The 67,882-nt window shown below is 38.6% G+C and overlaps 6 protein-coding genes and 1 long non-coding RNA gene across 8 annotated transcripts in view; all 7 read left to right on the top strand.

Annotated features, from left to right (window-relative positions):
• The window catches only part of LOC139133041 (kremen protein 1-like), a 7,598-nt gene extending 7,418 nt beyond the window's left edge, over positions 1–180 (top strand). The window contains exon 8 of the mRNA XM_070699438.1: positions 1–180. This exon is cut by the window's left edge and continues 577 nt beyond it. The gene's annotated coding sequence lies outside the window, so the exon portion shown is untranslated.
• Positions 181–10,580: 10,400 nt separating this feature from the next.
• Positions 10,581–12,772, top strand: LOC139132491 (uncharacterized). Its single transcript, XR_011552322.1, has 3 exons — positions 10,581–10,719; positions 11,219–11,317; positions 12,485–12,772. It is a non-coding gene; the product is annotated as an uncharacterized lncRNA (long non-coding RNA).
• Positions 12,773–12,914: 142 nt separating this feature from the next.
• LOC139132490 (uncharacterized) lies at positions 12,915–16,801 on the top strand. The gene is made up of 4 exons (XM_070698818.1): positions 12,915–13,585; positions 13,940–14,299; positions 14,852–14,939; positions 16,204–16,801. Exons 1-4 carry the CDS (start codon positions 13,054–13,056, stop codon positions 16,472–16,474), a joined length of 1,251 nt encoding a protein of 416 aa, XP_070554919.1. The 5' UTR covers positions 12,915–13,053; the 3' UTR covers positions 16,475–16,801.
• A 2,043-nt stretch (positions 16,802–18,844) lies between these two features.
• Positions 18,845–24,496, top strand: LOC139133063 (uncharacterized). The gene is made up of 4 exons (XM_070699465.1): positions 18,845–19,132; positions 20,986–21,381; positions 21,964–22,045; positions 23,103–24,496. The coding sequence occupies exons 1-4, from the start codon at positions 19,060–19,062 to the stop codon at positions 23,578–23,580; spliced, it is 1,029 nt and encodes a 342-aa protein (XP_070555566.1). The 5' UTR covers positions 18,845–19,059; the 3' UTR covers positions 23,581–24,496.
• Positions 24,497–28,801: 4,305 nt separating this feature from the next.
• Positions 28,802–38,821, top strand: LOC139133062 (uncharacterized). The gene is made up of 5 exons (XM_070699464.1): positions 28,802–29,072; positions 31,401–31,595; positions 31,995–32,348; positions 33,236–33,317; positions 35,585–38,821. The coding sequence occupies exons 3-5, from the start codon at positions 32,222–32,224 to the stop codon at positions 36,174–36,176; spliced, it is 801 nt and encodes a 266-aa protein (XP_070555565.1). The 5' UTR covers positions 28,802–29,072; positions 31,401–31,595; positions 31,995–32,221; the 3' UTR covers positions 36,177–38,821.
• A 198-nt stretch (positions 38,822–39,019) lies between these two features.
• LOC139133061 (uncharacterized) lies at positions 39,020–52,007 on the top strand. Of its 2 annotated transcripts, none has more exons than XM_070699461.1 (5): positions 39,020–39,279; positions 41,168–41,824; positions 46,956–47,378; positions 48,689–48,770; positions 50,279–52,007. In XM_070699461.1, the coding sequence occupies exons 1-5, from the start codon at positions 39,132–39,134 to the stop codon at positions 50,865–50,867; spliced, it is 1,899 nt and encodes a 632-aa protein (XP_070555562.1). In that variant the 5' UTR covers positions 39,020–39,131; the 3' UTR covers positions 50,868–52,007. The 2 variants fall into 2 exon arrangements, with proteins under 2 accessions (XP_070555562.1, XP_070555564.1); XM_070699463.1 differs by lacking the exon at positions 39,020–39,279 and adding an exon at positions 40,731–40,847 and having other exon boundaries at positions 50,279–51,982.
• A 4,166-nt stretch (positions 52,008–56,173) lies between these two features.
• LOC139133040 (uncharacterized) lies at positions 56,174–66,966 on the top strand. The gene is made up of 6 exons (XM_070699437.1): positions 56,174–56,249; positions 61,044–61,127; positions 61,764–61,859; positions 62,651–62,971; positions 64,296–64,377; positions 66,336–66,966. Exons 1-6 carry the CDS (start codon positions 56,186–56,188, stop codon positions 66,742–66,744), a joined length of 1,056 nt encoding a protein of 351 aa, XP_070555538.1. The 5' UTR covers positions 56,174–56,185; the 3' UTR covers positions 66,745–66,966.
• The last annotated feature ends 916 nt before the right edge of the window (positions 66,967–67,882 follow it).

Here is a 67,882-nt window from a genome sequence, read left to right as displayed (position 1 = left end):
ATATATGAAATATATTATACGATTTTTATGGAGTGATCCATGAAATGTACAGAATAGAGAGAGCTGAGGGAAAGAGGTGGAGACTGAAAGGCATAAATAGCGACTCCAAAGCGACACGAAGGGTACACTTCGGAAAAAAATGAACTGGAATAGTTCCCATGATGCTTTGTGTAAACTGCGGTCATTATTGTACTTGGGCCTCAGCCCAAGTACATTTGTTTTCATTCCGTGGGAAAAAACTCTGTAAGGTATAACCATTTCTGGCTGAGACCAGGGAGGGCAAAATGTCTTGGCTTCATCTTTCTGGCATAATAAATGGCGTAATGATGTTAACTGATGGAAGTGCTGCTCTCAGCCAGTCTTGAATAAGTGAGATGTGAATATTAATGCTTCTCTATCTGAGTTTTTGCCACAAAATCTTCTGAATATAATCAAACTGTGCATCGAAATGCAACAATTAATGCACCCTTCGTTTCCTAGACGATGGCACGACCCTTGCTACACCACTGGACGAGCCAAAGTGGGAGGGGTAATTTCAGTTTGGTCGAACAAGAGGGCTCGAGACCAGAATTTAACATTTAAACTTGAAACATGTTTAATCGCTGACAAGATGTGGACTAGTGTTAATCAAAGTAAAAGTGTGAAAAGGAAAGGTTTTATATCCCGGACACAATGAAAAACATTACGACTGGAAACTGTACCCCCAGTTGAGAATAGTAATACCCACAGCGATGGAGAACACTTATCCTTGAGCTGAGAAAACCAGACCATCATTTCGAAATAGAGCTGTAGATTCGAGAAGCTCGTTCAAATAGCTAGGTACACCCCATGAAGGGGTGGTTTCGAGTTTTGAGGGCAAATTTCGCCTCCTTCATATAGAAATCGTACGTTTGTTTTTCCAGGAGAACACACCATTTGACACAAAATTTGCATGTAAAGGGGTCGCCAGTAAGCACGTGGTCAAATCTGGCATAAGAAACAATATGAAATGTTGGGTAAAGCCAGTCCAAAATAAACTGATTTGAACTTTTGTGTTTTGTAATTTATACCACTGCAGTAACATTACCTTTTTTGACAACATCACACAATGTAATACGTTTTGAAACTGAATACTCCGACGTATTCTGTGTCTCCTTTGCTAAAAAATACGGTATGCCGATTACCATGTAAGAAGATGATGACGTCAAGACAGATTTGTAGTGCGTTTGGTCCTGGATGGTGCACGAAGTTTTGTCAAGGTAGCTTGTGTATTTATTTCCTAAATGGGAGAGATTAGGGTCGATCTAAACGAAGGCCGAAGAATGTTATGATACTCTAAGCGAGCTGAACTCTAACGCGAATGGTTGGATAATTTGGAGGATGTCTAGAATGATCTCGTCTCATTAAGATTATTTGGCGATCAGTATTGAATTTCAACTGCGTCACAAGTTTGCGAAATGAGTATTCCGTCGAACGGTCAACGAACGATATTTTAGAAATCTGGAGACATGGCACATCGCATTTTTATTTTAGTATTTTATATTTTACAAAAGATTTAAGAAGCAATGATTTTGTCGAAAATTCTGAAAAAAATATAGGAAGATTTGATCGCGAACACATTTTCACTTGGGGTCAACTAGCCCTGCGTACGATGCTGTGTGTTCCGCTACAGCTAATCGCCCCGCTCACCACAGCCCTGCAAAGACCCGTACGTAGGGTCGGTGACTTCAAATCCATTTGGGACTTGACGTAAAAAGCCAAATTACTGCCGAAATTCAGCGTTCTTGGGCCCAAGTCCTATCCCAGCCTACCTCAGCTACTCGATCGCTTCCAAAAATGACAGTCTTTTATTCACTTCTCGTAAATAACCGTCGATGTCGGCAACTCTCTCGCTAGCCCTGCGTACGATGCTGTGTGTTAGCTGTAGCACATAGCATCGTACGCAGGGCTAGGGGTCAACATGGGGTCGCAGCCATGTTGCCTCAAAACTTATTTCTGTCTGCACTCAAAACTCAAAAATGTCGGATATGAACCTGAAAAATCGATGCAATTTGTCAAACTTCGGCGAAATTCAACCTATAGACAAAATTCATCTAGGTAAGGTAAATTTACTGAAATTTGATCGACAAATAATCCTGAGCTTGAACGTGACAGCTCGCCTTCTCCGGGAAGTCAAGCATCCAGCTGCCCATACACAGTTGCCCATATGGCCAGGTTTATGAGATTGTTTTCAAGCGACGGCGGCAGACCGTACGGGGCTCTGGATATGAACCTACCGCCAGTGTAGCTGTAATAACTGTTGCGTTGTTTTAAGTGCCCACGGACGAAGTCCTGGGGGAGTTATAGGTTTGGTCATGTCAGTCCGTCCGTCCGTCCGTTCACGCAGATATCTCAGACATGCCCTGGTCAATTTCTTTCAAACTTTGCACAAGAATAGTACCCAACCCCATACAGATGCACGTCGATTTGTTTCACAATGCGATCGAATTTGGCCGTGTTAGAGGACTTTTTAGTTTACACCTCCATAGACTCCCATGTATAAGGCAGTTCTCCATAGACTCCCATGTATAAGGCCAAGAAAAATAAAATTTAGTTTCTCATCGTATTCATATTGCTAAAAGGATGCAGTGACACAGTTTTTTGTCCCCACGGATAAAGTCCAGGGGGCTTATAGATTGGGTCATATCCGTCCGTGAGTCCATCAGTGAGTCCATCGGTTCACGCAGATATCTCAGACCATGCCAGAAAATCCCGAGAGAGTTTGACCGGTTGACCTCGCTGTTAATTTATGCAGGAAATTACAATAACAATGCTTGGTCGAATGACGCAGTGCCTTGAGGGTGGGATCGCCAGTGGTATAGGGGAGGAGTACCTTCCCGGTGGTGATAAGTGGTGCGGATTACCGTCGCCTAGGTGACTGGCGTTGCAAATACCTGGACTGAACCCACGCGTGGACTGAACCATTTGGGTTTTTTTGGGTGTCGATGGTACTTTGACAATAAAAGTAAAGATGCACAGATATCGAGTTTATTGTCTTGTTTATGAGCGGCCAGTATTTCCAACAGCATGAATTACGTGCATTTGCCCTAGAAGAAATAAATAATTTCGAATAAAACATCGCGAATATAACCACATTCCTTAAGCTCGACGTACCCCAAAGAACCATGAAATCGCCCGACTTTCGATTGAAGAGATGAGTTTTGCCAAACCGCGTATACAGAAAAAGTGGCAGATGACTTTATTTTTAGAATCATAGACAGTATAGCGAGATGTAAAAAATGTGAAAGAGGCTCCCCATCTAACTATCCTAAATGTTTTTGTGTCGAGTTTGTGTTTGATTCGTTTCGAAAATGTGTTCCTACATTCTTATCCGATTGTGTGTGTTAATAAAAATGTTTGTTTCGCTTTGGATATTTGTAGAGAAGTTTGGATTAGTGTGTACGGTAATGTTTGTTTGTGTGGGGAAAGCTTATGGCGAGACGCAGCCGGACCTATGTTGTTACAAAAGTTGATAGAGTCGCCCTTTGACGCTTGCGTTTCGAAACCCGGGTGTGGTTTCTCATCAGTCGCGGTGTAGATTCTTTCCTTAGTTTGTGTTTGTGAAAATTTATTTTAATGCATTTTAGTGGTCTTGCTTTTCGATTAGCGAGGCAAGTATATTAATTTTTGGTCACGTTGTGAGTCCGTTTGGTGGTTCGGTTTGTTTGTTCTATGTTTCTTTACTTCGGTAAATTTGTTTTGACTGGTGTGTCTTTTAGATTTTTGCGGAGGTTTGTGAATTTTTAGGCAATAAGTACCACTGGGGGTACGGATTTTATGTTTATTGGATCAAGATACTCACAAGTATCCTGGTTGATGTGCTTGTTCTCGTACATTTTGATTCATAGTTCGTTTACTTTGTTTACTGTTTGTTCTGGCTTGTTGTGTATAATACTGAGTGTTGCGTAATTGCCTTTCGCATTCGAGTACGTAATCGTTTGTGTTGACAATGACGAAAACCCGACCTTGTCGAGGGTTTTTTTCCCGAAATTTGTCTATTGTTTGCAAGCTGGTTTATCGCGATTCTTTAGCACGCGACATGTTTTGTTTCCTTGTTTGAAAGGGTATCTCTAGAAGTGCGAGTTTAGCAGCTTCAGATAGCTTTCAAGTTTTTGGTGTTTGTTGTTTGTGGAGCCCAATTTGACTTTTCTTTGAATTTGTGTTGTTGCGATTGTTTGTGTCTCACGATGTAGCGTAGTCACATTTTACGACTTTATTTGTTGAAATCCTGAGGTGGTTTTATTCTGTTTGGTTTTTTGTTGGCGTCCGAATTAATTTTAAGGCCTTTGCCTAGTACTATTTTTCGGAGTTTCATAGTTTGAGCGATGATAGGTTGTTGTTGAATTTCATGTTGTTGTCGGCTTTTCTTTGGAAATAGCTGATTTATTTCCACGGCCATTTTTTCTGTCACGTTATTTTTATATGTACGATTTTTGTTATTTCTTTTAAGTGTTTGTGTGTTCTATGTCATTTTATGGGGGGTTTTTTTTGGTAGTTCTCTTTTTGGAGTGTTTGGTGGCCCTGAAAAGGGCCGCTTGGTATGGGTTTTTGTTAGCGCTTGGCGCGTTTGTTTTGGCGATGAGCCTATAGCTTTTTTATGCTTCTTTTCGCCGATTCGATGTGCTTGGTAAGTAGGTGTTTGCCGCTTCTTGTCACTGTGTGTGCGTACATGGACAGTCTGCATAGCCCTTGAATGTGGTCTCGATTTTGATCAAACCATGGAGGTACCTCCATGATCAAACTTACAATTTAGGAGTATATATCAAAACTGATAAATGATTTATGTTTTCACATGGGTTCACAAAAAGTTTCGCCCCGGTGTTCATTTTTGGCCCAGGAATTCCATCTACCCACCCTTTACAGAGTAGTAAACTTATGGGCAAGTAAATATGGATGCGCCGGTGCGATTCAACGATCAACCTGTATATCGCATCGAAAGTCAACAATTTTACGGCACGGACTATGATTTTATAAGTTTATACACAGTCCCTCGTGGATAGAGAGACTGTGGTTTATATAAAAATTATAAGGCGCGGGGTATTATATATTGACTGATTACTGTAGCTATAGATAGGCTACATTCAGGACGGGCAGCGACGGGCAGTAATTAGTAGGCAAAACCACGGTCCCTCCACAGAGGGACCGTGGCAAAACAGGTGGTTTTCACCGTGGGCAGAACTCGGTGCAATGATACTGAACATTAATAGTAAGCCTGTCACCTGAAGGTAATGCTGTAGGTTAAACAAGTAAGCTTACTTCAAACGCACGATGGTACAAACATTCCTACCTCCATGGTACAAACAACACCATAAGTGAAACGTACACATAGAAATACACGCGTTCCTACGTTGTGCCCACCCGGGCCACGCGATTAAAATATGACTGATACTGCTGGATAGTGTTAATTGGGTCGGTAAACAGTCAATTAATAGTTTAATTGACTACCTGGGTGATTGGCAGGTCGTGTCCAACGACGCATATGCAAAGCAGGCCAAAAGACAAAAGCCCCCAAAGATATTGACAGCTGGCCAGAGGTCACCATGAATACGTAATGACGCTTCACTACGCAGAAACTGCGTAGTCAAGCCCTTCTTAACCGGTCAAACTCTCTCGGCATTTTCCCTCATGATTTTGACAAATATCATGTGACCTTGGTGACCTTGACCTCAAATATACATTATTGTCCATAACTCAGTAACCACAAGTGCTAAACCTTTCATATTTGGTATGATGGGACACCTTATGACGCCACATATTGTACCCCATTAATTATGTGCATATCTAATTTTGAGCGAGCCAATAGAGCTAGAGGTCTGATTTTGGTATATAGGGATAAGTTAACAATATAATTTGTTTGACAAAACGTCACGTGACCTCAATGACCTTTGACTCAAATATACATATTTGTCCACAACTCAGTAACCACAAGTGCTACACCCTTCATATTTGGTATGATAGGACACCTTATGACACCACATATTGTACCTCATTAATTATGCGCATATCTAATTTTGAGCGAGCCAATAGAGCTAGAGGTCTGATTTTTGGTATATAGGAATAACTTAGCAATACAATTATTATGACAAAATGTGACGTGACCTCAATGACCTTTGACCTCAAATATATATATTTGTCCACAACTCAGTAACCACAAGTGCTACATCCTTCATATTTGGTATGATAAGACACCTTATGACACCACATATTGTACCTCATTAATTATGCGCATATCTAATTTTGAGCGAGCCAATAGAGCTAGAGGTCTGATTTTTGGTATATAGGAATAACTTAGCAATACAATTATTTTGACAAAATGTCACGTGACCTCAATGACCTTTGACCTCAAATATATATATTTGTCCACAACTCAGTAACCACAAGTGCTACACCCTTCATATTTGGTATGATGGGGACACCTTATGACACCACATATTGTACCTCATTAATTATGCGCATATCTAATTCTGAGCAAGCCAATAGAGCTGGATGTCCGATTTTGGTATATAGGGATAACTATAGGGTAGAAATCTAAATATGCCCATCTAAATATTAGACATCTATCATCGAGAACAAAAGAAATTTGCTGTAATTTGAATATTTAAGGAGTTTAAGCAATTTCCACTATAAATAAAGAACCCCTGCCTCAAACTCCACAAAAGTTGCTAGACATATTTTGCCGTTGTCATGCCATTGCTTCGTTTAAATAATCAGTTAATCAAATGCCTAATTGACAGGAGGAAATTCAAGACCATATTTGAATAGTAGTATATATTGTCCTCAAAAATACTCTATCATGGCCCAAGTACTCATTGCCTTCAGCAATACTGCCTTGTTTGTATTGTTTCATTAAAAGGAATTGCAAGAAACATATCGTTTTTGTAAGTAGTATGGTATTCTATCATAAATGCATTGATTTGAGAGTATTGAGATGAATTTGTGCTTTAACATGACAATATTTAAATATTTATAACATTGTTCCGAGGATCTGAGCTTAATCTAGGCAGAGAGCTAGAGTTACGGCAAGCTGTCAAGTTAGAGACAACTTTGTCATTTTTATTGTCAGTTTGTGGCAGCTGCATTTCGTTGCCATATCATTGTGCGAAAAAAATAAAACAAATATAGTAATAATGTGCGAACACTACTAGCAAACTTTGAAACCTTTCACGACGTTGACGGCTGAGGGCGTTTTAAAGTTGTGTGACGTATCTGATCTTGTTCAAGTTTAATAAGCCTGAACGTTCCTGCTGAACTTTGATAAGAGAATGAGTGTTATGGTTGACAATTGTACAATTCAAATGTCAACAATAACAGCGCCCATTACGCGTACACACGCTATGTTGACAATGTGAATAGTGGGTGTTACAACATGCCTTGGGGTGGAAAAAGAACTTGCTCTTTAAATACAAGACAAAAACGCTCATTATCATCAAAAGATGAAAGGCTACATGCGCTCTAAAATATCACGATGAAGTGAAGTGTACTATTTTCCTATGTTCACGATCTTGTGCACATATTTCAACCATACAAGATGATATATTGTTTGTTCGATGATACATATATCAAATCTTCAACGTTCGGAAAGGTCGCCGAGTGAAAGAAAAACAAGGCGTTAAAATGACCCTTTTCCTTTGCCATGACAACATCAAGGGGATTCAATCGCTGTTTGTAGTTTCTTCCAGAAAAGCATGAAAACTACGCATACGGCATAGATTTGAATTTGGACGATCGCCATCATGATTCAATGGTAACGCTTGAAAAGCTGGCTTGTGTTGACAACACGACACTGAAACACACACCATAAGTGGCTTGGACTGAACCCCGTGGAATGCTGGATGAAATATTTTTGATACTATAAATTATGTCTTACGCTGCCATTTCATCTCATCGGTGACGTACACACGAAGAGAAGCCATTCGATTATTGAACGATTTCAAGTTTGTATCGAGTTCTTCAACTCCACCCGTGCAACAATACTGCTGGTTTAGCCGTCTCGGGGAACTTAAAAAGAAAAATAGCGCGAATGTTAAACGTTTGCAATTATTTAGTCTACAGTCTCTCCGAAGTTTCGGTATACACTATCCACTGAAGTTTGGGGGCAGCATGCACCATAGACATTCGAATTTACTCGAATGATAGGAATGATATTTTGGCGACTAAACTCGCAGCTTTTCCTCTGTCCTTTTTATGTTAATATGAAATCATTTCGTCAACGGATATGTCGTCTATGACCAACTGTCCTTCCCCCTCATAAACTTCATTCGAATAATGCGACAACGAGCTTCTTCTCACTTCTCTGACACGACACCGGGGTCATTGCGCAGCTTATCTAGACTGGAGCCCGATGAAGTGAAACAGTTGCGTAACCGAATTGTAGTTTGTATTCACTGCGTATGCGGATATCCCTGAGCAAGCACAATAGAGGTAGGTGTCTATATTCTATGAAACCATTCAATAAGATTCTATCATGTCTAATTAGTTCCTCCAGAAAGTTCTACGGGGGTCGAAGGTAGTCATGTTCCTCCGAAATAAGCCGCGGAATGAGGAATGGGGCGGGGCAGTCGCTTCAATATCTAAATGAACGTTAATATCACTTTGATTATGTCACGACTCGTCAATAGTGAAGCAACTTCACTATCCGCGGTTATCTTGCATCAAGAGAAATTGTGCTGATTTACAAACAAGTACTTCTATCCTCACCGAATTTTATTACAACCTTGGGTACCCAGATCTGATGTATGGGGGCGCTGTTGAATGGATGACTTGATGAGTCCCTGTACGGTAGATTTTTAAGAGGCAATTGCTTTTCAAAATAGCCAGCATAGACAGATTTCGTCTTCAAACAAGTTACTGCGAATATGTACAAAGTGTTGTTTTTTTATACCTAAGTCAAAACATTTACGTAGGTATCAGTAATACAAGGAAACAATTACAACAAGCAATTGTAATGTATAGCTAACAGGGTTTAACGACTAAAATGAATTTTTCCAGGATTGTTTCACCAAGGTTAAACGCACCTGGAATTAATTATGTATAATGTTGGCACATTCCTTCCACGTGACGTCAGTCATCGTTTAGATCCTATCTCTTGTATCGATGATCGTTAACGTGGAAATACGTGAGTGAGGTGTAAACGAGACAAGGGGGTCGTAATGAATTTTGGAGTAACTCAGGATCACGTTAAGCCCTACTGCGCAGACTGCACTCCTGCGCGTTCGCCGACATCTTCTGATGAACAGGCTTGTCGATAAAAGATATACCATAGGCTTTTTAGCGACTTCTCTTTTTATTCATCGACTTGAAAAAAGTCTTATCTTGTGTCCTTTAGAGGGCTTACATTATATAACATCCTTCTCCCTACAATTTCTGCATTTCGTCGACCATCGTGGAGAGAACTTTGTGTTTGTGTGTTTTCAGATTCAATATCACTCACAAGGTTATGTCGTGTTCAAACCACTTGCATACCTGCAGGTAGGTGATTACAGTGTAGCGAAGACCCACCGTGATGAGAGATATTGAAAAACACTTCGCCGAGTCATCATCTGCTCATGGAAAAATATCATGCCAAAGTCCAATGTGACGTCAATGAATTTCAACAATGCTGTTTGTATCTGTATTTTTTTCTCAAGTCAATTTTCGTGTCAAGGTATGTTACATATCAAAGACCTGCCGGTATCCCATAGGAGTTAGACTAGGTTCAAGTCGGTGAATTGTTACAAATCATTTGGAATAGTTTCTCTTGTGTCTCTCCTGTTTCATACAAATCTTTGGAATTTGGTAGCCCAGGCCAGGTTTTCCTAGCGATTGAACACGTAACATTTGAGTCTGCGCGTCCACCCTACTCAAACATTCACAAATCACAGACTTGAACCAAGTCTACATACCGAGTGAGCATTTTAGTAAAAGCACATTACCGTATCAATATAACCGAGTCTTACCTATAAGCAGAATTGACTTGTTTTCAATTGACATGCATATGAAGCTTAGTGTCTAAAATTAGATGAGGAAGTAACGCGGAAATAACCTTGAAAGTGGTGTTGTCGTTGCTCTGAACTGCAAACAGATATCACTGTGGGACTCACTGTCGATACGGACCGAGATGAAAATCCCGAGCTACTACGTACACATCGTTACCTTCCTGACTTTCACGAGCGACCCGACGATTGTCATCGGTAAGCTACTACCGTCAGTCGCATGTTCATGTACTTGTTCATTCAGTCTCTTGTGATTGCCTTCGTTGAACGTAGCACCTATTTGAACTCAAATGGTAAATATCCTAATCTGTTGGTCCAAATTCACGTAGGTAAAAAAAGCTGTGTAAACCACGGAAATCAATTACATTGTAAACTTAAATGCAAAGGCCTCTGTTTACGAGTCGAACTGAAAATTACCATATGCTAAACGAAAGAAGCATATGAATTAATCGTAAGCAGCTGTTTTCTGCAATTGAATACTACGCTAAAAGATGTCAAAATTATCTGAAAAGGCAGGTGAATCATACAGCATCAGATAACTACAGCAATCATATTACTCCAGGGAAATGTTTCTTGTGTTTTTAACACACAGGTCAAGATCTGAAGTTCAGACTACTCTATGGGGAAACACCCTTTGAAGGCATCGTGGAAGTATATAGCGATGGAGATTGGGAGCCTGTATGTGACAATGAATTCGACTTTCAAGTTGACGACATATGTAACGATCTCGGTAAGATCATGATAAAGAGCAGCTATACTTTAGTGCTCTCAGCGAGATTACATCTTGAGCCACACTTCGGCAAACTGTCGTGATTCATCTCATTTGCGTAAACAAAGAATGAGAGGGTACCATATATATATATTTAACATGCACTAAAATTTATGCATGTATCTAAAATCCAAGTATGCACATCAGAGATTATGTCAAATAATTGTGGACATACATTTTCCTACAGGAAAGCAAAGCATCTATGTCTGATATGAAGTGGAATTATTTATGAACATTTGTTATGCTCAGTAATGTGACAGCGATGTATAATTTCTCATCAGAGCGCCACACATCGGCGTTGAAGGTGGAGCAAGACGAAAGTCTTGGGCTCTCTCTCTCTCTCTCTCTCTCTCTCTCTCTCTCTCTCTCTCTCTCTCTCTCTCTCCTTATAAACTTCTACCGCTTACGGAACCCAAATATTTCTCACATCCAATTGTGTCTTTCATTGTATTTGTTGTAGGACTTCCTGGCGTGATGATGGTCGATGACCTTGATGAAAGCTCTTTGAGTTCTGATTCATTATGTGATGGTGGATACACACTTGGAATACGTTGTAATTGTGAGTTTTCTTGTAATTTTGCATATTTTCGATGACCTTAGCAGGATAACTATGCGAGTTTGGGGACTCGGAAGATAACTAGAACACTACCTCTGGTTTATGATCATTCAGTGAGTTCTAATTAATACTAATTGTCGTGGACACTGGCACAAAACAGATGTCATCAGACTTCACAGACATAGCAAGTACAGCCTCTCCCCAGCATAGTGGTCGCTCAAAAAGTCTGCTTTTTACACCCATACTGCATCGAAATTAAAACCTTAACGTTCGCAAGAATGCCTAGTGCAAAGTCGTTGTTTGTCGGTTGTTTAACTTCCGCTTTACTTTTCCATAGTGTTGTGTTGCTCACACCTCTTTAACTTTATCAACATAGAAAATTGCCTCGCGAAATTTTAATAAATATAGTTTAGTGTTTCTTTGCAGGAATTTTTCAAGATCGTAAAAAAATAGTTTGAGTCAAAAGAATCTGTGCAAAAGAATCTGAAAGAGTTTCCACTTTTTTGCTTGAAATCATCGCCATCGAGATTAATTAATTTTAATGTGCTTGTTTCAGTCATCGATTGCATTCACTGAAACAGCTAATTATACTAATTACTAAATTGTCACTGAAGCCATGCGTATACTTTCAAATTAAATTCGTACAAATCGCAATAAAGCAGTTACAGAACAAACAAGTCACAACTAACAAGATTAATGGAATAATGAGAATCATGAAAATATAACATATTTTCTGAGAGCTCGTTAAAATAATCTTCATCATGCCCGTCGTAGCCTGGAATCGGGCGCACCTAATAATTTTGTACAGACAGCGTCAAGGAATTCTGCTGGGCTTTCTGAATCAAGATCCCATGACTTTGTATAAAAGATAGCGAAGTTCATGCGTTCAGTATTTGGGAAGGCTTGTTCCCGCAAAAGCGTTCATTCTCAAATGAAATGTCTCAATCCGTCACTGATGATGTTCGAACGTCAATTCATTTACTCGGCTTCCCTTGGTATTGTAAAAATAGACGAACTGTTACTGTGGTCATAGGCAAGGAAAACCATATGAGAGCCCTATAGGGTAGTTTCCAAGCTATTTTACATGTATCTATGTCCTTGGATATGAATGATGTGGTTTATTGTGTTAAAATTTTCAAATTTCAATTTTATTCTTATTCTCTTTCGAAGATCCGTACTACATCGGATGTTACAAAAGGATCATGGGTTCTGGCTTTATGTACACACACAATGACGGTAATATCGCCGATATGTCTGTTGAAAAGTGCATACGGCAGTGTGGCAACCAACATTTCGCGTCCTTGTTCAATGGAAAGTGCCGCTGTGGAGATGATCACCCGTCGATCTACACTAATTATATCAAGGTTGAAGACGATAAATGTGACCTGTTGTGCGGAGCAAGACAAGACCAGATATGTGGAAAGGCTGATAACAAAAGGTTTCACGCCATTTACTCAAGTAGGTAGCAATGTCTTGTCGAATCAGTAAATATCGAAAAAATAAAATCAAGTGAAACACAGAATCGACTTTATATTAGTGTTTTAACGATTATATGGCTACGTACAGTGTATTACATCGATTAATTATCGGTTTATCGGGTTTATCGGCTGATTCAACTGCAGAGACCAGTTTTCATAAAAAGGCGCCCAGTATACCATGATAAAACTGCAAATGTGTTGCAAAAATGCTTCAGATTTCGTTTCTCAATCTGAGTGTAATTTTATCGACACTAGTGATCAATGGGCTGCAGTTTATGTTTAGCAATCTTGCTCCCTCGTCATTTTGCATTTAATGTGTCAATTCTTATCGTTATTATTACGTCGTTGCAGTTAACACGATACTTTTCACCATCTCGTTGTTATTATTATTTATTTTCTCACCAACATATCTCAACGACACTGCCACGATCCACATCAGCAATGTTGGGAGCATGTGGCGTTACTTTCCACGAGCCGACAGGCTGGATACTGTCTCCCGGGTTTCCTGGAAATTACAGCACCGGAGTCAACTGTCTGTGGACTGTGATGTTAGAAGACCACTGTGTTATCAATGTAACGCTGAGGATGCTTGATCTCTGGGATGGCGATGCAATTACTTTCAAAGACATCGAAGGCCGATCTGCAAGTGGGATCTTTATGCTCTCCAATTCCGCATTACCCGATGAGGGCGCTGTGCCCTTTCATATCGGAGTGACTCTCCACAATAATTTGACTGTTCGGTTCGTATCCGGTCACACTTCAAAGGCACTCGGATTTGCCATATTTTACGAAGGTAAGTGTTTAGAAAGTTTAGTTCAGGTATATATGTGTGGGTTTATTAATGTGTTTTGATGGAATAGTAAATTGATACTAAGCCACACGGACAAACAAGCAGACAGACAGACATAAATATGACAATAAAGATATAGATCGGTAGATAGATAAGTAGACATGAGGTAGGCAACTGGCTGACAAAGAGATAGGTGGGGATTACTAAGATATGCTAGCTCGCAGGTAAGTGGTTTAGTTTTTACATAGATAAATATATGATACTTGCATAATACATGCTTACGTGGGTGCATCCACACACACGATCAGATCTCTGCATCAAATAGTCTCTTCCTAAATATTGTATCATTATTTACAGCCATTGCGATCTATGAAACACGTACTCGTCGTACAAGCACGACAGGGATAACTTCTGAGCCGCCAGCCACCACACGAATCGAAACAACGAGATCTGGCACAACGAAAATACGAACGACACCTTTGACACCATCACGATCATCAGTAAGCTTCAACGACTTTACGGAAAACGCGACGAGCATTTTGACGAAACTGACCAATCCACGAACAAATACTTCGCCAGTTCATCGGCTTTTGAAGACACCTGACGAGCGAATAACTCCGCCGCTGAGCCTCGTCACCGAGCAAGTGCCAATGGAAAAGGCGTCAGTCCATTCCAAAGCTCAGGAAGGGAGAGGTCGGGTCAAATCAGTCCAAACAGGTAGCATGGTTTTTCTTACTGTTCATTTTGCGACATGGATTCGTTTCTCGAAAATTAATGAGTCCCGTTGTTTTTTATCCTCGACTTTTGTGTTATCATAATGGATATTATCTCATAGATAGGCAGCCATATGCACAAGATATTTCGAAGCCAGCAACCTCTGTTCACGATACTGACCAATGTAACTTTAAGACATTAAACGTTTGCTGATTTCTATATCTGCTTACTACCGCCTAACGAAAAGCCAAATCAAGAGAAATTTTGTGATATTTTTTGTGTAGTGCTATACTACTAGGTAAAGTTTAACTGAGTTTCACATTCACATTAATGGTGACCTTTCCCTAATTAACGCTATATGAATGAGAGTAGTTTTTTCTCGATTCACAGCTAGGTATACTGTACACCGTAAAAACATCGTAAAGATTCTTTTTCAGAAACTTTGTCCCAGGGAGCATATTACCCATTAACAGCGCAATCTAAAGTGTCGTTCATTATGCAGTCCACAATGAACTTGCAAACAAATCGAAAGTATTTGTTGGTCCTTCCACACAGGTATCATCGTTGGGGGCGTCCTCGGTGCCATTGCTTTCATTGTCGTTATCGTTATCCTTGTATGGATGTTCATGTGGTATGGACGAAGGTATTTAAACAGCTTTTAATCATTCGAATAGTGCTTTTGTGGAGCAAGCCCTTTTATTATTTGACCATCCCCTATATTTAAAATAGTCACCTCACTGTGATTTTATCCATGATATTACTTTAATTGGACAAAGTCTCTCCTTTTTGAGCTTTTCTGCATAAACTTTGTTATATGGAAACGAAGTTTGTGTTGTTTGACTTCTTGAAACATGCCTAAATAATGGTCAAAAAATCATGGTAAAAATCAAGATGGATCACATACAAGTTTTTGTAATGGTGCCTTTTATATAGATAATGATAGCAGCTTTTCCTTTAATTGTGGCAATGTTTACTTGTCATAGGAGAGCATGTTGGAGTGGGTAGAAATTCATTTTGTGTGGGAGGTCACAAACAAAATCGTCTGTTTGCACTGACAGTTATGACGGTTATATGCCGTCATCATTCTTTACACTGAGTAACTTAATGCAAATATTCTATGTTTTGTTAATGTCACAAAAATGGCCAAAAAAGAGCGACTTTGTCCCTTTTCATATCACTCAGCAATTTCCGCTATAAAGGTGTGTGAGGACGTAACTTTATCTTCGTTTATTGAAAGAACTCTAGTCGATGAACATTCAGTAAATTTTCAAAAGAAAAAAAAATTAATGTGCGAGAGTGTGAGGTCAATGTAAATGTGGGGAATATGCAAACGTAAATATCAGTATTTGGAGACAGTCAGTAATTTTGAGTAAATCATGTGAAAATTTGCACGATAGCCAGCCAGTGGGTGGGATGAATCGTGTAGTCGGGCTGAACTCGGCTATCTTTGCATACCATAAAGCATTCAACACCTGCGAATTTAATTCCAGGCGTAAGGTGAAATCAAATCAGTTACAGTGAGACTAGATGTGTGTCATTTATACGTATATCTTTATCAACTTGAAACGGTTTCGCGGTTTAAAGTCATGAAGGTAATGTGCTTGAAAACGAATTTTGAAAGTTTACCAAGAATTGTACAGTCTACAGCCATCAAACAGAGAGACGAATGTATTATAGCCTTTCCCTAGAGTGTGCAAAAGAGAGACTTTAGTTGCAGATTTACAACAAAATTTCTCATCGGCGCTCCTTCCAAAGTTGCTGTGTTCCGAATCAGTAAAAGTGTATTCTCACACTATTGATAACTTTTGGTGCGATTACCAAACCATTTTCATGGGCTGTATGGTATGCACAGAAAATACATTAACAATATGGACGTATAACTGAATGACAATGTTTTTTTGCAACAGGTTCAATTCACGGCGCGCCAAGCGACAAACACAAAATGACTCAAGACCATCATTTCAACTTGGAAAATTGTCATACGGAAACGCTATAGATACAAGCAGGACTGACCTTCAAAAATCTTCGAATGACAACTTCGATATCGCTGAATACGACGATCCAAGTGATATCAAAATCGCAGACGAAAACTCGTCGACATCTTGGAGTTGCAGTAAACCTTGTGAGGGCGCAACAGTTCTCACTGACGAAGCGAAGGTTACATATATGAACACGTAACATGCGAGATGTCTGATGGCGCCGAACACGGGCGAAAATCGGATCAAGCAGGCTTCGTCGATAACATCGCATACGAATCTGCAGTAATACAAGACAGTACCTCTGTGAATAACATTAGAAATAATTTAAGTGAGGCGTGCGTTGATGAAAGTGGAGTGGCATTCGTCGAAAACGTTGCATACGAAAGTATTGATACACTAGAAAACATTCCGACCCATGAAGCAATCTAAGTATTTTAAAACACATCTTTTCCAACTCGAAATTTTCTGTTTCTTCCCTGTAATTTAAATATCTGTCAAATAAACATGTACCGATGAGTTAATGATAGATGTGTGAAATGTACGCAGCCTGTAGAATTTAATGACCTCTCATCGTCTCCTCTCTCTCTCTCTCATCATCTCATCATCTCTCTCTCTCCTCATCTCTCAGGATCTCATCTCTCTCTCTCTCTCTCTCTTCTCTCTTCTCTCTCTCTCTCTCTCTCTCTCAGTATTTTCATATTACCTAGGGAGCCTGCAATTATGATGAGGGGGTAGGCCGGAGGAAATTGAGGGTGGTCCATGATGTAAAATGTGACCCCCTCTCTCCTCCCTCCAAAGTCAAAAGTTTGAATTGTGTTTATAACCATGGAGGTCCGTCTATTGCCTCCATTGTATAATCTGAATAGAACCATGAATAGAAATATGAACTACTTTTTATATTGCAAGCAAAAATATTAAAGGGACATTAGCTGTAACTTTTGGTCATACTTTTCATTTTCTTGTTCTGTGTATCAAATGCTGTTTCCTGTCCCTCCCTATTGCATGTTAGTATGCCATGTATTCAATAAAGCCCATACACGTGTAATGACTATTGTCATTGTTGACAATTAAATTCTTGTCTGGACTCGAATTCAATTTTCAACAGTAACAATGCTGACTGTAATATAAATATATAATGTGTTAATAAGCTAAGGGACTGGACAGACATTACAGGGGGAAGGCAGGTGTTTTTTGGAGGGATGGATCGCAATTTTTCATGCAAGCATTTTTGAAAGGTCATTTTTGAAATTTAAGGTATGCCTTTAGCGTAGGGTCACCGTTTGGGCGGGGGGGGGCAACTATCAGAAGCCAAGATGTGGCTGATGTAGTGCTTCGTCAAAAATCAAATCTTAATACATGGGAGTGTATCGGGTAAACTCTTAACAATTTTCCCCTTACAAACTTAGCTATATCTGTACTTTTATATATGTTTGATAATTTGTGTTAATGTACATTGAAGTGGGAAGTAAAAAAGTGCATATCTGAGCAAGAAATTACGTTTTTGGATTTCTTCGGAAATGTTGATTCACTATACATGGGAGTCTATGGGAAAACTATGAATACATTTTGTCCGTTATAGAACTAGCAATATCTGTGCATAGACATTAAATAATTGACATAAATGTACTTGATCAGAAAAGGATGGTTACGAGTGCATATGTGAACAAGAAATTTGATTTTTGAATTTTACCGAAAAACATACCTGGTTGATCGACTATACATGGTAGCCTATGGGAGAACAAGGCAACATGGTAATTTTCAGTTGGATTGATATATCTCTAAACATTAATAATATCCTCTCCGTCCGTCCTCTATATCAATAATCTCTGTCCCTCCTTCCTCCCCTCTCCCTTCTCTCTCTCTCTCTCTCTCTCTCTCTCTCTCTCTCTCTCTCTCTCTCTCTCTCTCTCTCTCTCTCTCTCTCTCTCTCTCTCTCATTGATTACTCAGAGTACCGCATCGAATCAAAATGATTTAAAGCTGCTGTATATGTTACAGATTCATTATAAATTACAATGTGTTTATCAAATGACATAAATTATAAAAATACCTATCTCCATGACCCATTAATACAATTCTCGCTTCCCTTTTTTCAACAGGTCCTTCAGTGAATAAAACAGCAAAGCATTCCATACAGATGATTACGTACTTCATTTAGATTAAGTCTTATCGAGGTACATTACATTGAATTGAAAACTTACACGTCATCTGTTCTATTTTTTGCTGTATTCAAAATCGACTTGACAGTTTGTAATCGACATACCGGATAAGCCTCTTTAAACAACTTCCTATTTTTCCATTTTTATGAGCGCTCGTCAAACATGTTAGCAATTTGAGCCTGTACTTTAAACAAAAATTACTTCATCGTCATAAAAATTTATTTCAAGCGTATTCTGTAAAATGTCAGAATGATTGATTTCGATTTCATGATGGAAGGTTTGAGACTTGTTTTGGAGTCTTGGTTCCCCCTTCCGAATTTTTTCCATGTTTAGGGCGGTCCGTTGCAGAGTTATTCAGGTTATGACATTATAAAGTGTTTGAAGTGTGCACGAACTCAATAAAAAGTAAGCAGAAAAAAACGTCACGACTCAAGGGAGAGGCATTCATGCAGGTAATCTCGCCGCGTCTGCGGACACACGGTGCGGGTACTCGTCAAGTGAATTCTGCGATAAGAGTTTTCACGTTAAAGTATTAACAGAGGATATCGACAGGTGATAGGTTAGGCTGCTTAGGACAGGGATACAAATCTGATTACACCAGGGGAAACGTACGCTGTTCAGTCGACATGGAGAGACACATTCGGCTGCTGAACAACGCGTACCACTTATTGCTATTCTTACAGTTGATAATACATGCAGGTGAGTGTTGGCAAGTTTCGTGTTCGCGTCATAACGCGACCTGTACCACTATGAGTAAAAAAAGTCTAGCGTGGAATATAAGCTGTTTTATATTTATCCTATCAAAGCTTCACACAGCCAAAACAGCGACGAAAAATTTGGTTCACGGATGCTATTTTGTCAAAAATGCAGAGCAACGGTACACTACGCCCCTGTAGGCTCCAATGGAGTTAAACGCCACACAATGCTTCATTAACCGCCGCCAATTCATCCGGTAGAAATGTATAGATCTGGAGCTACAAATTTGATCATTTAGCAATTATTGAAAAGCTCCACGCTACTACAATAATTGAGAGAATTAAAAGGGATTATAGGTTGTGGAAATTTCCACTTGTACTTTTGTCCGTCGACAAATAGCCTGCCATCAATCTTAAACCACGCTAAGCCTAGCCTACAATCACTCCAGACGGAATGTCTTGCCAGACTGAGAAAAGTATTTAAAAAGTGGTGCATCCAATTGAAAGAAACTAACTAGTTCAGTAGACGTTTCATTAGGCCAAACAGAAAAAAATGCGCTGTTCCGAGCAGACTTTTTAGAGCTATGTAGACGCGGAAGTGAAAGAAGGAAAGAAAAATTCCGTATAATCACGCACGCAAGAAAAAAAAGAGAAAATCACGCGAGAACTAGCGCGAAACCTATATGTCATTCATCGTTGCCAATAGGTTACTAACAATATGGCGGCCAGCGATACGCACCCGGGGATACGCACAACGTGTACTGTATAACTTACGTTTAGTAAATGCGATCACGGCAAGGAAAGATCGGTGTTGTCTGCTATAAATCGGAAACGGACTTTCGAACAAATTCCTGAGGAAAACGACCTAGGTTTTTTTTCAATGTAAAAAACACTCAACTCGAGTTCAGTTTGCCAGTATTGCAGCTGGTTGGGCCGTGGTTTGAAATCCAGCAGATAAATATCCAAGTTGGCGACGCTAAAATGAACTTCAACGTGAAATATATTCATTCAGTGACCGTGATTCACTCTTATTTTGAGCGACTGCGAAAGTTGACGAATTGCAGCGAGAGCCAAGGGTTCGAAACCGTTGATGCAATTCAAGTTCGAATGGCGGGCGTGCGGCAGTTTGCACCCTAGTTTGCAGGCACAGTAGAGTCAAAAAAGCTTGCTCGACCTACGTACTACTACGATCTCTGGCGAAAATGGAGAACCTTTTCTGGAGGCTGGTGATTCAAAAGGTGTATGTACTCTCTGCTTCGCAGGGAAAAAACTAGTGCTGAAGATTTTGCGTATGCAATCCGTGTGAAAATAATGGTATGCGTGCTGGCATACCGTCGCCCTCTCAGTGCGAATCTGGCGAACGATGTGAAATGGAGGATACTGTTCACCCAACGAACATGGTGACTTTCGATGTTATTGTGAACGTGGTTACGATGGCGGTAGACGTAAACTGACATATAAGTGGATTATTTTCATGACATGTTTTGTTTTTGTGTATTAATTTTGTAATTAATCAAGTATGTGAAACAATTTACAATTTACCCTTCATTAACGATTGATGCAGATCTTTCCTTTTTTTCTGCTATGAAGATAAAGTAACAATTAACTTGGATTTAAAAGAATGTTAAATCATGACACTTTAACATACACAAAGACGCATGCAAAGTAAGAAGTCTTCACACTTCAGTAACTTGGCTCACTTATTCAGAAAGGGTTTGTAGAGTATTGAAAATACGCCACTGCATACACCCCTGTCCTGATGCAATTTCACTCAAAGGCGATCTCTTCGCAGACTTAAAACTTCAAGTATATATAAGTTAGTTATAATTCCTACGATATGCATATGCTGTATTGCAGCAACTGGTACAACTACCGGTACAGAGAACTCACCAACAACGTACCCTGTATCTAATGAATCGACCTACCAAACTGAAAGAAGCACAACTGAGGAAACGACGCAGTTGACAGACGTCACAACGCGTCCAGCGACAACAACTATCGAATCAAGTCATCCAACAAGTTCAAGTACGGAGACTGAGAGCCAGAGTGAAGAAACGGAAACTAGCTCATTACCTGAAAATGGCACATCAACGAGACCCTCCAGTTCCCTGCATTCAAGTATGGATATGACGTCACGTTCAAGTAGCCCTGTGCTTCCGACCGATGCTCGGACTTCACCTCATTATCCAGGACAGACGATTTCAACTCCTGCACCGGAAGATGGAAACGGTAGAAAACAAAGAATCGAGACAGGTAAGCCTCCTTATCTGCAGTATTTCCTGTATATACAATTTCCTGTATGAGAGGTAAAAAAACAGAAAAGCATTGAGCAGCTGGAACTGTGGGCGGGTTAGTTGAAACATGGAACCTAGGCGATTTATTGTAATTTAGTTTGCGAACAAAAATAGTTTTACATAGCGTTGTTTGTAGCAGAATACTTCGTTCAGTCATATTTATTCATGTCCCAGTGCTACTCAGATGTTCTCTCGCCCTACTCCCTCAGATTTCTAGGTCAGTTTTCTCTCAGTTGAATAAAGCTGCAAGTCAAGTAGGGATAGGCAGAGAGATACATAGGCGGACAAAGCGAAAGATTCGCAAAAAAAGACAAGTTGGAATAAAGACAGAGGCCAGGGCGTGGGTCAACTTACGTTTGAGTAGCCGATAGCAGTGATGAATTGGCGAGGGTTGGCGACTGTACGACATGATTTGATAGACTTAGTGAAATGATTTATTGCATTGACTATGGAGAAAACTGGTGGTTGATGCCAAAGGCTGGAGACATAATTTATAATTGTGAATGTGATGAAAAGTTTTCCCCTATTCTTTAATGACCAGGAGCTATAATTGGAATTATCATAGCAGTGCTTGTCTTGTTGGTCGTCTTCTTCCTATTATATATTCTCATCAGGAACAGACGGTGAGTATTAAACACAAATCACGAAACCGGAACTCTTTTTTATCGAAAAGTCGATTACTCAACTGCTGGGTGTGTTTCTCAGTTCAAAGTAAGGTTGTTTGTTAATGTTAATATCACAAAGATCTGTGATGTACCAAACATACCACACAATATATGTACAATAAATGACTTTTCAACAGCGTTTTTCGAGAGAGAGAGAGAGAGAGAGAGAGAGTACCAAATCTGATGGTAGGTAAATACAACCTGCTTGCCATTAAAAATCTACGATGCAAGAATGTGGCATATGCATGCTTGAAATCTGTAGTCTCATAGAGTATGTTTTTTGAACAAAAAAGCGATATCTGATGGTGTTTTGGTGCATTTTATAGATTTTCATGGCCATGATTAGTGCCATTTAGCATCGTAAGTGTTCTATTTGTCTGTTCGTTTATGTGTTTGTTATGGCCCAAGCCTACTTGGCGTGGGTCCATGTTGGTTTTGCTCCGAATTCTGTGACTTCTTCTTCCGTAATTCTTCTTCCGTAATTTTTTTGTCGGTCGTAATCTCACAGACTACTGCCCGTGTCACTACGAAACTTCACACCCTGATCGGGGCTAGAAAGTATACTAGTGCATGGTATACTTAGGTTTTAATTGATCATATGACCTTGGCGTCCAGAACTTGAACATAATTTTCTGCTCAGATAATTATCAATGGGAGTGCCAGCAAGTTTGCGAAAGGCGTTTAAATCGGTGCACTTTGGCAGCCATATTGCCGTTTACAAAAATGTACAATAACAATAAAATAATATTAAAAATATTCATCAGAATCAACAGGCCAAATCAATGACTTATGACCTACTGCCATGTCAATCAGTAACTACAAGGGCTGTTTTTATATAAGAGTATTATTTCTCATCACCTGAGAACAGACCCAGAGGTGCTCTTTAAAGATAACTGTTACACTATTATTCAAAATGATTGGCCAGCACACACGCCGTTGGAATTCACGATTGACACTTGAAGTCCTATTTGGGAAAGTGTTTGATGTGCCAACATCACTGCTATTTTATTCCTAGATTGAAAAGTTCGGCAATGGACTCTGGAGTGACACTACAGAATGTGGCATACGACACAACTCTGTCTTCTGTCGAGGTGCCGGCTCTGGTGCCCCCCAGCTATAACAGCGATGGTCCTGCCTCGGGAGAAGCGACTTATCATACCTTAGAGCCAGACACTGGAAATTCAGCCTACACTGCACTTGAAAAGGTACCCGAGAGTGAATACCAACCCTTAACGACCAACCAACCGGGAGACATAGAAAAGAGTGAGGGCGCTCCCCAACATCAATCTGAAAGCGGATTCGTCGAGAATATAGCTTACGAAGGAGGAGAACCGAGTGTGGACCAAAATACTATCCAGGCTGAGGATCACAAAACAAATATCGCCAATGAAAGTTCTGACCAGGCTTCTGATAAAAGCCCGTCACAAGATGAAATTTCCAGAGAGGACACTGAGAAAGAAGGAGAAGGTTTCGTCGAAAATATTGCAATATGAAGGAGGGGAGCCACTTCAAAGCAATAGTGGAAACGACATCGAAGATGCCTACAGATTTACAGAAAAGGCTGATTATGAAAGTTTTGATTAATTATTCACTGAAAACCGCTACAATGGTGGCGTCCAAAAGAGATTCTCTCAATTAGCATTTGAACGAGTTAAATGGGTTTTGTTTTCAAACAGAGCTTGTTTATTTTAGAAAACATTATTGAAGTTAAGATGACTTTAAATTGTCTGAGAAAAAACTACATCTAACAATACTGATAGCAGATACCAACCCTCTGGCCAAATCAAATGAATGTTTTAAAATTTTCTTTACATCTCTCAACATTACTAGAGCAGATAATCGACCATTTCTAATTCAACGTCTTAGCCCGTGCAAAATATTGGTAGTGCTCTTCAAAACTTGCGGTGGTTAGTGATATCAATCAATATCAAGTTTATTTTTGTACTTGCCGAGTTAATGAGTGTATAATGATGGTTGACTTTATGTCAACCGCTTTTTGTAGAAATCGAATCCGCCCTACATTTATTACCATAGATAGGGATAGATAACGAGATTAGAAAGACTGACATACGAACCAACCTTCCAGTAAACTGTTGATGATTAATATATATGACACTCAATAAGACGTTTAAGTCTGCAGATCCTTTCATGAAGTAATTCTTAAGTATTCAGTCTCTAACAATGTTCACAACGCTGTAGCTTGATACTGAAAGATTTCAGGAGGAGAAGATTGACAAAATATATTTTTATCAATACAGTGTAATTAGATTTACAAAGATGACTTTTTAACCGAAGTTTTATATCAGAAACTGAATTATATGGAAGGAAATTTATGTATCATTTTTCTGTTGAGAAACGTTCAGATTTTAAATGTTCGTCTAATTCTAAAGAGTTGTTCTCGATACCAAACCCGTATCGATTGTCGTTATATTATCCTCTCCCCTCTGTCTCTGTCTCTCTGTCTCTGTCTCTGTCTGTCTGTCTGTCTCTCTCTCTCTCTCTCTCTCTCTCTCTCTCTCTCTCTCTCTCTCTCTCTCTCTCTCTCTCTCTCTCTCTCTCTCTCTCTCTCTCTCTCTCTCTCTCTAAATTGATAAACATACTAAAAATGGGCGGACAAGTATTGCTCATTTTCATGAAAATCTGTGATTTTTGCCATGTATCCTCAGCATTTTAATACCAGACATGAACTGAATATGCTCACGTGCAGTATTGTAAACATGGTCGAGTTGTTACTGTGATTGGTTGACCGAATGACAAGAGAAACGAGTGTTGGTTTTAGTGTATATGGTGTCAGGTTTGGGAGTGTTGCACCGTGGTTAAATGTAAACATGTTTGTGAAACATGTTTGTGGACTTATTGCCGTAATTTTTTTCGGGGGAGGGGCGGTAGTGGGTACTTAATAATACTGGAAATTGAATGGGTTCTGATGTAGCAGGTGCGCCTGCCTTTAGCCTTTGTGCTTAATTTCTTTACCCTCATTGTATTGATGTATTCAACTTGTTACAGATGTGATACGATTCCTTCATATTATTGAAGTAGTTTTCAAAAAGATACAATCTGTTTCACTCGAGATTTCCTGTACAAGTTGTCCTTGTATTTCTCTAAGATGGATTATTTGATAAAACACCAAGAATAAATAATTATATCTCTGTATGTTGTCTTGTAGCAGTCACAGTAAGATTAAAGCAAGTACTCAAATCTTGCAATTTTTAAGTATTTATTTGATTCTTATGATAGCTTGTGTGATTGTTACGATAGCGAAATGTGAGCCTTCTAATGGCCAAATGTCTGAGCGTTCTGTGAGCCTTGTAATCAGCAAATGTTCACATAAGAGCCTTCCAACAGCCAAATATGAGCTTTCTAACGCCCAAATGTGCAAATGTGAGCCTTCAAACGGCCAAATATTAGCCTTCAAACGGCAAAAAGTGAGCCTTTTTACGGCCAAACGAATCTCTTGGGTAGTGTAGCAGGACTTCGTCTTGTAGATGTAATCTGTAAAATAAATAAGAAAATAAAAATATAATTTGAGTGGCACAAAAGTTACAGTTAAAAAAAGTTCCAGTAGAAAGTACATGCTAACAAAATGTCACTGTATCAAAAATACCGCCAATAAGACAGTATTGCGCCCATTTGATCAGAACTATTTTCCAATAACTGCAACAAATTTGAGTCATGATGTAGCCCATCGTGAACTGCATAAAAATATCAGGCTATGAGATTCTAAAATTCTTAGCCCAAAAAGGGAAGAAATATACCAAAAATATGAATAATTAACCAAATTTTAACAAATCTGATTTATGTTCACCACTTAGAACCTCTATAACAAGTTTCAATAAGGAAGAAATTTTGCCCAACAACGGGCAATAAAAATGTTATTGAATTTTCTGTCTTCAGTTTTAGATTTAGCATTCCACCTATTTCCACCTTTGCAAATTTCAAAAATCAAATCAATCTCAAAAAAGACATTAAATATGTCGCACCACCATGAGGAGGTAAATTCAAGTTTTATGAGTCATTTTGTGAGGTGTCATTGATACAGCACCGCATATTCTCAAAAGTAGGTATAGTAGTCTCTGTGGTAAGATTCCATACGCACAAAATGGTAACCTTGGGAGTCTAGCTTGATGACGTAGAGTTAAGGCGTCTCGTGTAGTCCGTCGCCTAAAACTCATCGTGAAATTGATAGTCACATTGATAATTACTCAAGAAAGTTGATGCATTCTGCGCGAAGTTGTGGAACCCCTATAAAATTTATGATCAATCTGACTGACAAACGAGTTTTAATAAAGGGCAACAACGCGACTACCCATCTCTCGAGTCCGGTCTTGCGTTGTATTGATTGACCCACTGTTTGCAAACACAAACACTGTGCACGAGTAATTAGCATATTTTTGATCTGTGCGCGGGCGTTCGATTAACGATAGTGATAACATTTATTTCATATTTTATCGAACTCTAACGGTGTACACATTTATGTCAACTTACGGCTCGGAAGCAACAGTTCAAGGCACGAAAAAGAAAGGAGGTAAAGGGATTATCTGTCCCAAAATACAATGCTAGTTAATCGGCTTATTTTCAGTGCATGTTCCTTCTCGCTAGGTTATTTTGTGGAGGGACCGTGGTTATACCTCCATGGACAGACTATCTACACTCACAAAGGATTTTACTGTTGCGTGTGATCAACCGCGCCATAATCTTTTTCTCTGAATAACAGAATAGACAGACTGGTGACGTTGTTTAGATTGTCTGCGTGAGGACCACAATGCGCGTCGATCATTTACGGTTTGTCTTGATGAATACGTCACGTCACGCCGGCTCTGAGTCGATCACAGGCCACCCAGACAGTATTAATGAGCTTATTATTGAGTTTTCTCACTGTTTTCTCTATCATTTACTCTCCTTTTCTTCATCACAGTCCCTCTATGGATATAGCATGGGGACTGTGTCTTCATGCTTTGACTGATCGGAGTAAATAAAATAAACGGTTATATAATCTAACCTAGCCTCTTAACTAACCCATTACAAGGACGTTTAATAACTCTCATATACACATCTTGTAATTCATTAGTCAACACAACTAATAATGCTAATTCGTGGACTTATCAAGAATTGGTCAACATTGGAAAGATAGAGATGTAAATTAAATTTAGTAATCTTTCCTATCTTTCGCGATGTTGACCAACCCATAAAATCCCTGATAAGTCCACGGATTAGCATAATTAGTTGTGTTGACTAATTAATTACAACATGTGTGTATTAGAGATATATGTCCTTGTAATGGGGTGTAAAATAAAAAAGAGTCACAGAGGCTAGGTTAGGTTATATAACCAATTATTTTATTTACTCCGATCAGTCTACTTTTATATCCATTGTCAGAGCATGAAGAAAAGGAGAGAAAATGATAGAGAAAACTGTGAGAAAAACTCAGTAATTATTTTTGGGCCGCCTGTGAGTCGATCGGCTGCACGCCAACCATCTGCCATATTGTTTCCACTCACTCGCAAGTAGTTTCGAACTTCATCTTAAAAGAGTTAAACCCCTACCTGAATTCCTCTGACGGTCCTGCAGATTAACAATCTACGTTCTATGAAGCAACTTAATAACGTTTGCCTCCTTGCGGACTATCTCATTTACACAGCGCCGTCAAACAGTCGATCTCGTCAATCGATCGTTTTCACTTGTCACACGTGGCGTTAGCGAAAGCTCTCTCATAGACAACCATGTAACAGAAAAATTAAAACTTTCATAACTTCATTAATATCCAAGCCACGCCCACCAAAAGCTTGTCAGTTTTTGCCATTTAGATTCTGAAGCTGTGCACCAAATGTGGTTGACATCCCTTCAGCAGTTCTTGAGATATCGGGTATACAGACAGACAGACACACACACACACATACACACCATGGATGTACACACATACACACACACAGACACACACACAGACAGCGGTAAACCACGTGTTCACACGTGTTCACACACGTGAGCAAAAACGGAATAACCATGTCTGTTTGAAACAGTTACGATTATGTACTTTAACCAAAAGTCCTACGATGGAGACACTAAGTTCACGATAGCCAGTAAAAGAAACAGGTTTAAACAGACATGTAGAGAGAGCCGGGCGGACTGTTGAAGCTTACCGTCTTCCCAGCGGGGCCGTAAAGTAGCCAGTTGGAGACTCTTTTGACAAACTGAATACTGCTTTAGTGGGATGTAAAATGTGGTGTTTTGAGTTGCTAAAAAGTGGAGATCTTATGAAGTTAACCTTTGATATAACGCCATGAATGGTGGGTGACATTGAGTGTTCTCAGAAAAGTAATTGAACACGCTTCCTGGCTTTACCAGTGGTACTCTACGGTTGTGCCATTCTTGGTCGGGTCTCCAACTATCCACATGTACCGTTCATGCAATCAGAGCCTATCACGTGACTCAACAGAAATGTAGCATGATCGATGTTTGAGGAATTCAACGTCATTCACAAGATCTCAAACAGTTTGTTTTATTTTTGGGGTTTTTTTTGGTCTTTTTGTCAGACAGACAGACAGACTTTCCATACAGACAACAGCACCCCTGAAGTATATTCGGTCTTACCGAGGCCCACTGAACTGAATATTTGCCAATAAAAATTAATATTCAAATCGACCGATGCAGGTGAATCCGGGTCATGACAATATAAAGTGTTTCTAAGTATGCAAGAACTCCATAGAAAGCAAGCAGGTCACGACTCAGGGTACTGATTCGATACATTTACGGATCATTTCACCGCTACTGGCAGTTTGTGCGGGTACTCATCAAGTGAATTCTGCGATTAGAGTTTTCACGTTCAAGTAGCAACAGAGGGTATCGACTGGTGATAGTTCAGGTTAGGGATACAAATCTGATTACACCAGGGGAAACGTACGCTGTTCGGTCGGCATGGAGAGACACATTCGGCTGCTGAACAACGCGTACCACTTATCGCTATTCTTACAGTTGATAATACATGCAGGTGAGTATGGGCAAGTTTAGTGTGCGAGTCATAATGCTAACGGTTATGAGTCACGAATGGTGTAAATGTAGCGTCGATAAGAACAAGCTGTTTTATCCTATTCAAGCTTTAAACAACTAAAAAAGTGACGAAAAATTTGTATCACAGATGATACAAAAATTCTGAGCAACAACACACTACAACCCTGAAGACTTTAATGGAGTTTAACGAAACGCCATGTAGGTATCTTATTCTCCTTGCAATGCTTCATTGACCGCCGCCATTTTGATCCAGTAGAAATGTATAGATCTCACGCTACAAATGTGATTCTTCAGCAGTTATTGAAAAGCTATACGTTACCACAACCCAATAATTGAGAGAATGGAAAAGGCTCATAGGTTGTGGTAATTTTCATTTTTACATTTCTCCGTCGACACAAAATGCTGTCATCGAGTCTGAAACTTCGCCAATCCTCGCTTACAATCACTCCAGAATGTCTTGCCAGACTGAGAAAATTAAAAAAATTGTGTTGCGTCTGATTGGAAGAAACTAAATTGTTCGGTAGACGTGCCCTTCATTATAATAACCGTCAAGATAGTACTTTTAGCGTGAGGTATGAAGCACAAACGTTCGTTTGATTTATAGAAGAAAAAGGACAGCGAAGTGATATTTTAAGTTCTGTCTGTATTTAATGTGATTAATTCAATAGTTACGTTCTACAACCATTTGCAGTAATAGAGCACGAAGCCACTGCAGTGAACTGCAATAAAACTGCGTACACTAATTAGTTTCAGCTGTAGCCGTGGCCACTTTGGTGTTGAACAAGGCTACTTGATAAAGACCAAAAAGTCTGTTTGTACAAAGGCAAAACTAGCTCTGTCTGAGGCTCGAGTTGTAAATGAGAGTTTACGATTGGCACCCTGTGTTCAAGATTAAGATACAATGTAACATTACCATGCACTGGTCCATGTACAAATCTTTTTTATTTCAACTTCCCCAGACAAACTGTCTGCATGGGACATACAATGTCGTCGACTTTGCCAGCTGGCTACAGCTGAAACTAATTAGTGTGAGCAGTTTTATTGCAGTTCACTGCGCGCAGTGGCTTCGCGCTCTATTACTGAAAAGGGTAGTAATCATTTATGAGTGATGCTAATTATTCGACTCTGGCAACTTTTATCGAATATCGCAGAGTGAAAATATTTGTGTTCAGTGGATTTTTTGCCGATTTAAGAAATGAGAATGAAGGGCATTTCCACAATCGCCATTACAGAAAATGGACAATATTTCAGAAGGATTTAATTTGACACGTAGATCAAGAAGTAAATATACAAACTCAGATATTCTTCAACAATTGCTGTAAAAGATGAGTAAGCAGTTCCGGTTTTATGCAGAAGTTTTCCTTTATCCTTCTTACCTAAAAGTCAGACAGCATAAATGATATTATTTTTCGATATAGCTTCGTTTTGAAATTCATTTGCTGACAAGAAAATGTCCATAATAAAAAGGATTTGGAAACGTCGGAGCTTTAGGATATAATTCTTGAGAAACTTTGGGATGAAGGTTTAAAATTTATATTTCCTAAAGCAAGGCCAAATTTCAAAGATTATGTTATGCTTGTTTTGCGTTCACCACGGTTCCAACAATAATTGTAAATATACGAAATGAATTCATCAGTAAGTTGTTACAAATATATACGTAAGTGTCGTGGATCAAGAAGGAAAAAAGTGATCAGATCATTTGAACGAGAAACCAGTAATAATTAAGGGTGACTCTAGTAAGTGCAAAATGTATTACAACCACCCTCAGTTTAAACTGTTAAAACAACATTTGGGATGAGGTGCAACATTGAATTAAACGAAGCCATGATGTAGTACCGGAAAGTCATCTAATACTACGATACAACTTGAACAGCTGTTCTGTATATCAATAATGCTCATTTATGCTAAATTTGAAATATAGAAGTTAGGTCAATTTTACAAACACATTTATCAAGTATTAAGCAAATACTTCATCACAACAGGAATATTTCCTTTGTTGAGTTACATCATAATGTCATGTCTTCTAATCATACAAGTACAGAAGATTCTATTAAGTTCTGGTCACGTTTTGTCGAAAGTTTTGTAGTCATGAGCTTAAAAAGTGGTCTACCCATAGAAGAACAGGCAGACAGTGTAACGGAGTAACTGCTTGCATGAAAACTCACATAATCTTGTGTGTCAGAGCAGTAAAGTAAAAAACTTGCGAAAACTTTCGCCGTTTTGAAGTATATTTCCTTGGCGAAAACGGAGACACCTATCTGGATGGAGGCTGATGATTTGAAATGTGTCTGTACTCTCTGCTTCGCAGGAAAAGTCAGTGCTGAAGATTTTTGCGTTTGCAATCCTTGTGAAAATAATGGCATGTGTGCCAGCACACCGTCGCCCACTCAGTGCGAATGTGGTGAAGGATGTGAAAATGGAGGATACTGTTCACCCAACGAACATGGTGACTTTCGATGTTAATGTGAGCCTGGTTACCATGGTGATAGATGTGAACTGTTATGTGAGTGTATTATTTATAATTATTTCATTACATGTTTTGTCTTTGTGTGGTGATTTTGTAAGTTATAAAATATGTTAAACAATTACTCTTCATAAACAACACGAACTGTTTTTTCTCGTTTTTTTATCCGCTAATATAATAACAGTTAGCTCGGATTTAAAGGAATCTTAAAGTTTTATCACGACCTCTGACAAATGCCATTTAACATAGACAAAAACGCATGCGAAGTAACAATTCTTCGCACTTCAGCAACTTTGCTTACTAACTTAGAGAGGATGTTGTATTAAAAATGGGTGCTCCTGATGTAATTTCACTGAGGCGATCTCTTCGCCGACGGAACTCCCTCAAAAATTCTAGAATATATGATAGATATAATTCCTACGACGTGTTGTATTGTAGCATCCGCTACACCTGCTGGTACAGAGGATTTACCTAAAAGTACAAACAAGGTAACGACTCAGCGAAGATACATCACAACGCGTCCGGCGACAACAACGATCGAGTCAGTCTATCCAAGAAGTTCAAGTACAGACAGTGAGAGCCAGAGCGAAGAAACGGGAACTGACCCATTTCCTGAAGATGGCACATCAACGACACCCTCCAGTTCCCTGCATCCAAGTGTTGACATGACATCACGTTCAGGTAGCTCTATGCTTCCTACCGATGCTTGGACTTCACCTCATTATCCAGGACAGACGATTTCAACTCCTGTACCGGGACATGGAAACGGTAGAAAACAAAGAAGCCAGACAGGTAAGCCTCCTTATCTGCAGTATCAATACCTAACATTTCCTATATGCCCCGAATAAAAACAGAAAAGAATTTCGTTGAGTGGACTATGGTCTGTTGACATTTAACGCGGAACCTACTTTAAACAATTCCCTTTCGAAACCAAGAATAAAAGTCAGGGGTCGCCGTGCAAAAAACGGTACAAATTTCCTAATATTTACTGACACTTGACATTCAAAATGGCCGCCATCCCTATGTTAACTCTATGGGGAAAAATTAAAATTTCAATTTTCACAAAACTAAGCTTGTGAACGTTCTATTTACTCCATAAGCTTCAAAATAAGCCCCAAGTGTTAGACCGCAAGAGTATTATAAAAGCTTAAGACGCCATATATCTCTCAACGAAGCGGATTATACCTTAAATCATTTGAAAATGTTTGTGACTTAGTTTGCAAAGAAAACTAATTTCCGATTTATGGTGTTGTTTGTCGCAAGAAGGTTCATTAGCCATCTCCATTCATGTATATTACTACTCATATGTTGTCTTGCTCTACTCCCTCAGATTTCTATAGTACAGCATAGACCCTCGTAAAAAAGAGTCTATGATTACAGTAAAGTTTAATTAAGTTGTATGTCAACATGGGATAGGCAGATAGACACACTGTGACAGAAGCGGGATTGCAAAAAACTAGCTGGCATAAAGGCAGGGGCCAGGGCATACGCTTGAGTAGGCGATATATGAGGAGTGATGAATTGGCCAGGGTTGGCGACTTTACGGCATGATTTGGTAGACTCGGTGAAGTGACTTATTGCACTGATTAGGGGGAACTGGCGGTTGATGCTAAAGAGTCGTGACGTAATTTATGATTGTGAATGTAGTGAAAAGTTTTCTATTATTCTGTAACGACTAGGAGCTATTATTGGAGCTGTCATGGCAGTGATTGTCTTGTTGGTCCTACTCGTCATTTTATATTTTCTCATCAGGAAAAGACGGTGAGTATGAATACAAATCAAGAAATCATTATTAATATTAATGTAACAAAGAGCTTTGATGTAGCAAGTATATTAAACAATATATGTACAACAAGGCTGCATTCACAAATACTGCCATGGTAGCTGGGGAAACTGGAGGAACTCGGGGTGGATTTTCAAATTCAGGGGGTAGTAAGGGGGACATAAGTTTTTGGTGGGGCCTCAAAATATTTTGGTTCCCTATATTTTTTACATTTTCAGATTCCATTGTCTGGTAGGTAATTCAATGAAAAATGAATAACATGTTTACGTCATCCAGTGGTTCCCTAATGTTATTAAAAACACGGTCCCTCCACAAAAATTACACAAAAGTTACACAAAATCTAGAACCACTTTGTCGCTTTTCATGACTTTTACCTCGAAAAGCCATTGAATTTTCATGAGAAAAACAACGTGTTGGCATTGTAATTGGGCGGAAGCTGCAACTGTTGATAACATTCCCAATATTTCTATGCGATGTATCAAATACAGTTTCTTGCTGTCTCCCCACAGCATGTTGAAACACAATATTCATTTTGTCAACAAAGTCTGTCTACGTCATATATGTCTTGTACTTTTATGGCCACCATGTTAAGTTTTTTCATTATTTGGCAACGTGTAGCAAGGAAATAACAACTTGCATACTGTCATGGACGTCCACTGGGGCTCTTCAGCGGGTTCCACTGCCCAACCATATTTGGATCAACCCAAGCCGGCTTAGACTGATAAATCTAAAAAGTCCACTGATGAATTTACAATGAACCCCTTTTAAAAGTTGTCGTAGGAATGTGGCTCTATATACAGCTGACAACATTTCCATAATCATAACAGAATGTTTATGTGTGCGTAAAAGACATTTTGTGTCGAACATCTGCGAGCAGAACTGTGCAATACATGTTTATTTTATCTGCACGTATATCCCTAATAAATATGCGGCTATATGATAGTTGGGGGACTTGAAAATTTTGATCACATAATTGAGGAATTTGAAAGATTTTTTAGGGTATCGATAAATTTGTAAGCCTGGTCTAAATGACTGTAAATACCTATTTAATTGAGATATTCAAAGAGGGTTCCAAATCTGATGGTAGGTAAAAGAACCTGTTGGTAGTTGTAAATCTGCGACGCAAGAATGTGGTACACCCTTGCATGAAAAGTGCACTGTTAGTCTCATAGAATATGACTTCCTGAACAAATGGTCCGATGGCACCTTTGTGCATTTTACACATTTTGACGCCATAATAAGTGCTTTTTAGCGATCTTTGGTGTTCTATCTGTGCGTTTGTTTGGTTGGTTTGTTGCTTCTGTGTATGTCGTGTGTTCGTTTATTGGACGAGCTCTTCTATAAACGTACGGATACTGTTGTTGCCACTGTCGTGTACTCGCAAAACGACATTGAACCCTCAGATTCGTACAAATTTTGCCCACAGAGAAACATACAACACATGTACTGACGTTGTATTGTCAAGGAAAGCTATGTATGATCCACGACAATCAACATTGTTAGTAGCAAGCATGTGTGAGTCTTGTTTACCGTGATTAAAACACGGAAAGTATTGTCGGCAGTTTTTTTATTCTTTTCTTTACACTTGAAGGGTTCATTTAGCACAGCTCTCAAAGCTATAGCTGGTGCAATTGTTGGTAAAAACTAATTAAAGTAATGTTTATGATGACGTTCTAGGAATACCTGATAGCAGAAGTTGTTAATTTCGCTTGCCTAGTTATCGTATACTATTCTATTTTTATTATTTAATTAAAACCTTGTTTAACGAGGGTAGCCTGGTAAGCTTCAGTAAAGATGCTTATCTTCCCCAGGGCCCTCAGATGAACATACAAACTGATACAAAGCAGAACAACATGATACATGACAGACAAAGCTAGAACAATACATGCGCAAAAAAAGTGGCCAGGAGTGAACCTGCACATAGGAGAAAAAAATGCGCAATCACACAAGATAACAAAAACAAATTTGACAAGAAAACTAAAAGTCACAAACACAAAAATTATACCTAATAAGCTTTCAGGTAAGAAGTTTTAAAACTGCTCAATGCTATTCCATGTATCCTATACTATTCTAGTTCATGCTACTTAGCAACATCACCGACCTTGAAGTGCATTTGAAACATAACACTATTATTCAAAATGATCGACAAGCACATAGTGTACGCCGTTGAATTTCACGATTCACGCCTGAAGTCCTATATGGGCAAGTGTTTGATGTGCCTACATCGCTGTTATTTTATTCTTAGATTGAAAAGTTCGGCGACGAACTCTGGTGTAGCACTACAGAATTTGGCTTACGACACAACTCTGTCTTCTGTCGAGGTGCCAGCTCTGGTGTCCCCCAGCTATAACAACGACGGCCGTGTCTCGGGAGAAGCGTTCTATCATACCTTAGAGCCAGACACTGGAGAATCTTCCTACACTGAACTTGAAAAGGTACCTAAGAGTGAATACCAATCCCTAACGACCACCACGTCGAAGAAAACCCCTAACCAACTGGAAGACAGAAACAAGAGTGAGGGCGCTCTTCAACAGCAGTCAGTGAGCGGATTCGTCGAGAATATAGCTTACGAAGGAGGAGAACCGAGTCTGGCCCAAAATACTACCCAGGCTGAGGATCATGGTTTCAAAACAAATATCGCCTATGAAAGTTTTGACCAGGCTGCTGATAACAGCCCGCCACGAGATGGAATCTCTAGCGGGGAAGTTGCGAAAGAAGGAGAAGGTTTCGTCGAAAATATTGCATACGAAGGAGGGGAGCCACTTCGAAGCAATGGTGGAACCAACATCGAAGATGACAAGATTACAGAAAACGCTGATTACGAAACTTTTGATTAATTGTCCACTGAAGACGACTACAATTGTGGCGATCTAAAGGGATTCTACCAATTGGGATGTTGAACGAGAAACTACATCGTACCCTCAGTGTTCCTCTTCATGATTCACTCACATTTTATCAGTCTCGTTCTCATTCTGGAGTATAATAGTTATTCGTAAACAGAATGATAAGATATTAGTCTGAGAAATCGACAAGATGACGGCTTATCCCTACTTCTGAGTTTTCTCGGCGACAACTTAAATCATCGAAAAAGGGTCTTTTTATTTATAAAGTGACATGTGTCTCAGACAACATTTTACCGAGACGACGTCTTCGTCACATGATATTATTGTAAGAAAAGATTACTTTAAATTATCGAGTACAAAACTACATCTTACAGTACTGAATATAGACTATCAACTCTTGGGACTAATCCAATGAATCTTTATATATCTCTTTATATCTCTCAACATTGCTTGAGCAGATACTTTCTAATTCAACGTCTTTAGCCAATGCAAAATATTAGTAGTACTCTTCAAAACTTTCGATTAATGAGTATTAATCAATATCAAATTTATTTCAGAACTTGCTCTCGGGTTAATGAGTATATAATAATGGTTGATTTTAAGTCAACTGTATTTTGTAGAAATTGAACGCACTTTAGATTCCATTCCACAATCAGGGATCAACGAGAGAGGAAAGTTTAAGAAAGGAACCAACTTTCGTGTAAACTATACATTTTGTATGAAATAATAAGTATTCACTCTCGAACAATTGTTACAACTCTATTAACTCGATAGTCAGAGATTTAAAGGAGGAGAAGGTCGATTATAAAATTAATATAGTTTTTATTATCTCCAGAATACCTACAACTTATATGTACTGGATTTCACAATATTCAGATTTACACAGATGACTTTCATCGGGCTAAGTTTAGTATAAGAAATTGAAATATCTAGACGAGAATTTATCTAAGTAATGCTCTGTCTATCTAGAAACAATGTTCAGATTTTGAGTGTTTGACTAACTACATATAGAAATCAGTTACTCAGAGAAGTTTTTGTCGATACTAAATTCATCTCTCTCTCTTTCTCTCTCTCTCTCTCTCTCTATCTATCTATCTATCTATCTATCTATCTATCTATCTATCTATCTGTCTGTCTCTCTATCAATAAGATAAAGATGGGCGTTCAAGTATGTCACTCATTTTCCTGGAAATCTGTGAACTTTGGCCATGAACCCTCATCATTTTAACAAAACGAAATGACCATATCTGTTTTGAAGCAGTTATTTGCCGTATAGGTCAACTGATGACCCCCTCTGCCCTAATGTTCATGAAATGAAACATCGTAAAAGTATGCACAAACTCGAAGTGCAACGCTAAAATGAAACCTTGCGGTGAAAATCAGACACAACGGGGTGAAAGCAGATCAAATGAAGGTTCAGGCTTTGTTATTTACTTTCCCATCGACGGCCATGGTAGTGTTGAGATAAATATCCCTCCAGCGACCTAAAGTCGGCAGGCTTATGAGTGAACAAGTTCACTTTGTGTGCTGGCTAGATTTTAATGTTGGCACATAGGCGAACTATTAATAGTTATGAAATTAATAGTTATAACTATTATAATTATGAAATATCATGAAATGCTTGTTATTGCATCAGGGTTCAACTTCCTTTCTACTCGAATGCTTTATGACTAGGGTGCTAGCTTACACGATTTATGCTAGTCAGCCAACGGCAGAGGGAAAAAACTTTTACTGACATAGACATTCGTTGATATTCCCTTGAACAACTGCCATGCACGCGAGAAACCGAATTTGAAGACCTTTCTCAACATTTCAAGCGCGATAATTTCAGAGGGCTACCTTCAAGAAGGGTCAAAAAGGTAAATTTGACAACCATCTGTTGAACAACCTGTTGAAGATTGTCGTCTTCCCAGCAGGGGTCAGAAAATGGTCAGTTTGGGGCTGTTTTGACAAACTAATACTGCTTTAGTGGGGTAAATTGTGGTGTCTTGGATTGCTCAAAAAGTGGCGATCTCATGATGAAGGTAATCTGTGATATTAAACGATCTATGGTGATATTTAGTGTTCTCAGAAAAGTAAGTGAACACACTTTTCTCGGCACTACGAGTCATTTTTTTTGCGGCCGTGCCATTCTTTGTCAGGTCTCCAACTATCCACATGTACCCTTCATGCCATCAGAGCCTATCACGTGACTCAATGGAAATATAGCATCGATGTTTTAGAAATCAACGTCATTCAAAATATATCAAACAGTTTTATTTATCAGACGACAAACATTCCATGCAGACAACAGCACACTTATTTTAGATTCACTTTTACCGAGTTCCACTGAATTATAGCACTTATAAAAGTTTACTTTTCTACTTTCTGTTAAAAATTCAAAATCGAATTGTTAGTTTTCTGTATCGGCACGTGCACACGTACGTGGTAGTACGCAACCTCAGTGACTCAAATGCATATCCTGGGGTACGACTCAGGAAACCATAAAAACTTCCTAGTTCCCCATATTTATGAGCTCTTCTTAAACATGTTGACACTTTATCAGCCTTTACCTGAAACAAAAAATGAATGTATGATTATTCTTTTTTACTTACACTTGCATATACTGTCATGATCATATACACTTATTTCAAACACACAGAGTAATTGTCGTAGACAGTTTATTTTTGTGCCTGAGTGATTGGTTATAAGGTGCCGCGACCTTTAATGTCCTCTAAAGTTTGATACTTCTTGTGGAGTTTTTGTCCCCATATGGGCTTTGTTCCACGTTTGGGGCGGTCCGTTGCACATAAATCTAGGTCATGACATTAAGGGTCGCTTTATGTATGCGCGAACTCAATAAGGAGCAAGCAGGAAAAAGTCACGACTCAAGATTCGGGCACAACGTACATTCAGGTCTGTTGACAGTGTCAGGTCAGTTTTCACGTTGAAGTAGCAGCAACGTATCGGATGCTGCGTGAGTATTTAAGAAATACACTTATCTGGACACTGAGGAGAATACACGCCATCCAACGGACACGAAAGGGGTATATTCAACTGCTAAACAACATGTACATATATTGCCTCATACTATTCTTCCGGCTAACAACACATGCAGGTGAGTGTGTGCAAGTTTTGTAGAGTGAGTCATAACCCGACCAGGTACCGCCCGTTACTCTCAAAACAATGTTTTGAGTCTGTTAGGAGCCGTTCAGACCAATTTCTAGTTTCGCACATACTTTATCATGCCAGAGTTTGTCAAGAATGGCATGTTACAATCGCAAATATTGCCCTTCAGGCTCTTTTCAAGTGGGTAATGCAAAGTAATGTTCCATCACGCGCCGCCATTTTGATTAGGAGAAAGTACCATTGTTTGAGAGGACAAAACTCTCAACTCTTGCCTTTGTTTGCAGTGTTCTCCTTGTCTGTACGAGATTTAGGCTCCCATTCTAGTATCCTTTCTGTACACATATTTTAAATCTGGTTGTATGCCGGTCTGAACAATCTCAAAAACTTCACACGCACTGATATTGTTGACCGGATAATGTATATATAATTCAAATTCCCTTCATAAGGTAACCGTGTTTCAATTGCCAGAAAACTGTACGTTCCTCACAGTTCAAACAAGTTGTACCACAATATTGAAGTGTAATAAATGCATTTCACAAGAACCATGGATAAAATAAAACACGTTAACATAGTGTGGAAGTAATTCACTCTCATTTCCATGTATCTAGCTTGAGTATGTAACCACAGTAAACACACATAGTCATTCGCACAAAGTTGTGATGTGCGTGAAGATATATTAACAGCATATTAACTGACACGTCAGCGTGGACCTTTGACTGTGATCAATAAGCTACAGGAAAATATACGGAATACGATGGCAAGCCACATTTTCGTCATGATATGAAGTGTGATTCTCAGTGCATACAATGGAACAATTGTAAACTTTGTCACCATAACGACTCGGAGACATAATTCAAACTACGGATGAACTACTGACCTTAATGATAGCTTATGCACCTATATTGTAAAACTATACATGTACTCCTATAATGACTTTGAATAACCAGTGCTGCCAACTTTTAAGTTTTTTACTATTTCAAAATTTAGTTTTAATATCAACCAAAATTTCTTGTTGTACTCCCAACTATGTTGATATACGCAGTATTAATCTTGTCAATACTTCCTAACCATGTGTAAACTGCATTTATTGTTGGCAATTAAATTCTAGTCCAGAATAGAATTTAGATATAAACAATAACAATTCTTTTCACAATAATGTTGACAAACTAAAAGGCGGATGTTTCAACTGTTCTTTTGGAAGTAAAAATAAGAACTTGCAATTGACATAAAAAATAAAAATACTGAAAAAAATCATCATAAACGTTAGCATTACTGACCCTTTAATTACGGGAGTTTGTCTCATTTCGACGTGAAATTAGTTACATTCCATAAAACTGTCCCGTTTATGTACAAAGTTCAGAAGTGTTTTTGTGTATACCTGCTTAGATGTATTACAGATAGATATACCACCTTAATCTTATACATTTGGACTACAAACAGGCAGCACTGGACAAACTCGGAGGGCCCATAACCTGATTGGCAGCCTTGGGAAGTCGTTTCTAACAACGACTGAATAGTACCATGGAACAAATCAAACATGAGGCAAAGTAAGATCAGGTATAGTGCTGTTCCACTCATCAATGCAAGGAACGGTGTATGCAGATCAGATCACGTGAGTGGCAAAGTAAAACATAGGGACTTCAAATGACTTACTGACTGTCCTCGTCAAGATCACAGTGTACTGGTGCGTCGCTGTATTTATTGAGATGGTGCTTAATTCACTTTTTTATGTCTGTCGTTAGGTTATCTCAAAAAAATATAGAACCGTTCATACACTATGTTCGTAGTTAAAAAACGGTAAAATATCTCTCTCTCTCTCTCTCTCTCTCTCTCTCTCTCTCTCTCTCTCTCTCTCTCTCTCTCTCTCTCTCTCTCAGTATTGACAACGGCACAGATGAATGCACGTAACTGCGGCAGCAACCCGTGCATGAACGGAGCCACATGTGACAACCCACACGGTCGCGGTGTCCGGTGCACTTGCTCACAAGGTTGGACAGGTAAACTATGCGATGTGGCTATCGTCTGTGAAAGTAACCCGTGTCAACATGAAGGTACTTGCACAGCCAACGACCAAAACTCGTACCAGTGTTTATGTACAGCTGGATGGAGTGGTGAAAGTTGTCAGTATAGTTCATCCGACGAAGAAGTAAGCGACAGTTTCCATGACTACAGCAGTGGCTATTTCCATAGCTGTGAATCATATAACCCCTGTGAAAATGGAGCTACCTGCCAGGAAGCAGAGGACATGAAATGTGTCTGTGCTCCTGGCTTCACTGGACAAATTTGTGCCCAAGACAATTGCAGTAGCAATCCATGTGCAAATGACGGTAGCTGTACCGATGTACTGCTACCGATGGCTTTCCGTTGCACATGTGCAGCAGGTTGGCAAGGGACATACTGCGAGGAAAAAACAATCAGTCACTTTGAACAATGTGAAAACGGAGGAACTTGTACACCTAATGATGATGAAGAAGGTTTCCATTGTGATTGTGCGAATGGTTACTACGGGCATAGATGCCAACATACTAATACTAGTGAGTATTTTTTTCTTTATTGTTTTCGTACTTTGATAAAAGTGTAAGATTAATGCGAGAGAACGAAAAGAACTATACCCCGGACGTAAAGTTAACTTAATTGCAAGTGACTTTCAGAGACGTAGTATACTATGGTTACAGATTTCAATCCATATTCCTGCTATATTCATTTGCTGACATGTAAAAGAATTAAATAAATGTAATCTCAAATCACTTCAACGCATCATTACAGTCAAAGACATTTAGACACGTGGCAAAGATAAAAATACACATGTGGCATAATATTTTCAACATTATTCCGAAAAATGATGCGTGCTTTGGCTGAAAATGAGCATATACAAAACATGAGGTCGTTTGCATCAAAATCGCTCGAAAGTGCCTTTTCACTATTAAAACACCGAAGTAGAATGGCATTTATGAAATAAAAATTCATGTCAAATTCATGACAAAATAATATTAGTCCAGTCAAAATAGGGTTGGACCCACCACAAATTGCAACAGAATTTTTTCTTCAGAATGCATTTTTGAGAGGTACCCAGAACAACATATTAAAAGTTTACTCGAATCCGCCTTGGGGAAATATGCCTAATTTGCATAAATCAAATATGGCGGCCAACCATCCAACAAAATAACATAATTGGCCATATATCATATGTTGAACAAGCTATTTCAGTGATTTCAAAGTCTGAAACTAGTTATTTGGCTCGGGAAATTATTTTGGAGGTATAATGTTTTATGTAGGCACTTCATTAATTTGCATAATTCCAATATGGCTGCCAACATTTCTATCAAAGACATTTTCGGTCATATACCACGTATTAAACCAGCTATTTCAGTGATTTTAAAGTTAAAGGTATATTTCTTTGGCATGGACAAATATTTGTCGAGATGCAATGATTTGCATTGACACTTTGTTAATTTGCATAAATCCAATATGGTGGCCAACATTTCTATAAAGGACATTTTCGGTCATATACCAGGCATGGAACAAGCAATTTCAGTGATTTTAAAGATTTAATATTTTTCTTGGGTATAAAGAAACACTTTTAGTGGTCAATTTCTACAAAGGCCCTTTGATAATTTGCATAAATTAAATATGGGTGCCATATAAATCGCCCGTTGCTTAATAGCTTCTGATATAAATACGGGTTTGGTATAGTTTTTAGGAATCTATCAAGAAGAAAGTGTTAAGTCCTTTGACATTCATTAATTTTGATTTTTCTATATATGATGACTGTTAATGATTGTTAGTCTTATGAATAATATATTCTCTTTCTGAACATAACATCAGATTCATCTGTGTACGGCATTTTTGTAATTTGTGTGGGTGTTTAACACTGTACAGTGTCAAAATATGTAATCTGTAATGTTTAATGTCGAAAAAAGACGTGTTCAAAATCTTCAGTTTTTAATTTAGGCTGAACCTCCTTCTTATTGATGGGTGCATCTTTATAAGATCCCCTAGATGATAGGCAAGAAGTCATTACACATATCAGCAAAATACAATAAATACAACAAAGCAAAAAACCAGAAAAATGATATGACCAAATAAAAAAATGCCATAATACACACAAGTTAAAATTTTGATCTATTGCAAACAATGTCAGATTCATAAAAACTTTAAGGACACACAAACTTACAAAAACTGAATACTGCATGCTTTAACAAAGTCTTACACAGAATCCAACTATTACACAATACAAGCAAGTACACCAGGAGTCGTTTTTCTAGTGTCATTTTTCCAGATGTACATGTTTGCATCGTGTAATATTTGGATTCTGTTGGGCTGATGAGTTGTTTGAATTAATGTTAAACCTTCGCTAAGCGTGCAGATTTCAATTTTTGAGAGTTTGTGTGTTGATCAAGTTTTAAGAGTCTGACAAAATTTATCTGTATTGTGGCATTTGTTATTTTGGTCGCATTATTTTTTGTTTCTGCGTTGTTATTATCTTTGTTGTGTTTATTGTATTTTTGCTGTTATATGTGATGACTTTTTGCCTATCAAATAGGGGGATGTACCAAATTCTAAGATGCACTCGTCACTAAGAAGGGGATTCAGTCTAAAGCAAAAACTAAATATTTTGTAAGCCCCTTTTTTAAAAAAGGTAAACATTAATGATTACATGTTTTGACACTGTACAGTATAAAACACATATAAAGACGATTGGAACTAATTTGGGATAATTGGATGGCGAAGTAATGGCAATTTCATCTACAAATTTTATCTCATCTGCTTTTGTTTTACGTTACACACTTGTTTTTATGAGTAATTTGCAATATTGCAACATTCAGCTATACGGCACCTAACATTTTTGAGAAATTGAAAGATATGATAATCCAATTATCCCAAATGAGTTCTTATCGCAGTGTTCTCCCTGAATAAGGTAACAGGGGCGTGGCGCCCTCTTGTAAATTCCGAGCGCCCCCTTGCCAGAAATGAAACAGATTTATTTAATTTTAAATAAGTAATGCCGTAAACATATGAATCCAATGTTATATTCAGAAAGAGATTATTATTATACAACTAACAATCATTAACAGTTGTCATATGTACAAAAATCACAAAATAATTAAAATTGCATGGCTTTCTTACATCACATTAGTAAACGCACATAAACATATATGTATTTTAATCCGTTCGGAAGTCATATGTAAGTCCTCCATATTCACTTTAACACTATTTTCAAAATACAATATATTTATGGAGTATTTTAACGAATTCAGGTATCACAGACACATATTAAAATAAACTTGTATTCTTAAATGGATCGTTATTGTTAGTATATTTTCGACATTTAAAAGAAAATGAATTTCAAAAAGTTCAAGGACTTAAGGTGAGGCTGCACATTGCCAATACAGTTTTTTTCAAAGGAATATTTCCTATCTAAGATGACAAGGAAACCCATAGAAACTATTTTGTGAAGTGTAATATTTCAGAGTATATGTAGAAAAAAACGACAAGTTTATTTTTCATTATCTATCTTCATTCTAAAATGGCATGGGCTTAAAGAATGACAATCGAAACAGTGCTTAAAATCATGATAAGCAAAATAAAATCTTATTCAAAACGTAGGCATTTTATTGCAAAACAAAATAATTGTTTTGTTATATCGCATTTAAAGAACATAATGTGAAAATTTCAGAATATTTGACCCAGCAGGACTGGAGTTAAATTCTTTGGAAATCTTAAAATTGGAAAAAAGGAAGCAGGAAATCGGGTGATTTGCATACATTTGCATACATTAACACTATATCATGCAACTTACGACTGCTTGCCAAGCTAAAAAGTGAACTTAACCAATTTTTAATCTTGGCTTAACAAATTAACCACAATTGGATAAATATTTGCAAAAAAATTATTTTGGTCAAAATACGGTGTGTTGGGTGCAGTGCCCTCTTAACAGTTTCTTCTTGATAAACCTAGTGCTTAAAACTCTACCAGAACCTTATTTATATTAGAAGCTATTCGGACATTATATGGCAGCCATATTTAATTTATGAAAATTATCAAAGTGTGTTTTAAAAAATCTGAACCGCCAAAGGTGTTTCTTCATGCTCAAGAAATATATTTAAACTTCAAAATTGCCAACCTATTGGATTTATGCAAATTAACAAAGTGCCAACGCAAATCATTGCACCTAAAAATCGTATGTCCATGCATAAGTAATATACTTTTAACTTTAAAATCACAGAAATAGCTTGCTTAACCCTTCGACTGCTGTAATTTTTACACCAAAATTTTAATGCAATATTTTACCAATTCTGTGAACTTTTCTGTACGTTTTTTTCATAATTTTGACAAAATTGATATCATATTCCATCAGCAACAGTTTTTTATAAAAATTTTGGCAAAGAGCAGAAAAACTGACAGTGGACATTTTACAAAGTTGATAAAAATAGACTTCGGCGCTCAAACGATTAATGCGTGGTATATGACAGAAAATGTCCTTTGTAGGTATATTGGCCACCAGATTGGATTTATGCAAATTAACGAAGTAACAATGCAAATCATTGCATCTCGAAAATCGTTTGTTCATGCCCAAGAATTATACTTTAAGTTTTGAAATCAGAGAAATAGCTGATTTAACCCTTTGATTGCTGTAATTTTTACACCAAATTATAATGCAATATTTTACCAATTTCTGTCAACTTTTCTGTACTTTGTTTTCATAATTTTGGACAAAATGGATACATTTTTCATCAGCTACAGTTTTTTTTCAAAAATTTGGCAAATAGCACAAAAATTGACTCTGCTACATTTTATAAAGTTGATAAAATATAGACTTTGGCGCTCAAAGGGTTAATACGTAGTATATGACAGAAAATGTCTTTTGCAGGTATATTGGAAACCATATTGGATTTATGCAAATTAACGAAGTAACAATGCAAATCATTGCATCTCGAAAATCGTTTGTCCATGCCAAAGAAATATACTTTTGACTTAAAAATCACTGAAATAGCTGGTTTAATACGTTGTTTATGACCGAAAATGTCTTTTGTAGGAATGTTGGCAGCCATATTGGAATTATGCAAATTAATGAAGTGCCTATATAAAACATTATACGTCCAAAATGAGTCCCCGAGCCAAATAACTAGTTTCAGACTTTGAAATCACTGAAATAGCTTGTTCAACATATGATATATGGCCAATTATGTTATTTTGTTGGATGGTTGGCCGCCATATTTGATTTATGCAAATTAGGCATATTTCCCCAAGGCGGATTCGAGTAAACTTTTAATATGTTGTTCTGGGTACCTCTCTAAAATGCATTCTGAAGAAAAAAATTCTGTTGCAATTTGTGGTGGGTTAGGTGCCAAAATCTCGTAGATTGACTGGACTATATATGGTTTTCAACCGGTGAAGTGTGGAAGTTAGTGTTTCGCAATTGTTGATATTAGCTTGATCATATCATGATATTGTTCTTCGTGCCGATCATTGGTTTCGTTTGATTATTCGGAAAGCCAAAGGGAATACGTGCCGGAGTGTCCAAAGACCTTCTGTCAGTGGCCTAAGAAATGTGGAAAATTCATTTTAAAGAAAGTGTCTAACTCGACAGTGCCTTCTTCAAATTCTTAGAACATTAAATTTTCGCATGTAAATACATGATGATTTGGTCGTGTTTTCTTGCAGCAACCGTTGCGTCTGCCAGCGTAGAGACGCCACTCTTTCATTCTGAATCAACCAACCAAACCACCATCGGAACAAGCAAGGTATCGACCCAGCGCAAGGACTTCACGGAACGTCCTACGATGGTAACACGCGAATCTGACCATCGTAGAACTTCAACTGTGGACAATGATGGACTCCAGAGTAATGCCTCATCGGAGAGAGATAAATTTATTGAAACAAGCACATTAATGAGTACCACAGAGGGATTCCGCTCCAGTTTGGCCACTGCAACATCCCTCAACACTGTTGCCACTACAACATCACATTTACTCAGGCCTGAAACGGAGCAAACCTTTGATGCACCGAGTTCACCCGATCCCGATAATCAATTCTCCACTGGCGGGCCCGGATATTCGGGAGCTAACAAATCCTCAATCAAGACAGGTAGGACACTTGGTCTTTGCTAGGAATAATGTCTTTGTAGGAGAGTACCGGGCATGGCGAAGGGTTGATTCTGGCCTGTAGCCTAGTAGAGTCGACTTTTCAGATTCTCAGACTCATGCAAGACTTTAAATTCCAGATCTCAGACTTAAATTTAAACCTAAGATCTTAGATTTAGCATCGATTAGTTATATTCAATCTATGCCAGTTATGAACTGCAGTGAAATGTTAAATATATGTGATATAAATACCGTTTCAATTTCGGCAGATTTACTCGTTAGAATGGTCGCGATATCTATCGATCGCCAGAGGTCAAGATATCCCTAGAATGTACAGCTTCATGTAGCAGTCAACAATGAAAACTTCAACAACTGGGATTTGCAAGCCAAATTTTACTACATAATGAGCAATACAGATAGCATGATATACCTCACAACATTTTCCAAGAAACAGATATTTTTTAAGATTACCCCACATTTCATATTCTGCATAAAGTTATATCTTATATTTATATATATATATATATATATATATATATATATATATTATTTTTTTGATAAGTATTATTTTCTTTTTTTGTAGTATTAGTTCTTGACTATGTTCACCTTTGAGGGAATAACGTCGATAAAGTTATCATTATCATTATCATTATGTATGGTCTATAGAGGGCGTATACTACGATAGTCGTCTGGCATTGACTCATTTTAAACTAGACTCTCACAACCCCTCGCTGGCCGCTCTACCCCTGTCGCCACTTAAAATAGAAACTATAAGATTTTCAAAGTAGGGAGTTCGTGTTGATGCACTGACTTCTTGCCTTCCAATTGTGATATAGACTTACAGAATGTGATGACTTACTCAGCATAGGACGTCACACAAATTCCCGAATTTATTTTGATATTGCCAGTGAAAGGGCCTTTTAAAATTATTCTCAAAGTTCATGCCCTCTCAGCTATTCTTTCTCCGAAGCCATCGGATCTATGAAATGATACGGTTGTAAGATAACTTTGGACAGAAGTAAAGACAGACAAAGACAAAGAGCCAGACAAATAAACAAAAAAAATTGCTCAAAAGGACGAGGGCAGGGCGTAGGCTAAAGGCCAGTCTACGGTTGAGTGGGCAATAGCATTGATGAACTGGGGAGGAAAGACGACATTACGAGATGATTTGGTAGACTGAATGATATGAAGGCCCGGTACTAGATTTATTACTCTGAATAGAGGTAACTGTTGGTTGATACCAAAGAGTTAAGACATAATTTATGCCTGCGAAAGTCAATTGAAAAGTTCTTCCCTATTATTCTTCACATTCAGGAGCTATAATTGGAGCCGTCATAGCCGTACTTGTTGTGTTTGCCCTGCTCGTCATTGCATATTCTTTAATCAGGAAAAGACGGTGAGTATCACGAATCAAGAAATTACAAATTCTAGCCTATCTTAGAGTGACTTTTTCGGGCACATTTTGATGCAGCGCACATGAATCGGACGATTCACAGATCGGGCGGAAGGTACTAGGAAAAGAAAACCTATTAGCAAATTATAAATGCTGCAAGTTAAATGCCAAGTGCGATTGGGGCACGAATGCATGGAAATTGAATTCTTCAACAAAAATCCCGATAGCCCTTAATATCTGACTATTTTTACTAGATTTTCACGGCCATGATTAGTGACCTTTAGCATCGTAGGCGTTCTCTTTATCTGGGTTTTTTTCCTTTGTTTGTCTGTTTCTCTATGTGTTTATGTGTGTTTATCGCACCACCGTTTTTTGTGACTGTGGTTGATACAATTGTTGCTACCGTCGAGTATGTACTTGCAAAATTTGTCGTTTAACATTCACAATCATACAAGTTTAGCCCGCCAGCAATCAGACAACAAAATGTGATATACTGACGTAGTGCAATACACGAATATGTTTGATCAATTACTGTAACATTATCAGTGGCTACATGTACCGGTCTTGTTCAATTACATCAAATCACATAACATCAGGAGAAATATCTAAGCATTGTTAGCAATAATCAAGAACATGTAATTCTTTTCATTTTCTTTACACTATGAAGGGTTCATAAAACACGGTTATCAACAAACAGCTGGGGTAATTTGTAGTATTACGTGTAATTGTGGTAGCTATTACTTTCGCCGGCCTGTTTATCGTGCACGATAGGGCCGAGCCTGTAAGCTCTCGCAGAATGGAATTTGCATTGTAATTTCAATTGAAATTGAGAGTTCACTGTTCACTATGGATATTTTTTTCCCACAATAGAAAACAATACCTTTTTACGATACTTAATTCTTCTTCGGCACACATGTTGATGGCCACCCTGGCTAGGCGAACGGGCGGCCGCGGCAGTTCGCCCAGGGCCCGTCTACCGGCATACTTTGCGCTAGAACGGTGACTCTTTCACAAATCGTGACGGCTCTATAGCTATCGAAAGATGTTACATTTTTCATCCAAACGAATATACTGCTGCCATTCAATTTATTTTTAAATGTTAAAATTGTCTTCGCGTGCAAATCTTAATCAAAGTAAACAATATTGAAGCTTGATCAGGGATGTTTGACTCACAAGCATTGTGGGATCGCAATTGCAGCGACCGCGTGGTAGGTGCAGTGACATATGTGTGTCAGCTTGGACTAGCATACCTGTCAGGTATATCCCTAGTATCAGTAAGCAGCATGCGGCCGCCTGCGCGAGTACTTTTCTTCCAGTATTTTTCTTATTTATGTTGAACTTCACTAGCAACATCTTTTAAGGAAATACCATGAGGTGCTCTTCAAATATAACACTATCATTCAAAAACTGAATAACAAGCAAATACGTAAAAGCAATGTAACGATTCACGCTTGAAGTCCTTATGTGAGCAAACATTTGATGTGCCTACATCACTATTATTTTATTCGTAGATTGAAAAGTTCGGCAATGAACTCTGGAGTGACACTACAAAATTTGGCATACGACACAACTTTGCCTTCTGTCGAGACGCCAGCGCAGATGCCCCCCAGCTATAACAACGACGGCCGTGCTTCGGGAGGAGCGTTCTATTATACCTTAGAGCCAGACACTGGAGAATCTTCCTACACTGAACTTGAAAAGGTACCTAAGAGTGAATACCAACCCTTAACGACCACCACGTCGAAGACAATCCCGAACCAACCGGGAGACAGAGAACTGAGTGAGGGCGCTCTTCAACAGCAGTCTGTGAGCGGATTCGTCGAGAATATAGCTTACGAAAGTGGGGAACCACGTCAGAACAAAAATATGATCCAGGCCGAAGATCACGGCTTTAAAGAAAATATCGCCTACGAAAGTTTTGATCAAGCTGAAAATAATAGCTCGCCACGGGATGGAATTTCCGGAGAGGGAAATGCGAAAGATGAAGGTTTCGTCGAAAATATTGCATATGAAGGAGGGGAGCCACTTCGAAGCAATGGTGGAAACGACATCGAAAATGACAGGATTACAGAAAACGCTGATTACGAAACTGTTGATTAACTGAAAATCACTACAATCGTGGCGATCTAAAGGGATTCCCACCAATTTGCATTTTGCACGAGGAACCACCTCGTACCCTCAACGTTCCTCTACTAGATTCACTCACATTTTATCTTAGTCTCCTTCTCATTTGGGAGTAGTTACTCGTAAACAGAATGATAAAAGATAAGGTGAAATCAATAAGGTGTCGGCTCATCCCGACTTCCAAGTTTTCTCGGCGATAACCTTAAATCATTGAATAAGGGTCTTTTATTTACAAAGTGACATGTGTCTCAGGCTACAACATTTTACCGAGACGACGTCTTCGTCACATGATATTATTGTAAGAAAAGATGACTTTAAATTCTCTAGGACAAAACTACATCTAACAGTACTGAATACCGACTATCAACTCTTTGGCCCAGTCCAATGAATCTTTAAAAAAATTCAATTATATCTCTCAACGTTGCTAGAGCAGATAGTTTCTAATTCAACGCTTTAGCCAGCGCAAAATATTGGTAGTACTCTTCAAAATTAAACTTTCGGTTGATAGATATCAATTAATGTCAAGTTTATTGCAGTACTTGCGGCGGGGTTAGTGAGTATAAAATTATGGTTGATTTTATTTCAACTGTATTTTGTAGAAATTGAATCCACTTTAGATTCCATTCTATAATCAGGGATCAACGAGAGAGGAAAGTTTAAGAAAGGAACCAACTTTCGTGTAAACTATACTCAATTTTATGTTTAAGTCATGACTATAGCTCCTTTTGTATGAAATAATTGTTAAGTATTCAGTCTCGAACAATTGTTACAACTCTATTAACTCGATAGTCAGAGATTTAAAGGAGGAGTAGGTCGATTATAAATATTTTTTTTTAAATATAACTTCAGACTACCATTACATGTGTACTCGATTTCACAATATTCAGATGTATCAGATGATTTTCACCAGGCGACATTTAATATCAAAAATTGAAATTTGAGAATTTATCTATATAAGTAATATTCTGTCTATTTAGAAAAAAGAGTTCAGATTTTGAGTGTATGTCTAACTATATGTATATATATCTATATATATGTATATATATATACATATACATATACATATATATATATAAATCAGTGACTCAGAGAAGAGTTTTTGTCGATACTAAATTCATATCGATTGTCGGCATTCTCGCTCTCTTGTCGTCATATTCTCAATTCTCTCTCTCTCTCTCTCTCTCTCTCTCTCTCTCTCTCTCTCTCTCTCTCTCTCTCTCTCTCTCTCTCTCTCTCTCTCTCTCTCTCTCTCTCTCTCTCTCTCTCTCTCTCTCTCTCTCTCTCTCCGTACTAACAACGGCACAAATGAGAAGGGTACCTGCAACAGCAACCCAGAGCCACATGTCACAACGAACCCGATCACAGTTTCAGATGCATTTGCTCACTAGGTTTGACAGGTATGTATTGCGATGTGTCCGTCGTCTGTGAAAGTAACCCGTGTCAAAATGATAGAACTTGCAGAACCAACGACCCAAAGTCGTATCAGTGTTAATGTACAGCTGGATGGAGTGACAACAAGTGCCAGGAAAGTTCATCCAACGAAGAAATAAACGGGATTCTCTCTCTCTTTCTCTCTCTCTCTCTCTCTCTCTCTCTCTCTCTCTCTCTCTCTCTCTCTCTCTCTCTCTCTCTCTCTCTCTCTCTCTCTCTCTGGTAATAAAGATGGGCGGTCGAGTATTCTACTCATTTTCCTGGATATCTCTGAATTTTGGCGATGAATTCTCATCATTTTAACAAACTGAAAAACCATATATATTTTGAAGCAGTTATTTGCTGTACAAGTCAAATGATTACCGCCCCATTATGTTCATGAATGAAACATGATAAAGTATCAGAAGTATACACAAATTCAAAAACAACCCATTTTGGGACAAAATAAGATTCATGATTAGAAAATACTTTGGTATAGATCCCATTCTAAACATGGCATCAGTTATAGTAGCATCAGATAATACAGCTGTCAATCACATATTATCAATTGCCATGTATGCGATCGATATCTTTAAATCATGGTGTCTAAATAAGTTAAATGTACACTATTTATTTCAAACAGACCTCAAACTTTGTATTCTGTGTGAAAGTTATAAAAATAAGATTAAAGCTAAAGAAAAGTGGAAAAAACCTGTATATGGATACAAAAACTAAAACTGTTGAAAAAGCAAGAAAATGATTTATTTACATAAAACTTTTGGTATTTCTGCTGATATGTGATTTTCGTCAGTAGTTGACACTTCATACTTAAGACTTTTTGCATGTTGTATTGATACCTACTTCAATAACTGTTAATACAGCAATATTTGTACTAAAAACAAAAGAAGTATGCACAAACTCGAAGCAAAAGGCAAAAATAAAACCTAAAATTAGACACAGCGGTGTGAAAGTAGATCATAAGACAGGCCCAAACTTAGTCTGGCAGAGACCCTGCGATTCGCGTTCTTCCCTGTTGGAACACGCGCGCGCCCTTCAGAGACGCGACGCGAATCCCAGGGTCTGGACGTTCTTGCAAGCGACCGGTCGGATTTCTGCCTGATCCGGGTACTTTATAGAACTCCACACATCCGTTAATCAAAAAAAAATGACAAGTACCATAGCCAAATAAAATTAAAAATGAAAAATAAAAACATACCGCGTATATAGGTCTACCAGCTACTTGTATATATTCTCTCCGCTCAGTTAGATAGGTGTTTCTTTTGAGGTCACTACCCTTATGAATATTCATACCCTTGCAAAAACTGACAGTCGCTGTGTCTGGCAGCGCGTGCTCACAGCCGCACAGCGTAGCCTTCGAATGCAGGCCCATCGTGGGCGCGCACAAAACAAGGCACAGCGACTGTGGAGAGTCTAGCCCAAACTCTGTTATTTCCATTAGACGGTCACGCTACCCTTGAGATAAATATCCCTCCAGCGACCTAAAGCCCGCCGCCTTGTGGGTGAAAAGAGTTCACTTTGTGAGCTGGCTAGAGTTTGATGTTGACATATAGGGGAACTACTAATATAATTATTATAAAATATGAAATATTAATATTATCGAAACCGATTTTTTATTACATCAGAGTTTAGCTTCCTTTCTACCCGACTGCTCTATGACTAGGATGCTAGCTTACATGATTTATGTTAATCAGCTAACGGCAGCGGAAAGTATTTGAACTTTACACTCATAGGCATTCGCGAATATTCCTTGAACAACGGCCACGCACACGAGAACCGAATCTTAAGATTTTTTTTTCAGCATTTCCAGAATATATATATATATATATATATATATATATATATATATATATATATATATATATATATATATATATATATATATATATTATAGTTATATTTTAAACAGTCATTCTGTGATTTAATGAAATTGTTGACATATCAGCTTTCAGATAGGCATTTCAAAGTGTCAATTTTAAAGTTTGAATACAGTATTTTGAATGAGTAGTGAATGTATTTCACACTTTCTATGCTTAATCAGATGCCCTGAACTGTTGTAGAGAAATGGATGTTAATCATTAATATAAAAGAGGAAAAAGCAGTAAATCAAAAACTTTGATGGGTGTTAAGACTTGCAAGCCATCAAATTACATTGTAAATCTCCTGAGAAGCCATAGACAGCTATTTTAGACAAATCTGATGTGTACAGTGTCTGAGAGGACCTTTCTTTTAACATTGAAACCATAATGACGATAAGTCCGTTTTCTGCACTGTTATTTTAGTCAACTTTTTACAGAAAACCCGTGACACAAAGGAAAATAGTTGCATCATTATGAACGAAAAATATCTTGTCATTCTTCTATTTCAAAATATGTCACTGTATCAAATATATGTTGTGAAATATTTTTGCATGTTGCTTTCTATATTACTGAATTCTCATAGAGAAAACAGAAAAGTATCAGGAATTTGTCACAACTGCAGATTTCATAACGGTACACTTTCACGTAGCAAACATCAAGATATCTCTGACATATATCTCTGATTTATTAAAGTCTGGCGCCCGAAGAGCGTTCCGAAAAATATGAACATCGTGATCTCTCTGATACATATGTCTGATATATTTAAGTCATAAGCCGGAAGCGCGTGCTGAAAAATGTCTGATATGTTAAAGTAATGCTCTCGAACAGCGCGCTTAAAAATATTGAACATACAGATATCTCTGATATATGTATGTCTGATATATTAAAGTCGGGCGTGCTGAAAAATATGTCTGATTATTAAAGTTACGCGCCAGAAGGGGGCGCCGAAAAATGCAACTGAATGATGAAATTTGTGGCTGACAAGATGAATTTTAGGGAAGTATGAGCCCGAGCCAAACTTCAAAAACACACTGACACCCCACATTGGGCATTTCAAAAACATGTGACCCCCCCCCCCCCTATCACCAAAGTCAAAAACAGGGTGACCCCATGAATCCACCGCCTCCCCCATGTTTTAGGCGTTCAACGTCTTTCAAAAGATATCAAACAGTTTTATTTAGCAGACAGACAGACAGACGTAGACAGGCATTCCATACAGGCAACCGCACGCTGAATTTGAGTTCAGTTTTACCGAGGTCCACTGAATTTAACACCTAAAGGAGTTCATTTTCCTACTTTTTAAAAAACATTCAAAATCGACTTGACAGTTTTCTGTAGCGGCTCATTGTAGTACGCGACCTCAGTGACTGGACTTCGTAGAATCTGTGGTACGACTCAGTAAACCATAAAATTGTGAACAACTTCCTATTTTCTTAGATTTATGAGCTCTTCTCAAATACGTTGACGCTATAAAGCCTTTACCTAAACCATGGAGCTACCAAATGAGTAGCTCCATGCATGCCTAAACCTAATTTTAAAATCAACTTTAAAATTCATTTTTGCTCACACTTGCACATACTTTTATGATAAACACAAATTTATTTCAAGCGTACGTGGTTATTGTCGGAGACGGAGTTTATTTTTCTAACTGACTGTTTGGTTTTAAGGTGTCATGACGTTCAATGTCATCGACAGTTTGAGACTCATTTTGGAGAATTCGTCCCTCATATGGGTTATGTCCCCATGTTTTGGGTATTCCGGTGCAGGTGAATCCAGGTTATGACATTATAAAGCGTTTAAAATATGCACAAACTAAATAGAAGGAAGCAGCAAAATAGTCACGACCCAAGGTACAAATACAATACATTTACGGGTCATCTCGCCGCGTCTGCTGACACTGGGTGCGGGTACTCGTCACGTGAATTCTGCAATTAGAGGTTTCTCGTTCAAATAACAACTGCAAACCTTAATACGGTACCAAGGAGAAACGTACGCCGTTCAGTCGACATGGAGAGACACATTCGGCTGCTGAACAACGCGGACCACTTATCGCTATTGATAATACTTGCAGGTGAGTGTGTTCAATTTAGTGTGTGCGTCATGACGCGATACGAATTGTACAACTATGAGTCTCAAAATGGTATAAATCTCGCGTCGATTAGGAGGCTGTTAACTGACATTCCCTGATATTCTCATGAACAACCACCGTGCACGCGAGAACCGAATTCTAAGAAGTTACTCTGCATTTCCAGGGTAAACGCTTCAAAGGGCGGCATTCAAGAAGAGTAAAAAAAAGAACATCTTACAACCATATGCATTGTATATCAAACATAATGCCTACGGTGGAGACACGGCGAGAAAAAGAAAGTTACGGGTTTTAACAGACATGTAGAGAGAACCGAGCTGGCTGTTGAAGCCGACCGTCTTCCCAGCAGGGGTCGTAAAATGACTAGTTTGGAGGTTCTTTTGGGAAACTGAATACTGCTTTAGTGGAACGAAAATGTGGTGTCTTGAGTTGCTTAAAAAGTTGCGATCATATGAAGGTAACCTGTGATATAAAACGATCTATGGTGAATTTCAGTGTTCTTAGAAAAGTAAGTGGTCACACTTCATGATCATATACACTTATTTCAAACGTAGTCATTGGCATTGAGTTTATTTACACCCGACTGATTGGTTTTAAGGTGCCACGACGTTCAATGTCGTCGAAAGTGTGAGACTTGTTTTGGAGTCTTTGTCCCATATGGGCTTTGCTCCACGTTTGGGGCGGTCAGTTGCAGATGAATCTAGGTTATGTATGAATACACTCCCTCCAAGGGACACGAAAGGGGTATATTCAACAGTGTGTACATACATTGCCTCGTCAATTCTTCAATGCAGGTGAGTTTGTACAGTTTTGTTGTGTGAGCCATAACCTGACCGGTACCATCAATAACTCAACTCGACTCGCCGTTTGTTAGGAGCTGTTCAGATCGATTTCATGTTTCACACATCCTGTATCAAGTCAAAGTGAGCCAACAATGGCAGGTTACAATCGCGAATATTGTCCTTTAGGCGCTTTTCATAATGCAAAGCAATGTTCCATCACCGTGACGCGCCGCCATTTTGATTAGGAGAAGTACCATTGTTTGGAAGGACAAAACGTTTAACTCTTGGCTTTGTTTGCAGTGTTCTCGTTCTCTGTACGATGTGTCGGCTCCCATTCTGGTACAGTAAGCACACTGTAAATTCTATTGTGGTCGGCCGGTATGGACAATCTCAAAAAATTCTAACGCATTGATATTATTGACAAGATAATGTATCACAAATTTAATCCTCGTCAAAAAGGTAACTGTGTGATCAAATGTCAGAAAACTGCATGCTCATCACAATTCAAGTTGTATTCCATAAACAGTACTGGATATGTATAAAGTTCTGGGGTGTTTTGGAGTATACCTGCTACTAGTAAGTTGTATACGCTGTGCTGATAGATAGATACGCCCTCTGAAGCTTACAACTTTGGACTATAAACAGACAGCACTTAGCAAACACGGGTGGGGGCATGACATGATTGACTTAGGAAGTCATTTCTGAAAATAACTAAATACGATGTAGTCCCATATACTATAAAATAAGGAACTATATAGAAATTACAAGGGGCGGTGTTTTTCAAAATGACGCTGCAAGAAAAAGAGTGACCGTCCCAAATTTTCATGCGCAGAAAAAACAGTGACCCTCCCCTCCGTGTCACAGTCGGCATCAATAATTTCTCATTTAATCTTTGAACTTTCAGAGAATACTATTTAACGTTTACAAATAATCACTTTTATGCGAGGTTCAAATAATTTAATGAAAAAGAGATCACAAATCACAATAAATAATTCTGTCAACTAGTTTAAGTACAAATCAAAATGGACAATGACTAGAATGACTTCAGTTATACTTTGGCCTATAATTGTACAGACAACACTATTACTGTTTGTCAAGAAACTTATTACAGCCTAAACGTCAATATTTAACAACACATGTAAATTCACATGTATAGCACGTTTGGTAGTGGGAAAATATTTAATAATCACTCCCTAGACTACAATGAGAAGTGTATTAATATTTTTTGGGTGAAATTCCAATATCGTCATATTTGTTGTTCTCATCTGCCCTTTTAAACACCCTATTCCTTATCACGTATATTTATATCAATTGTCAAACATTTATACAAGTAAAGATTTAGCTAGTTTTGTATTGCAAAAACATTATTCATAGTTTCCTCGTACACTTCACTGTATACAACGTTTTCAGTGATCAACTTCCAAAATCAAATTTCTTGCATATGCATGCACTTGTAACCACCCTATTCCGAAAAGTTCATGCGATCGCGGCAATAATTCAATCTCATTCCGGGTACATTAATACATAGCTCACATTTTATCCATCAAATTTGTTCTCATGTACAATTAAACTGACCTCGACAGCAATGGCCATATTCACCCCTGCAGTTGCCAAAGGCGGCATACTGTTACGTAACAGATGTCAGCGTACATTGAAATGCGTAGAGCAAGAGATATGACAGTCAAAAAACTTAGTCTGCTTCATTTGCATTACTTCTACCTAGACCAAATATCACACCTGTACATTTGTTCAAACTCTATTATTGATTGGTTTAATCTTTGTCCAGACATTTCTTTCCTTTATCTTCGCGATCATGCCTCCCAATAGATTGGTGGCCCAGCAGTATTGCGGAAATTGACGAGTCCATTGATGTAAAAAAGCATCCATGATGAATCCAACTTCGGAAAGTCCAAATGCAGCCGCTGTCGACACCGTGATAGCCATTTGGTGTTTGGAGTCACCGGTCGCGATATTTATGCTCGCTTTTTAATATCTGTTGACCAGCGTGATGCCAATGCTTTAATTCTTTTGAATAATCGATTTATTTCATCCAGATTCCACTATTATTTCTAATAAATGGGCTGCTTATTCTTGGTTGTCAAAATCTCATTAGTTCTCCCATTTGACCGTCAATCATTCTCTTTATTTGTTGATCCTAAAAACTTCGCCCACACCAACACCATATAGAAGGTATTTGGAAGCATGTTCGATGAATCTTCAGATTTATTATATCTTTAACACTTCATATATCTTTATTACTTCACGCGGCGGAAGCATTTTGGCGATAAAGTCGAGGCGTCGATGTCACGTGTTCATCATTGTTTCAGCTCTCTATATTTCGAGTGAACAGCCCCTTTCATCACCCCAACGCCAGCATAATAGCATACCTTGCCAAATTTTTGGTACGGTCTGACAACTAATGACATGCCAAAGTTTTCTGCTCAGGAGGCCGCCGCTGATGTGATTTAGAATGTACAAACCAGGCGAAGAAATGATTCCGTGCCAGTGACCTACATGTAATACATTGGCCGCCGATTTTGTGCGCTTCTATACTTAAGGTAGAACGCACCTCGGGGACAGACATTCGGACTCTCAAACTTTTACAATTCTCTTCTGATATACCACATGTGGGGGTTCATTTTAAAGCTCTTGGTGAAAGAAAACTTTTCACTGGCTTAGTTTTTCGAAATTCGAAAATTTTTATTTTTCTCCATAGAGTTAACACAGGGATGGCGGCCATTTTGAATTTCAAATATCGGTAAATCTTGGGTAATTTCTTTCTCTAGTACCAAAATTTGCACGGTGACCCCCTATTTTTATTCTTGATTTTGAAAGAGAATGATTGAAAGATTCCTTGAGGAAAGTTAGAGCGAAAGTTTAAGTCTTTCACTTTCGAGGTGCAATGCATAAATTGATGGAATTTTCATAATGTAATTTTTGTGACATCTTCCACTATTGTTGTTAACATTTTCATTTACAGTGGCAATGTAATATTGCATTTCATAAGAATTCAGTGATGGACAACTTTCATATAACCTGGATTATGACAAGTGAACACATAACTTTGGTATTGTAAAAAAAGCGGCAAACGACAAAAAGTAAACATCAAATATCAAACACGAAGTATTCAACATACATAGCATCCTCAAAAAACACACTTGTAAATATCTGTGCAAATGCGACAGATGATATGAAAGTACATGCATATTAAACCAATAATAAAACTGTAGAACAAACAGGGAAATGCAAACAAAATAATGAACAGAAATAAAATAAATAAATTAAATGATAAACCTGCATAACAGAAACGGTAATGAAAAAAAGGAGCAAAATTAAAATATAGAAAGAAAGTAATGCAAGGGTAGATATTAAATTCATATCCATTAGTACACACACACATCTTTGACGTCATCAGTTTGTGTCTATACCACTTGTAAAACGGTGGTACATAGAAATTATCAAACATACGGATATAGCTTGTTTTGTAGGGGGAAATATTTAATAGCTAATAGACTCAAATGTATTGTGATTTGATATTTTTGGATGAAGCACTATATCGACCACCCATTTCCTTCTTATAGTTGCGATAGTTGCAAAAAGAAATGATGACCTTCCTCAAAGGCATGCGTGAAATTTCATGACCCTTCAAAAATGCTTGAGCGAAAAACGGCGACAAACTCCTAAAAAACACTGGCCCTACACCCCCCTGTCTCTAAATCAAACATACGGCAAAGTAAGATCAGGTAGTGCTGTTCCACTCATCAATGCACGGAATGGTGTTTGCAGATCAGATCATAGTGTGAGTGGCAAATTCGAACATGAGAACTTACTAAATGCCCTCACCTTGATCACAGTGTACTGGTGCGTCAGGGGTACTTGACATTTACATGTTGATTTAAAAACAATAAAATCCAATATCTCTCTCTCTCTCTCTCTCTCTCTCTCTCTCTCTCTCTCTCTCTCTCTCTCTCTCTCTCTCTCTCTCTCTCTCTCTCAGTACTAACAACGGCACAAATGAGCAAGGGTAACTGCAACAGCTACCCCTGCACGAAAGGAGCCACATGCTCACAAGATTGGACAGGTATGTATTGCGATGTGGCTTCCGTCTGTGAAAGTAACCCGTGTCAAAATGATAGAACTTGCACAACCAACGATCCAAAGTCGTACCAGTGTTAATGTACAGCTGGATGAAGTGGTCAAAATTGCCAGGATAGTTCCTCCGACGAAGAAATAAATAATAGTTTCCATGACTACAATGATGACTATTTCATGTTTATTGTAATTGCAGCACAAAAATATACATATAACTATATAACTATACTTATAACTATCTGAAGTTTGCAGCACGACACTGAAATGACAATTTTGGAGTCCAAAAATAGCTTTTCCCTAGTCAAGATGACAGATTATTTGGTAATTGCCAATCTGCTGCACATGCCTAATGGAAAACCATCTCTAGCAGTACATCGCTATTTAGTATCACAGCTATTTCCATAGCTGTGAATGATATGAAGCCCGTGAAAAAGGAGGTACCTGCCAGGAGGCAGATGACGTGAAATGAGTCTGTGCTCCTGACTCCAATGAACAAATTTGTAGCAATCCATGAGCAAATGACGGTAGCTGTACAGATGAACTGCTACAGATGCTTTCCGTTGCGCATGTGCAGTAGTTTTGCAAAGGACATTTTGCGAGGAAAAAATAATCTGTTATTTTGAAGAATGTGGAAACGGAGGAACGTGTACATCTAGTGGTGATGGAAATTTCCGTTGTGATTGTGCGGGTGATAACGACGGGGATAATTGCGAACATACCAGTGAGTATTGTTTTTTTATGATTTTCGTACTTTCAATGTAAGAGTAAAGAGAGAGAAAGAGAAAAAAACTAAGATACACCCCACGTTTAGTTCAATTAATGAAAGGTGACTTTTCAAAACCGCAGCGTACTATGTTACAGATTTGAATCAACGTCATTTGGCTTGCTTTGTTCGCATTAACCGACATTTTAAAGAATTAAATCAAATGTAATCACAAAACGTTAACATTTCAACGTATTATCAGAGTCAAACATGTGACAAAGATGAATGCACATATGACGTATTATTTTCAATATTAATCTGAAACGTTATGCGTGTATTGGCTTAAGAGGGGCACATACAAAAGATAAGACCTTTTTCATCAAATTTATCCTTCGGTTTCGCCCGAAGGCGTCACTTCACCAATATGCAATTTACTCGAAATTTCAGTGTGATAAAAGAGCAAAGTAGAAAGGCATTCCTATCACAACCATGACATGGACAATAAATGAATGTATTCTTAAGCTTTCAATCGTTAAAGTGCGAAAGTTATTGAGTCGGCATTGATGGCATAATGATATAATGAAGGCCTGGTGCAAATTATTGGTTTCCTTTAATTGTCCGGTTTGTCAAAAGAGGGCACACGCCGGAATGTCCATAGATCTTCTGCCAGTGGCGTAAGAAATGTGAAAAAGTTATTTTAAAAATAGTGTGAGGCTGTCTAACTCCACAGTACCTCTATCAAATTCTTAGAACATCGAATTTACGCACGTAAATACATAATATAATGATTTGATCATCTTTTCGTGCAGCAACCGTTGCGTCTACTACGACACTCAATCAATCTGACCATCGTAGAACTTCAACTGTGGACAATGATGGACGCCAGAGTGATGCCTCATCTGAGAGAGATACATTTAGCGACACAAGCACATTGATGAGTACCACTGAGGGTTTCCGCTCCAGCTTGGCCACTGCACCGTCCCTCAACACTGTGGCCACTACAACATCACATTTACTCAGGCCTAATACAGAGCAAACCTCTAATGCATCGAGTTCATCTGATCCCGATAATAAATTCTCCACTGGCGGGCCCGGATATTCAGGTGCTAACAAATCCTCAACCAAGACAGGTAGGACACTTGGTCTATGTTATGAATAAATGTCTTTGTAGGAGATAGCACCGGGCACAGCAAAGGGTTAATTCTGGCCTGTGGCCTGATAGAGTCGACTTTTCAGATTCTCAGACTCAGATTTTTTAAATCTCAGATCTCAGACTCAGATTTAGACCTCAGCTCTGAGATTTAGTATCGATTAGTTATGTTCAATCTATGCCAGTTATGAACTGCCATGAAATGTGAAATATATGTGATATAAATACCGTTTCAATTTCGACAGATCTCGATCGATCGCCGGAGGTCAAGATATATAGCCTCAGCATGTGCCGCTCCATATATGGTCTATAGAGGGCGTATACTACGATAGTGGTCTGGCATTTAGGCTCATCATTTTTAAACTTGACTCTGTCACGGCCAGAGTGGCCATCGAGGGGCCGTGACAGAGTCATCACTTGAATAAAAACTACGAGGTTTTCAAAGTTGGGAGTTTGTGTTGATGCACTGACTTTATTTCCTTTAAATGGTGATATAGACTTACAGAATATGCTGATTTAGAACAGGACACACAAGCTTCCGATTTGTAATGTTGCGCTTGAAAAGGCTTTCTAAAGTTATATCAATATTCATACCCTCTCAGCTATTCTTTCCCCGAACCCATCGGATCTATGAAATTATACCGTTGCAAGATAACTTTGAACAGACGTAAAGACAGACAAAGACAAAATGCTAGACAATAGACAAATAAACAAAAACATTACTCAAAGGTATGAGGGCAGGGCGTAGGCAAGACTTGGTTCAAGTCAGTGAATTTCTAAAATAAAACCATTTGCAGTAGTTTCTCATGTGTCTCTCCTTTTTTTATACAAACCTATTTGGAATTTGGCAGCCCAGGCCAGGTTTTCCTAACGATTGAACGTGTTACCTTTGAGTCTGCGCAGTCGTGAGTTAGTTTCCGCCGTGTGATTCCGGGAGAAACTCCCCTGTATAGCTTTCACCGGGCCCCACTCATCGCGTTCACCCCTCTCACGCGTTTCACATTAAAACAGAACACAAATCATCGCATTTACCCCACTCAAACATTCACAAATCACAGACACGAACCAAGTCTAGGCGTAGGCTAAAAGGCCAGTCTATGGTTGAGTGGGCAATAGCATTGATGAATTGGGGAGGAAAGGCGACCTTACGAGATGATTTGGTAGACTCAGTGAAATAGAGGCCTGGTAATCGCTTTATTACTCTGAATAGAAGTAACTGATGGCTGATGTCAAAGAGTTAAGACATAATTTATGCCTGTGAAATTCAATTGAAAAGTTCTTCCCTATTATTCGTTCACATTCAGGAGCTATAATTGGAGCCGTCATCGCCGTACTTGTTGTGTTTGCCCTGCTCGTCATTGGATATTTTTTAATCAGGAAAAGACGGTAAGTATCACGAATCAAGAAATTACAAACTCTAGGTTATCTTACGTAAATCCACGTGCGGTCCCTAACTTAGAGTGACTTTTTATCGGGCATATGTTGATGCAGCGCATAATGAATATTTACATCCGTTCTCAATAGGTACACGCGCGAACAGAGCACCGAGTCAGGCGGAAGGTAAAGAAAACCTGTCGGCAAATTATAACTACTGCAAGTTTAATGCCAAGTGCGATTTGGGCACGAATGCATGGAAATTGTATTCTTCATCAAAAATAGCGATAACCCTTCAATAATATCTTGCTATTTTTGTAGATTTTCAAGGCCATGATTAGTAACATTTAGAATCGTACTGCAGGTGTTCTCTTTGTCTATTTCTTTGTATGTCTGTTTCTTTATGTGCTTATGTGTGTTTATCGCACCATCTTTTTTGTGAATATGGTTGATACTGTTGTGGCTACTGTCGAGCATGTTCTTGCAAAATCTGTCCGCTGAACTCTCAATCACACTAGTTTTGCCCACCAGCAAGCAGACAAAAGAATATGATATACTGACGTGGAATAATAAAGAAAGGCTATGTTTGATCAACTTCTGTATTATCATCAGTTACGAGTATGTATAAGTCTTGTTCAACGACATCAAACCACATAGAAATGGGAGAAATTATCAGTAACGCAGAAAATGTGATACTTATTATTTTCTTTACGCTTGAAGAGTTCCTAAAACGAATTATCAAGAAACAGCTGCTGTAATTTGTATGATTACGTGAAATAGTGTTACTTTCGCCAACTTGCAGCTGTTTAGGCCGAACAAAAAAATGTGTTCCTTTCCAATAATCCGACCTACCCTTTTTTTACCTGCCGACCCTAAATTTTTTAGAGCTACGTAAACACGGAAGTAAAAAGAGAGAAAAAAACCCGTAAAATCATGCGTTCGTTACTTGGCATTTGATTTCTGCTTGAACGAGGGTGACTTGACGTTGTCTTTGTTTTCCTTGTATGTGTATGTTACATTTTTCTGGAAATGTTGTGGCCATTATTTGACCTCCCTGAACCACTGAAAAATGTATATTTATAAATAAAAATATTTTGGAAAAAATTCCTGCCGACCTGCCTACCCTATTTTTGAAAACCATGTTATCGGAACAGCACAATTTATTTATTTATTTATTTATTTATATTTTGGCCTTATCGTACATGATAGGGATGAGCTCGTAAGCTCGTGCAGAATGAGATTTGCACTGTGATTTTATTGAAGTTGAGAGTTCACTGTTCACTGTGAATGTTTTGCTTTCAACAATTAAAAGCAACACATTTTCAAGATACTTAATTCATCTTTGGAATAACGTTGATGGCCGCCGTCTGGGCATACGGGCTGCGGCATTGAGCTCGCACAGGGCCAGTCTACCCGCATACTTTGCGCTAGAACGGTGACCTTTGACACAAATCATGACGGCTCTATAGCTATCGAAAGATGTTACATTTTTCATCCAAACAAATATACTGCTACCTTTCAATTTGTTTTTAAATATTAAAGTTCGCGTCGCTTGCAAATCTTGATCGAAGTAAATAGTATTGAATCCTGAGCTGTGACGTTTGATGACGCACTCATGAGCTTTGTCGGGTCGCAACAGCATCGGCCACATGATAATAGGAAAAAATTCTTATTGTATTACAGTGACATATGTGTATCAGCAGGCAGTAGTACACCCGATAAGTATACTAGTGCCTGGTATAGGTGAGCAGTTTGCGGCCGCCTGCGCGAGCTACTTCTCTTAAATATTTTTTCTTATTTATGTTCCCTAGCATCATCGTTTTAGACTGACCATGAGGTGCTCTTCAAACAGCACTGTCATTCAAAACTGATTAATAAGCAAATGCGTAAATGCAATGTCACGATTCACGCTTGAAGTCCTATGTGCGCAAATGTTTCATGTGACAACATCACTGTTATTTTATTCGTAGATTGAAAAGTTCGGCAATGAACTCTGGAGTGACACTACAGAGTGCGGCATACGACACAACTTTGCCTTCTGTCGAGGAGCCAGCAAATATGTCGCCCAGCTACGACGGAAGTGCTTCGGGAAAAGCGTTCTATTATACCTCAGAGCCAGACATTGGAGAATCCGCCTACACTGAACTTGAAAAGGTACCTGAGAGTGAATACCAACTCTTAACGACCACCACGTCGAAGACAATCCAAAACCAATCGGGAGACAGAGAACAGAGTGAGGGCGCTCTTCAACACCAGTCTATGAGCGGATTCGTCGACAATATTGCTTACGAAAGTAGGGAACCATGTCAGAACAAAAATATTATCCAGGCCGAGGATCACGGCTTTAAAGAAAATATTGCTTACGAAAGCTCTGATTAAGCTGATGACAATAGCTCGCCACGAGATGGAATTTCCGGTGAGGGTAATGCGAAAGAAGGAGAAGGTTTCGTCGAAAATATTGCATACGAAGGAGGGGAGCCACCTCGAAGCAATGGTGGAACCAACATCGAAGATGACAGAATTACAGAAAACGCTGATTATGAAAGTGTTGATTGATTACTCACCGAAATCCGCTATAATTTTGGCGTTGGAAAGGAACTGGTGTTTGATAGGGGTAGTGCGCGCGACAGGGAGCCTGTCACCTGGGAAATGGAATGTGTCATGTGGGAATGCTCACGTTTAGTCACGGAATATGAGATCAAAGGTCATAGGCCACGCTTTTACGAGCGCTTCCCTCAAATAACTATTGCTGTTCGTACGATCGTACTAATGCTGCATACAACTGTACAGTCTTCTCCGCTAGGTGACTGGGTACCGTACGCTGTGAGATCAAACCCGATTGAAACCACCGTATAGTAGAGAAAGTGCATGAGCACAAAGTGAGTATCATTTTTTATCAGTCATTTGTGATAGACTTGTAACAGAAGGGAATGAGACGCAATAACTGTTGCAGCACTCTAAACCGACTCAGAGCAAATCGTGCGAGGTCCACGTGTATGTGTATGTACTTACTGATTTACTACTTGATCGCTGACTGGAGATAGGGAAAAAGGAGTTATATGGTCACAGCCATGTACGACTACCGTCAGTGAACCATGGACGGACGCGTGCAATTTACAGGTACGAGCATGCTACAGAGCTGTGTTTGGCGTAATTTATGGATAGAGGTTCATGCATATACCTTCTACATTTTGGAGCCTGTGTCTCAAAGACATCTTGAAGTTAATAATAAAGCAAAGGATAATGTGGCAGTCAACGTCAACCTCCACCCTCCCCATCTTTGGGCATAGTGGGGCTTTGGAAATAGTGTTATGAAATTTGTCAAATATCCCAACCCTGGGCAAGACAATATGGAAAATCCCCACAAGTAAATTCTCCATTGACTGCTGCTTAATTCTTTCATGAATGTTGGCTAATCAAGGTAAAGAAAGGCATCATTAATTCAAATATTTTGTCTCACTTTAGGATGCATACTTCAATAACAAGACGCAATAATGCTGAGCATATATGAGCTGTG

Source organism: Ptychodera flava, chromosome 5, assembly GCF_041260155.1.
Source record: "Ptychodera flava strain L36383 chromosome 5, AS_Pfla_20210202, whole genome shotgun sequence".
In the NCBI taxonomy this organism is placed as follows: Eukaryota; Metazoa; Hemichordata; class Enteropneusta; family Ptychoderidae; genus Ptychodera; species Ptychodera flava.
This window is presented reverse-complemented; position numbering and strand designations above follow the sequence as displayed.

Coding starts and splice junctions, on each gene's coding strand:
- LOC139132490 (XM_070698818.1), top strand. CDS start 13,054: ATGGGCTGCAGTTTATGTTTAGCAATCTTGCTCCCTCGTCATTTTGCA. Junction 13,586..13,939: donor ATTTGCCATATTTTACGAAG/GTAAGTGTTTAG, acceptor CATTATTTACAG/CCATTGCGATCTATGAAACA. Junction 14,940..16,203: donor TTCATGTGGTATGGACGAAG/GTATTTAAACAG, acceptor TTTTTGCAACAG/GTTCAATTCACGGCGCGCCA.
- LOC139133063 (XM_070699465.1), top strand. CDS start 19,060: ATGGAGAGACACATTCGGCTGCTGAACAACGCGTACCACTTATTGCTA. Junction 19,133..20,985: donor ACAGTTGATAATACATGCAG/GTGAGTGTTGGC, acceptor GCTGTATTGCAG/CAACTGGTACAACTACCGGT. Junction 21,382..21,963: donor AAAACAAAGAATCGAGACAG/GTAAGCCTCCTT, acceptor TTTAATGACCAG/GAGCTATAATTGGAATTATC.
- LOC139133062 (XM_070699464.1), top strand. CDS start 32,222: ATGACATCACGTTCAGGTAGCTCTATGCTTCCTACCGATGCTTGGACT. Junction 32,349..33,235: donor AAAACAAAGAAGCCAGACAG/GTAAGCCTCCTT, acceptor TGTAACGACTAG/GAGCTATTATTGGAGCTGTC. Junction 33,318..35,584: donor TTTCTCATCAGGAAAAGACG/GTGAGTATGAAT, acceptor TTTTATTCTTAG/ATTGAAAAGTTCGGCGACGA.
- LOC139133061 (XM_070699461.1), top strand. CDS start 39,132: ATGCTGCGTGAGTATTTAAGAAATACACTTATCTGGACACTGAGGAGA. Junction 39,280..41,167: donor CCGGCTAACAACACATGCAG/GTGAGTGTGTGC, acceptor TCTCTCTCTCAG/TATTGACAACGGCACAGATG. Junction 41,825..46,955: donor ATGCCAACATACTAATACTA/GTGAGTATTTTT, acceptor GTTTTCTTGCAG/CAACCGTTGCGTCTGCCAGC.
- LOC139133040 (XM_070699437.1), top strand. CDS start 56,186: ATGGAGAGACACATTCGGCTGCTGAACAACGCGGACCACTTATCGCTA. Junction 56,250..61,043: donor GCTATTGATAATACTTGCAG/GTGAGTGTGTTC, acceptor TCTCTCTCTCAG/TACTAACAACGGCACAAATG. Junction 61,860..62,650: donor GGATAATTGCGAACATACCA/GTGAGTATTGTT, acceptor CTTTTCGTGCAG/CAACCGTTGCGTCTACTACG.